The sequence below is a fragment of the Falco peregrinus genome, chromosome 1, assembly GCF_023634155.1.
Source record: "Falco peregrinus isolate bFalPer1 chromosome 1, bFalPer1.pri, whole genome shotgun sequence".
Taxonomy (NCBI): Eukaryota; Metazoa; Chordata; class Aves; order Falconiformes; family Falconidae; genus Falco; species Falco peregrinus.
The window spans coordinates 66971329-67039005 of NC_073721.1; the positions used below are offsets into that span (position 1 = coordinate 66971329).

General features: G+C 55.6%; 5 protein-coding genes across 12 annotated transcripts in view; 2 read left to right on the forward strand and 3 right to left on the reverse strand.

Moving 5' to 3' along the window:
• Positions 1 to 1304: 1304 nt before the first annotated feature.
• SYNDIG1L (synapse differentiation inducing 1 like) lies at positions 1305 to 18408 on the forward strand. Its single transcript, XM_055793774.1, has 4 exons — positions 1305 to 1901; positions 13138 to 13594; positions 14832 to 14969; positions 16694 to 18408. Exons 2-4 carry the CDS (start codon positions 13166 to 13168, stop codon positions 16850 to 16852), a joined length of 726 nt encoding a protein of 241 aa, XP_055649749.1. The 5' UTR covers positions 1305 to 1901; positions 13138 to 13165; the 3' UTR covers positions 16853 to 18408.
• Positions 18409 to 27113: 8705 nt separating this feature from the next.
• On the reverse strand, positions 27114 to 33627 carry VRTN (vertebrae development associated). Its single transcript, XM_055794021.1, has 2 exons — positions 33546 to 33627; positions 27114 to 30110 (listed from the first exon to the last, which is right to left on the reverse strand). The coding sequence occupies exon 2, from the start codon at positions 30107 to 30109 to the stop codon at positions 28082 to 28084; it is 2028 nt and encodes a 675-aa protein (XP_055649996.1). The 5' UTR covers position 30110; positions 33546 to 33627; the 3' UTR covers positions 27114 to 28081.
• Positions 33628 to 41517: 7890 nt separating this feature from the next.
• ABCD4 (ATP binding cassette subfamily D member 4) lies at positions 41518 to 57360 on the forward strand. 7 transcript variants are annotated; one of them, XM_055807027.1, is made up of 19 exons: positions 41518 to 41613; positions 41824 to 41948; positions 42061 to 42188; positions 42414 to 42553; positions 45688 to 45804; positions 46099 to 46224; positions 47058 to 47108; positions 49771 to 49865; positions 50799 to 50920; positions 51785 to 51876; positions 52054 to 52143; positions 52391 to 52599; positions 52906 to 52997; positions 53209 to 53245; positions 54441 to 54490; positions 54774 to 54826; positions 55184 to 55260; positions 56405 to 56520; positions 56687 to 57360. In XM_055807027.1, the coding sequence occupies exons 1-19, from the start codon at positions 41597 to 41599 to the stop codon at positions 56780 to 56782; spliced, it is 1833 nt and encodes a 610-aa protein (XP_055663002.1). In that variant the 5' UTR covers positions 41518 to 41596; the 3' UTR covers positions 56783 to 57360. The 7 variants fall into 7 exon arrangements, with proteins under 7 accessions (XP_055663002.1, XP_055663026.1, XP_055662985.1 ...); XM_055807010.1 differs by lacking the exon at positions 41518 to 41613 and adding an exon at positions 41635 to 41735; XM_055807020.1 differs by lacking the exon at positions 41518 to 41613 and adding an exon at positions 41635 to 41735 and having other exon boundaries at positions 52394 to 52599.
• Positions 57361 to 57684: 324 nt separating this feature from the next.
• Positions 57685 to 65515, reverse strand: LOC101919275 (acetyl-coenzyme A synthetase 2-like, mitochondrial). The gene is given in 9 exon segments (XM_055793773.1): positions 57685 to 57999; positions 58088 to 58199; positions 58517 to 58587; positions 59542 to 59849; positions 60305 to 60411; positions 60413 to 60479; positions 61040 to 61135; positions 62479 to 62658; positions 62661 to 65515. Coding segments are annotated over 9 exon segments (1521 nt in total). The 5' UTR covers positions 62926 to 65515.
• Positions 65516 to 65640: 125 nt separating this feature from the next.
• Positions 65641 to 67677, reverse strand: part of VSX2 (visual system homeobox 2) — a 25360-nt gene continuing 23323 nt past the window's right edge. Inside the window, exon 5 of one of the 2 annotated variants that reach the window (XM_055807063.1) lies at positions 65641 to 67435. In XM_055807063.1, the coding sequence (XP_055663038.1) occupies positions 67041 to 67435 (395 nt within the window). In that variant the 3' untranslated portion in view covers positions 65641 to 67040. The remainder of the gene's footprint in view (positions 67436 to 67677) is intronic. The other variant, XM_055807068.1, reaches the window with a different exon arrangement.

A 67677-nucleotide genomic window follows, 5' to 3' on the forward strand; every position in this document is an offset into this window, starting at 1 on the left:
GGGCTTTGCTTGACACTCACTGGGAGTCTGCCTGAGTGGGAGTCACTGAAGCTGGAGAGGCCACTACAAGCCACCTGCTCCATGCCCAGGCCATTTCTAAAGGATGCCTCTAACCCAGACCGACAGAGCGTGGATGATGGAGATGCCAAACCTCCTTTGCTGCATCCCAAGCCCTTTCCTGACTGTCCCACTCCCCAGGAACATGGGGATGGACTATTCCCTTCTCAGGCTATGCTGGCTGGGTCTGGCCAACAGGGACGCCTTTTCCCTGGGGATCACTCTGTTCACAGCGGCAGTTTTGTGCTCCGGCTCACATCCTGGAAGACAGCCTGCCAGCTGAGGCCACCAGCCTGGGCAGGGGGGAGCATTTTGGGCTCACATCCTTCCCAGACCTGCTGAGGGATGCTGACAATGGGACACACAGATTGCCCCCAAGAATGGAAAGCTGGCCTCCTGCCTCTGGTTCTTTGGGGAATGCAGGCTCTTTGGTCCTGTCGTTAGCCCATGTAAACCTGCCCCTTTGGTTTTGCAAAAGGATCTCACTGCTGCTACTAGAAAGACTCGCATCTCTTTTGGGGCTGGAGCAGAGGGGAGGCTGCCCTGCCACCTCCTCCCCTAGCCCCAGCCCCAGCCCCTCTGGAAACGGGACCCTAGGATCTGCCTGCTCTAGCGCACAACCCATCACCCATCAGCTCAGCACCTGGAAGAAGCTGGGAGGTGTTGGGGACAAGCCTGGACCTCCAGAAAGGCACGTTGTGCTGAGAAGCCACGGTGTGGTCCCGAGGGGACCCTGGCACGGGCTGCGAGGGGTGCCTGCCAGTAGTGTGGGTGGTGGGCACGGGTGGCCATGGGTCACACCTGGGTCTGCCCAGTGCAGTAGCAGCACTGGGGATGGGTGATGGCAGGCAGCTCTCCGCCCATGCTCCAGCGGGTCTGGACCGGGTTTCATGCCCGGCTGGACCGGGCTTCAGCCGTGTGTGTATCTGCCAGCAGTTGTCCCGGTGCTCCTGCTGTGGGGGCAGGCGCTGAGGGGTCACTGGGGGGGATTAGGAGCAAGCTGGGGGACAGAGCAGGGCTCGGGGAGCTGCGGGGGCAGAGGGAGCAGCACGGTCTCCCCGGGACATTGACTGCGATGGCGGGGGGGGGGGGGGCGTGCAGGAAGGGGGGGGGAGGGGCTGCGGCGTCGGCTCTGGCTGCGCTGGTGCAAATCAGGATTAACTCCGGATTAACTAAGCGGAGTGATACTCAGGTGTGCGTGAGGCAAATCAACATCCCACCCGGGTCCTTACGGAGCAGGGCAGAAAAACACCTGGCTGAGCCAGCAAAGGAGCCGCCTGCTCCGGGGGTGCAGCCCCCAGGCCGGGCTGCCTGACACCCCCCCCAGCACCGGCAGGGAGGAATGTCGTTTATCCTTCCCCTTTAAACTCCGCTGGCCGGCGCGGGGTGTCCCCTGGCTGGGGCAGGGTTGTACCCTGGGCAGCGCAGCCGGAGCAGACGTTCCTGCCGCGGCGCCTGCAGCAGCAGGAGGCGAAACCGCGCCGGGAGCCGCTGGGCGGCGGGGCCCGGCTCCCATCGGCGACCCCCGGGCAGCCGGTTGGCGGTGCCGCCGCCGGCGTGCGGCAGCCAGCGCGGAGTCCCCGGGCACGGCGGTGAAGTACGGCCCTGCCGCAGCTAGAGGGCTCCGCCGCCGCCGCTCGGGGCCCGCCGCGCTGCCGCACACCCCGGCACCGGCTGGGGCTCCGCCGCGCCGCTCCCCGCCGGCCCCCGGCCCGGCCCCCCCGCCGCAGGGGCCGCCGCCCGCCCCGGGCACCCCGCCGCCGGCCGTGGGCATGCCCGCCGCCGCCGCTCCGCTCCTGCCGCCGCCGCCGCAAGTTGGCGGCTGAGCCCTGCCCGGCACGCAGGTAAGGACCCGCGCACCCAGCTCGGGCGGCGGTCCGGGGGGGCGGGCGTTGGTCCCCAGGCTGCTCGCATCGGGGGGCAGCGGGTCCCCTGGGAAAGGCAGCCCGGCTCGAGCTGGCCACCCCGGGGGGGGGTGGGTGGCGGTCGGAAAATGCGTGGGCGGCTGTAAAGACGGAAGGCTGCGACCTGGAGCGAGCGGGACAACGCTACCTTATTAGAGGCTGGGCGGTGGGCGAAATGTAGGGTTTTCGGCAAAAGTTTTGGAGGCCGGGTATGGTAGAGGAACTGCAATGGCACCTTGGAGCCGGCCAGCCATCGGGGGTCCCTCCCCGGCAGCCGCTGGCTGAACTTCGGGGGTTGTTTTCCTTCTGCTGCGGGGCTTCAGCAGCCGACGGGGCCACCCCGCTGCCGCCCACCCCGGCTGCGCATCCCTGGGATGCGGCGGGGCAGGGGAACAGCCCGGGGACCTCGGTCCAGAGGGCTCTTGCCCGTGAATTGTGCCAGCGAAACGACTGCCCTGAGCAGCACCGTCCCCCCGTAGCCCTGCGGACACCCTCCCGGCTTGCGTCTGCGGGAAGAGCCGCTGCTCCTTCAGGAGTTTCAAAGGGAAGCGCTTTCCATCTCTGCCCAGTGCCTGTTTATAATTCCTTCTCTGAAGCTGCTGCAGGTTTCACAAAAGCCGTGCTGCTCTCCCCGGAGCCACTCTACTGGGCTGCCTGCTTTGCTTCTGGGGAAAAAAGAATAAAAATTAAAAATTCCCTTTTCAGGAGCTCGGGATTTACCACCAGTAAAAAACCTTTTTCCCAGGAGGAAGGCAGCTTTATGTAAATGCCAGGGATAACTGGAGGAGCAGGGTCTGAGCCTGCATGCAACGCAGAAGGAGGAAAAAAAAAAAAGCCTTGGTCTCTGGGGGATAATAACTGGTTACTTTGTAGACTGTTAGGAGAAAGAATTGCCCAAGCTAAAATGTAGTGACTGCATTTCTCCGGCAAAAGTTTCTTGTGTCGTGAAAATGGCTGGCAGAGCTAAAGCTTCGGGGAGCTGGATCTACTTCGCTTTGGCTCCCTGAACCACCATCAGAAGCAGGTAATAAACACTATTATTAAAGAATGAGTAATTTGCTGCAGCTCCGGCATGGTGAATTTGTACAGCAGATACCTGCTCTTGCGTGGAACCCAACCCCTCCCTGCCCTCAGCCCAGCCTGCAGACTTCACTGTCGCTTGCGGAGAGAACCAGGCGCTCAGCAAAAACTTGCCCATTGAAATCCCCCTGTGCCACCTGCAAGCACGGTGGAGCAAGCCCCGGCACGGCCAGTCCTGCCTGGTCCGGCAGCCTGTGGCCGAGCAGCCTGCAGGCTGTAGGCATGACCCCCCAGCACGGGCATGGTCACTTCAGGCCTTCGTGGTTCAGCTGCCACCTTCACGGCCCCTCTGCATGGGATGGGATGTGCTTACAGCTTCCCAGGAGCATCCTCAACCTCGAACGGTAGCCCAAAGCTCTGCTCTTCCTGCCCACCACGCTCCCTGCTGGGTGCCCCCAGTGCCATCCTGTCCCCGTCCCCATCAGTGTTAGACCCCAGCCACTGATACACCATGCCCCTTCCCCAATTCTCTCCTACCCCTTCATCACCTTCCCTCCCATTTAATATCCATGCTTGGAATTGTTTTCCAGCTCCCTTGCAAGCACGGTCTCTGAATCAAGCAGGTTTGGGCTCTTTTCTGCCTATTTTCTAAAGCCCTGTGCCCCAGCCTGGGACTGCCAGGCACCGCTTGCAGGATGCGGCTCTACTGCCGCTTTTAGGGGTAATTTCAGGCAAGGTTTTCAGCCAGTATTTCTCTGTCTGTAGAATCAGAGATGGGCAAATGACTGACTTTTCTGGCTGAAGGGCACAAAGCATTAGAGAAGGGGGAGGGGGAACAGTTCATTATAGATTTCCTCCAAATTGTCTTTCTGTTACTGCTTCTCTGTCAAGTAAAAAAGGCAGCAAATCAGCCCAAATGCTTTCCTCAGCCTGGAAGGGAAGGCGTCACTGATTCCCAGCATTTCTCAGGTGCATCACTTAAACTAGATTCCTTCTGGAGTGAAACGCTTTTAGGTATCTTTTGAAAACTAGAGCTGGTCACAGGATTTGTCCCCCTAAGCTCTTTGTTTGGAAACTCAACTGTTGGCGTGAAAAATTGGCCTGCATGTGTGCATCAGTTCAGAGGTGCAATGATTCCACATGTGGCAGCCACACCGGTGCTGCTCCTGAGCTGCATGGAGGTTTCTCTGCAAATGCTCCTGGCTTCCCAGGGCCTCCAAGGTGGCAGGGTACTGGAGTTCATCCCTGTGCTGCAGAGACACACTGTGAGGGAAGCAGCGTGAGTGGGATGTCCTCGCTCAGCCTGTGTGGGACCACCAGTGCTGCTGACCCAGAGAAAAGCCACCTCCTACAGCATGCTATGACTCCGGGCGGGTGCAAGCAGCAGCCTGAACCCTGTCCCAGGAAGGGTGATCTAACTCCAGTGGTGACGTGGGCAAGGAAAAGAAACAGACCAGGCAGAGAGAGAAAGTATCCACACAGCCAAGGCAGGAGCAGCCCAGAAGGCCCCTCAGCAAGGCATGGTTGGGACTTGACAGGGCCATGGTAAAGAAAATTTTGTAGTGTTGTTTTGTAGCATCTCTTTCCATACCATATAGAAGATACTTTAGCATCATCCTCTGCACACTCCTATCTGCTCTGGACTGCAGGGCAGACAAGAGCTGTGAGACGCCTGGGGGCAGCTGCTGCCTTTCCTCTCATCATATTCCTGAAGACAGAATAAATATCTCCTGTAGCTCCCGCCAGCGGGAACTGCCCCTCCTTACATGCAGGGCGCACATCTCCACACAAAGATTCAATTTCTTTGGCAATAACAAATATGAAAGAGAGGCTCAACATTTGATTTGGATTGAACCTATTGACCTGGGTAATAATTTAACACCTTGAAGTTTGTCTGGGTCTGCAGCCACTGGCTGGAGTGGGAAGAGAGCAATCCACTTATTAGCTAGACCAAGGAGATCACCTTGCTGCTGATAAATACAGGCTGTGTTTGGAAACTTAGGGTTTGGAAAAGTAAGCTCGAAAGGTGTCATCTCCACAGCATAACTTCATTTTTAAAGAGAGAGCAGATCATTGGCAAATGAATTAAACATCTGAACTGTAGAGGAGCCCTGTGAATCCCCAGGAGAATTGGGCCACAGTAAGCAAAGTGGAAATAGCCCTGAGCTGAAAGCAGGCAGATCGTGGATAAAATAAACAGGATGGTGGGGAAAGGAGGGGTGCTGGCATGCGCTAGCCTTCAGGGTGGTTATGAATCATTTGAGTACGGATATGTTTTAAGCAGAGACAAATGAGCAGTCCTTAACAGCCGCTTTACATTGCCAGCTTCGATTGATAGGAGGGGGATTTGCAGAGATGTGAGGATAGAGTTAGGTGCCGCAGCTAAGCTGCTCTGTCAGCAAGCCACAGCTGCGAAGGGGGGGGACATCTCTCTGTCCCCCCAAAGCCTGCTGCATGCTATGTCCCTGTCCCCCTCTTGGGTCTCTCACCTGGAAGAAAGCCAGGTCCTATCTGCCAGATCACTTCTGTGCTGGGTGACAGGCTGTGGCAGGGACAGCATCCCCAGGGCATGGACCCCAGGGACAGCCCTGGGGCAGGCGGGGCTGGAGAGCTGAGGGGCGCAGGGCTGGTCCTGGAGGGGAGCACAAGGCACAGGTGTGCTCCAGCACAGGGTATCGCTGCTCCCTGAGGATGATGCTCCCCCTTTGCCACAGGACCAGGCAGCCCAGAGTGGTCTGTGGGGAGGGAGCTGCGGGAAGGATGGGATACAGGGTCCTGGGGCAGCAGTAGACATGAAAGGGACTTCACAGGCAGAAGAGCCTTGAAGTGGAAATGATGGGACTGGATCAAAGGGTATGGATGAAATGGGGCAAGCCAGAAAAAGAAAGTGGACCCATCTAGGATACCCACTGTGTCCAGTTCAATACTGGGTATAAAAGGAGACAGAGAAAACCTGATGTGAAACTGAGGGCTGTAACTGTTAGCGCAGGACAATGAGCCATGAGCAAAATTTCAATCCACAAGCAGGAGCTTCTGTGCATCTTCCAGCAGCAGTGAGAATGTCCTGGTAATAAACACGTTGTCTTGGTGGACCTCTGTGAGGACTCCTGTGGGATACTTGGTGTCCCTTCGGGCACCCCAGGCAGGGAGCCTGGTCTCAGCAAAGGATGGGGCTGCCTCTGTGCTGGAAGAGTTTTGCTTCCCTGAGGTCAGTGAGCTTGGCTCCCAGTAGCTCTACAGGAATGGATGTTTCTAAGTAGGAGTTTGACGTTGAGGGTAAGGTGCCAATGCCCCTCTCTCCAGACAGCAGCCCTAGGATATTTCCTTAGGGTGGTCCTGAGCTGAGGAGGAGAAGACTGAAGCCTAGACCCAATCTGAGCTCACATTTCTCCAGGCCAGTGATTTGGATGCTGCAGCAAGCAGGGAAACTCACTCTTCCCTGACCCTGGGCTGGCATTTTGTGGCTGAGATGAGCAGTCAGAGCCTGACAGCCTCCCAAGCCGCCCAAGGTGGCTGATGCCTCAAAGGGCTGGAGATGCTGAGTGACAGCCTCACAGCCTCCCCATGTGGGAGCCATCACCCTGATCTCCACTGCCTCTGAACAACCCTGCTCAGTCCCCAAACTGGAATGTGAAGAAGCCTCCAGCTAGAGTTATCAATCATATCAATTTGGTTGGCATCTTGTGCCCCTTCAAAGCCCCTCACGGGGGCTTGTTGTTGAGGGTACTGCAGGGTTGAAGGCTGCAAATCCAGCAGGAGCACCCCAAGGCTGAGAGGGATGCTCCAGCATGGCTGGTGGCACCTCCAGAACTTGTCCATCCCTGGTTCTGTCCTGGCCCACTTCCATGGCACAACGCTGCCAGCCTCTCTGCAGGCCACCCTCTCTGCTCTGCTCAGGGGGTTGCCCCATGGCCACTCCGCTGCCCTCCAGCACTGGGAAGCCCCAAGGAGCAGCCCCCCCGTGTTGCCCCCTCTCCCCCCTGACCCCACAGACCCAGGAGACCCACACCCAGGACGGCCTGCAGAAACTTCTGCCAGCCACCTGATTTATTTGTTTGCACCTCCAGCTAAAAAAAGGATGCTGAGAGAGTCCAAACCTGCTAATTACACACCTAGCCACCCACACAGCCATGTGGTTTATTACCATCACACTTCCACGCTCCCTCTTTCCCCCCCTCACCAGCTCGCTGTGCTCTTCCCTGCTCCCCCTTGCCTGGGGGGCACGGAGGGGGCATCCCACCAGGACACATCCCGTGGCCGCATCCGCGCTCAGCTCCAGGCGGCCGGGGGGTGCTGAGGCGGTGTAGCCGTGCCCGAGGACGTGGAGGCGCTGGGCCCGGGGGCTTTGCCTGCAGGCACCGGCCTGGCCCCACCGTGCCGCTGGGGCGGGGGGCGGCGGCCGGGACCCCCGCGCTGCGCGGCCCCGGGGCGGTGCGGCGGCCCGAGCGGGCGGCGCTGCGTGGAGCGCCTGGGACATCTAGCGGCCACCTCTCCAAGTGCCGGGCACTGCTTGGGGGCTGGCTGCGGGGCTGGGGGGGCTCGCCCGGCGGTGGGCAACACGCCGGCAGCCTGCCACAGGCGCCCCGCCGGCCCCGGTGCCACAGCGGCAGGGCACAGGCTGCTAGCGAGCCCCCCCCGGGACGAGGCTGGGTGTCAGCAGCGTGTCTTTCCGGGGTTTGGGGGCGATGGAGCTCACGCTGCTCCCCTGCTGATGCTCATGGCACCTGGGGCTGGGGACAGGGCGGTGCGGGTAGCCACAGCCCTGCACAGCCCCTGGCACGGCTCCTCCGGAAGCAGCCCGGCTCTTCCTCGCTAGCCCCGGGCATGGATTTGCTGGTGCGTACCATTAGGAGCAATGCCTTAGCTCTGAGCACAGCTGGGTCGAAACAGTGCTGCAGAGAAACATTTTTATCCTGGAGAATAAAGACTCGATTTCCACCTGGAAATTGCCCAATTTGACTTGCGAACCTTGAAAAGCAGCCCATCGCATCCCAATTCTCAGAGCAATTTAGTCTCTGTTGGAGCCTGGAGCCCATTGCCGAGGCACTGGCTCTCTACCTGTCAGGAGATCAGAACAAGCACTTTATTCACTCCATTCCAGCTCTATCAAACTAGCTGCATGAAAGTTGTGAATTAGATGCTCTACGTCAAAAAAGCCTCAGCTATCTTCCCTCTAATCTATGTCCACGGGCTCTGTGTCACCCTCTCCGTTCCCTCCTGGTCCTCACCAACGCTTTCCTCTCCGGCAGCTCCACACAGTTTCTTTCTTCTCCATCCCGGTGGCCATGGCCCAGCTCTCTGCCTGGCTCAGACATTGTTTTGCTCTACTCGCCCCATGCCTCTGGCCCACCATTTCCCTTCCCACTGCTGCCCCCGCTGTGCTCCTGGGGGCTGAGAGAGGGCTTGGTCCACCCCTGCCAGGCACATTGTCCATGAGCCCTCACAGCCCTTCCTTCATCCTCATATTCCCTCTCCAAATTGCCAATTCCCTGTGGTGATTCTTGCCTTTGCTTCTCAGAGCCTTTGCAAGCTGGTTTTCTCTTGGGCAGAATTGCAAGCTTGGATGCTCAGAGGCAGAGGTACTGTGCCCTGACAGGGCTTGGACCTCTGCCTAGAAGCCCCAAAGCACCTCCTGAGAGCTTCCAGGAGGGCCTGGGCTCTGAGAAGGGTGCTAGACACATCTGCTTTTTTCTGCTCCATCAGGAGTGGACCCACCTCTGCCCTGGGGCTATGGCAGCTGTACCTGGCCATGCTGCTGCTTCCCATCAGCTGGGTCAGGAATGCCTGTTCACACTGTCCCCAGCCCTCGGACCAGCTGGGGCATGGCAGCGCAGCAGGGCACAGCTCCCTGAAGGCACTGTCCTGAAGGAGAAGGCCTTTGGCCAGGATGGGCTAACCTTCTCGCGCGGGAGTCTGGGGACATGCAACGCAGTCACAACCTGCTAATGAGCCTGGAAAGCAAGGCAGAGTGTTTGCTTGACAGGACAATTAAATAATGATTGATTTCTGGAACAGCTACTTTATTCATCATTAATTGGGCTTATCATAGCCAGCATCTGTGCCCAGGGTCTCTCTGAGGGCTGTGCTGCTGCCAGCAGGGGTGGCCAGCAACCTCAGCACCTCTCCTGTTGCGGGAGAACACTCCAGGTGGTCCCAAGGGGACCTGGACTGCCCCAGTGAATGTGGCGTGGAGGTGAGATCCATGAAGCACAAAGCTAAATTTGCTACCTCTTTCTTTTCGTGCCTTGTTTTGGCTCCTTTTATCCAGTACTTAGCTGGAGAAGCTGGGAGTACACAATGCAGTTGTGCATTTCCCACTCTGCTGGGGACCGCTGCGCCCAGCCTGGGGAGCGTGGGGGCCCTGCCCCACCGAGAGGGTAGGGGAGTGGCAGTGCAATGGGGAAGGCAGTTCCGTAGGGAGCTAGCAGCCCTTAGTCTCCATGGTAGGGCTGCAGCAACAGCCCAGCTCAGTCAGGGCACAGGAGCCTGCCTCCTCCCAGGTGAGCCCCCCCCCCCGGGCTCAGTGCACATACACTTGTACGTGCGCATCCTCCCCGTGCACCTAACAGCATCTCGCCACCATTACCTGCTGCCAGTACTGCCCAGTCTGGCCCTGTGGGGCTGATGGATGTGCATGCTATCCAGTCATGCTGGTAATGAGGATGGAGAATGACCACTCTTCACCAATTCAGTTTCTTTTACAGCTTCTTTGCTTTCACCTGCTGACTTCATTCCTCTTCACCCAGGCCTGGTTATTACCAGGTTTACTTTATTAAGTCCCTGTGTGGCTGAATTCACTGCAGGATCCAGATAATCCAAATGAGGTTTGGGAGTGATAGCAGGGCTGGTTTGGCTCTGTCCTTCCCTGCGCCTGTGCACACGGTGCTGGTCCTGACCCTCCCTGCCATTCCCTCTCTTACATCGTCTCTAGAGGTTTGATAGCCCTCATCTCCACCTGCAAACCCAGACTGTTTGCTGTACACAAGCACGCGTGCTGGGGCACACAGGCACCGTCTCTATGCGATGCTGGGATCTTGGTGACTAAGGAGTGGGAAGCATCTCTGACCCCTCCAGCATGGGGACTCTTCACAACAGCAATCAGAGGAGGAAGTTTCAGCCTGGCTGCTTTCCAGCGGGGCCGAGCATGCATGCTGCTGTAGCATGCTGTGACGCTGACCCTTGGCATCCCCTCCCCACTGCTGACAAATGCCAGGACTAGATGCTAGGGCTGCAGTCGGGGGTCTCTTTGCCTATTTAGGAGAAGCGCAGTGAGATTCCTCCTGCACTTTTCCCCTGCAGCCCTGTTAGTGCCCCATCCTGCTCCCAGGGAGAGTATTGTCCCTGACTCCTGCGAGCGAAAGACAGCAAGAAAAAGAGAGTTTAGTACAGATAAATCTTTTATAATCCCAGAGGGTGCAAGACTAGCATGGACTGAAATCTTCTAGCTGTAGCCCTGCCCTGTCCATGCTTTGTGCGGTGCAGCAGCCCCCTTAGAGCCTTGCTCTAGGGACAGCCCCAGGGCAGTTTGAAGGGCCAGAGAGGTTTGGACTTTCCCTGCTCCCTTGGGGCAAAGACTTCAGCCCTGCCCAAACCAAATTCACAGACTTCCCCGAGCTCCAGCAGCGTTTTCCTACTGTTTCTTTTCCTACCCATAGTTCTTCTTCCAAGGTATGTTCACCCTGGGATATTTGCTACCTGCAAACCCTCCCTGTCTCTTCCCCCCAGCTCCAGGCCAGCCCAGCTTCCCTCCCAACAGCCAGCCCCTTCAGGATGCCCACAGTCAGCCGGGTCCGTGTCCAGCAGCAGTCTAGCTGCACAGATGCACTCTCTCAGTCTGTGATACCTGGCACCTCCCAGGCTGCCTTTCAGGTTTCCAGTTCCTCGTGGCTCCTTTCCCTTCTTCCCTCCTGCCATGCTCTGAGTGTTTCCCAGCGTTTGCTGCTGTGAACGTACGGCTCTGCCGCACAGCTCTGCCCCTCCACTAACCCCTGCTGAAGACCTGAAGTGAGCAGAGCAGCAACCCCCGCACAGACAGCGCCCGCTGCCCGGCACGGCAGCCTGCCCGCAGCCCATCTGTGGCATTTCTCAGTGTGTTTGGAGCCAGCTCCTTCCAGCAGCTCCCAGCAAGATCCCATCCCTCCCTACCCTAGGCTGCTGCCAGAAACATTTCTTGAGATGAGGGGTGAATGACCTACCAAAACCGTCAGCTTTCTCTTGCTAGAGCTGGGCTTCTGCTCCTGCTTGGGCTGCTGCTCTCAAATGACACTCAGTAAGTGGTGTCTTCTTACTGTTTCATTAAAACCCAAGATATTTTATTGGGAATCTAATTTGTGTGTGGAGGTAAGCAAAGAGGAGGTTTGTGCTTTCCTTGCCTGAAAACTGGGATGAAGCTTTGAGCTTCTCTGGGTCTGTGCAGGAAATAAAACCGTCTGTGCTGCAAATATGCATCTCCCTTAAATATTTTGAAAATACTTCATGGCCATCTGCTGCATGAGCCATTACAGGTTTTATTAGTAAGGTGGGAGACTGCAGAAAGCAGAGAATGGTTTTGGGGAGGGAGAAGTGGAGGGCATTCACCAAAATGTGCAGAATTTTAGCAGCATGAGAGTGCTTTTGGATGGCTCCATTTTCCTGAGCAGCTTTTCAAAATGTGACAACCATTGCCAGTACGAAGCCCATCGAAAGGGCCATTTAAAACTGGGTATGGCGCTCAGACCTGTGTGGTACGGCAGAGTTTGGCCAAGGGTATGGGACCACTTGGGCTTTTCACTCTCTGTAGTCTTCAGCTTCAAATTCTTTGTTTATATTTCCTGCTTGAGGACAGATTTAAAGCCATGGTGACGTGCTTTCTATCAGAAAGCCTAGTGCACCTCCGGGAACCCTATAGCAGGTGGAAGCATGTCTGCTACACAGCATCCTGCAGAGGAGGCAGTGACAGAAGCCTCTAAGGAGGGCAGGAACATTTGGGGTTGCAAGGCAATAAGGTGGTACAGTCTGGGAGCTCGGAATGTGCTAGAGAGCGGCTGTAAAACACAGAGCTCTGGTACTGAAGAGCGTAGTAATTGTTTCTCTCTCCTGGGGAATGCTGATATTTCACCACACATTTTCTTTGTGCCAAGGTGTGTTGGGAAGCCAAAATAGCAAATGTTCCTCTGAAGAAAAGGGGATGAAATATTTCATCTCAGGAATTTTAATGCCAAAAAAAAAAAAAAAAAAAAAAAAAAGCAGCACGAGGTTTCAGCAGTCTGAAATGGAGGAAGGGAGAAGGGGCTTGAATTTCCCTGAGGAAGAAACCCATGTTGACATTTGGAGCTGAGGATCCCATTTGAACTCAGCATTTTCTGAAGCTGGTGGCCCAGGGCCAGGGCTTCACGGCCGCCGCTGTACCCAGGGGTGAAGCTGGTTTAAACAGGGCTCTGATGTGATGGGTCATTTACTTAAACTGTCAAACCCCACGGGGTTTCCACTTTAACCTCCACATCCCTCCATGTTGCTCCACACGGCTGGCTGAGCATCCAGCCCTCCCCACCCCAGTCTAAACACCACCTCCAGGTCCTCACAGCAGCCTCCTGCCTTCCCTCGATGGCTTGCTGCTCTCGCCCCAGCTCAGCCTTGGAAGAATCCTAGAAAACCTCCCGGGTACCTGAAAGCCAGTTAGGTGCACATGTAGCGCCTGGAGGGCTGTAATTTCACCGTGTGACCCTCTGCTTTGGGAAGTCAGGGAGGACCCTCCAGTGGCTGTCAGCCTCTGATCTACTTCTGTGCTGTCTGTTAGGCTTTGTCGCAACACGCGTTATGAACCAGCAGAAAAGATGCAGTAGGTCCTTTCCTGTCAGGCTGCACATGGCCGTCTCAAGATGCATTATAGATACAGTAAATCCTCATCTTAATCCAGCCTGAATCAGATGATCTTGTTGCAGGGCTGCATCCTTATCTTACTACCAGCTGGGGAGAGATGAAGAGATGCTCAGTTTGCCGAGATAGCGTTCAAGCTGTGGAGAGGTGGGGAGGGCTCTTTTTTCCTCCAGCATTGCCACATCTTTCTGTTCCCACTAGCCTCATCTTGACATCAGCTCTGCATGGGCGAGAGGCTTTTCTGCTCCCTTGCCTTGCTGAAATAACAGCCTCCTCCCTCCCACTCTATCTGCTCCCACAGGATCGCTCCCCCCTCCGCTGCCAGCAGCATGGAGAGCGTGCGTGAGCTCCAAAACCCGCTCTTGGCCAAGGCCAACGGGCACCTTCGCAGCAGCTATTCTTACCACCAGCATCAAAGCCAGGACTACCCCAGTCATCACTGCCAAGGGAAACTGTATTCCTACATCTTCCAAAACACTGGTGGTGCCAGGACTCACCAGCTGCTGGATGCCAGTTCCCTGCAGCTGGCTGTTGAAGCCTTGTATGGCCCCAGTTTTATCCTCATGAAGGATGAGGCTGCTCTCAAGGCCAAAGACAGCAAGATGGAAAGCTGCGAGACCACTTTTACGGAAAGCAAAGAGGCTCCATCTGAAGGTCCCGACGGGCAGGAGGCACAAGGGTCCTGCCTGGTAGAAAGCGACATCCGCATCCAAACTGTGTCCTACGAGGTGGAGGAAGAGGAGCTCCAGGAGTACGAGGTGAGCTTTGCCAGGTGGGATGGCACCAGACTCCTCCTCTGGCCATTGGCGCGAATTCTTGGTCGTTTATTCTCCCTTCTTTCCCCAGATCTTCCCCCCACAAACCCTACCATGTCCTACCTCACCAGCATCTCCCTGTGCACCCAGTATTTCTTCTTCCTCCTTGTCACTTCTGTTCCCTTTTCCTCACTGCAGACCTTAGAAGGAGGTCAGCTTCCCTGAGGGCAGCCTGGCTACACGCCTGCTGGGAGTGAAGGGGAGGTGGGGCCATCTCTGCAGGACCCCTGGGGTATGGGGACCCTTTGACAAGGGCAGCCTGCTGCCGCGGTGGCACTCGAGCTAAGGGGAAATAGCAATCCTTGCATAACAGCAAAATTCACATGCCTGATGGCAGCAGCTGAGAGAAAGCTTTATATATACAGGATGAATCCTGCGAAGGAGGAATGAGAGCTGACAAAGCAGCCTCACGCTGTGCTCTGTGCCCCACCACAGCTGGAACAGCGGTGCAGAGGCTGGGAACATCACCCAGCACCTTGAGAAGTGGGAGCAGGTCCCAGGAGCCCGCTGGAGCTGATGTCTGATGACCCAGCACGGCTCTGCTGCATTCGGTGCCGCCGGTGTGACCTTCTCAGATGGCAGCAGGGGTGTCCTCACCTCTGTGTGCCTTCCCTACCGAGACACATCCCTTCCAGGCTGCCCTGCGGCTGGCCGAGCGGTGCCGCAAGGCAGGAGGGCTGACCACAGCCGCTCTGAGCAATGCGCTCGCTAAGGGGATGGGACACCTTGCCCCTGTGATGGAGCCTCCAATTCAACTGCTTTCCCTCACTTGCTAAATTAGTTTAGCAGGATATCGATCTCCTAGTCCCTAATGGGGATAAGGCACTTTGTTTAAGTTTGTTTAAGCTGACAAACAGCCAGTTCTGCCAAAGCTGAAGATATGTCAGTTTAAGACTATCTATCTCCCAGGGAAATCCCAGACCCCCAGCAAGCGAGCTCAGCATTTGCTCTGGCAGGGAGCCGAGAATCCACTCTGCTCCTGAATTTGCTGACCTACATTTTTCTTATCAAACTGGGCTGAGGAGGCGAAAATATTTTTGAAATTCACTCCTTGAATTTGCAGGTGGGAAATGTATAAGAATATATGAGGGGGCCAGATGCTGGGAGGAGAGGGGCTGAGACGCGGCCTGCAGGGCAGCACGGGGAGGCGGGCATGTGCTGAATCCATCTGGTTTTGCAGAGCGACTCCTCCAGTGACAGCGACAGTGAGGACCATTTCCTGATGCTTCCCCCCCGGGACCACCTGGGCTTGGCCCTTTTCTCCATGCTGTGCTGCTTCTGGCCCCTGGGGATTGCTGCCTTCTACTTCTCCCAAGGGGTAAGAGATCCCTTTGCTTGCCTGCGTGCACTGAGTGCCGGAGCAAGAGCCCCGCAAGCCACAGCAGCCCTGGAGGGGACGGGACACCTTTCTGGCTCTAGGGCTCATCGCTGTGCCATGTCCAGATCCCTGAGAGCTAAGGCAAAGAGACCTCCTGGCTCCTGGATGTCTCCGCAACTGCTGTGGGGTTGCAAGCCCTCCAGTTCTTGCGTGGGTTGCTGGAGGTCAGGCTTTTCCTTTGGATCTTTCGGGTGTTATTTAGGGAACTGGGACTCCCCTTGGCCCCCTGTCCAGGTTCTCACCCTCCAGCCAGGCTTGGAAAAATGCCATTTTCCCACCTGCCCTCCCAATTCGCCAGTAGTGCAGAGGTCCTGCACCATGACCCAGCCGCTCATGCCCTGGGAGTCAGGCTGCTCTGGAGACCGGACACAAAGAGGAGCCTGGTGGCCGCATCGCACTGCAGCTCCTCTCTTGGCACTTGTTTCTGACGTGTGTTGGCTAAGCTGTGTGAGTCAATGCCAGGCTGGCAGAGGCTGGAGAGGGCGATGACCTTCGGGTTGCACCTCCTCAGAGGAGCTGCTGCCTTCTTGAGGGCTTAGTGCAGAGCCTGGGCTCACTTACATTACTGTTGACCCAGAATAATTCATGCAGAGCCAGGGGATTTACTCTAAGTTTGCATAGATGCTGCTGTACCAAGAATAGATGGGGGGGAGGCATTAAGAAGTTGAATCAAGAGGATAGAAACAGAAATGGAAAAGTATATAACATGAGTACCTGGCACAGAGGCGGTGAGAAGCAGGGAAAGCTTTAAATGATTAAGACCCCAAGGAGTGACTGATTTTGCATTTTTCCACGTGGTGCAGGGTAGCACAGTGCACTTTCCACGTGATGATGTACTCGGTGCAATTTATATTTAGTTCCATTTGCTATAACTACCACCCGCTGAGGCAAGGACCATTTCTTTATTCCATGTCTGTGCACAGTGAGTGTCCTGATCTCCACATGGCAACTCGAACACAAATAGTAGGTAATACCAAGAGTAGCTCTGAGTGTGCTCTGAGCACTCAGGGAAGCTGGAAGATGCCAGCTCAAAGAGTCCACACCCACGTCTGTCTCTGTCGCTGACTCCATCAGCCCTTCTATGGCAAATAGGCTTCAACTGAAAACCTCAGGCAAGCAAGATCAAGTGGCAGCACAGCCGGACCAACAGGCCACGCTGCCTGGAGTCAGCTCCCTGAGACTAGGGTACTCGCTATACGTCTGTATAGGGTATACGGGTATCTAGTCGGTACCACACAGCCACCACCCCATGCACCGGCCATTTGCCTGGTCTTAGGAGGGTCCAGCCACCCGCTCACCACTCTGGCTGAGCACCCAGATGGCTGGGGCTTTCAGACAAACAGCCAAAGCCCGCGCTTCCCTTGGAGGCAAAATCCACAGGGAGATGTGTGTAGGTGGCACTGCTGTGTGAAGCCCTCCCAGACTGATGGGTGGTGCTTGGAGGCATGGTTTCGTGGTGGTGGACTTGGCAGTCCTGGGTCAACGGTTGGACTTGATGATCTTAAAGTCCTTTTCCAGCCTAAATGACTTTATGATTCTGTGTCTTGCTGTCTGTCCTCAGCCTTCATGGGAAGGGGGGCTGACTCAGCAGTGAAATGACTGCAAGCAGGCTAAAAAGCCAGGTCGGTACAGCTGTGAGCAATGAGCGTTTCTTCTCCTTCCAGACTAGCAAGGCTGTCTCCAAAGGAGATTTCCACCTGGCCAGTTCAGCTTCGCGCCGAGCTCTCTTCCTCGCTGCGCTCTCCATAACCATCGGCACAGGAGTGTACGTTGGGGTGGTGGTAGCACTGATCGCTTATCTCTCCAAAGGGGGCCACGTATAGCTGCCACCTGCACGTCAGCGCCGTCCCTGGACACCAGCCCTCCTGGGATCGAGCTTTCCGGCGGAGCACAGGGCACCAGCACCTGCAAGGGTTGCTTGCACAGCAGGACCCCGGCCCGATGCCCCGCACAGGGTCTCTCCCCTTTCAGGCAAACAGCAGACCCCCATTCTCTGCGAGGCTGTGGGGTGCCACCATCTGACAACAGGGAATTGGGCACTGGCCTGGCTGCTGGGACCAGGAGGAGCACATTTGCCTGGTAGGAGACTTCCAGGAGAGACGCTGCGTACTGCTGCTGGGCTGGTGCCACCACTCCTGATCCAGGGCCATGGCTTCCCCTCCCAGCCCTGCAGCTGGGAGATCCACCACCGGTGCCCAGGCTTGGCTCACAAACGGGGCACACAGGAAGGAGAGGGGATATGGTGCCAGGGAATGACAGCTCTTTCTTCTGGGAAGCTGCATTCCTGGTGGGGTCTCCAGTCTCCCATGATGGGGAAAACATTCTCATTTCAGTGCCACAGGGCGGCAGCTGGCCCCTCAACCGCAGCGAAGCAGGAGGACACAGCATGAACATAACCAATAGGGCATGCTTTCCGCATCCCTCTGCAGACAGACCCCTGATCCTACTTGCTGGCCCATCCCAGATCAAAAACAAGAAGAAAGCCAGGCTGGTGGTTGTACTCCATCACTCCCATTGTTGGAACAAGCTGGCAAAGACAGCAAGGTTTTCTCTTCGTTAATAATGACTGTCATGATAATTGCGAGTTGAAGCCCCCATAAGGTTTGTGTCCCACAGTGCTGGGCCCTGAAAAGGCTTGTAATGGCAATTTCTACCCAAGAAGTGACCTGGGAGGGTGGGGGCCTGAAGGACTCCACTCTTGGCACTAGGTCAGGACCCTGCACACAGAGAGGGGTGGAAGGAAAAGGCCAATCTGACACACGGAGCCTGGGGTGGGAGTGCTCTTTGTACGGGGGTGAGATCCAGAGAGGGGGAAGACTTGGAGAGAGCCTAGGACACAGGGAGTAACCCAACACATTTCTTCCCGTGCCTTGGAGAGGGTTATGTCTATCCATCCAAAAGCCTCTGCTGACGAGGAAATCCCATGCATCCCCACATACATCTTACTTTTGCTAATTTGTATATTGTCAGCAACACAGGTCCTTCAGAGGGGGGGGTGAAGGCAATGACTGCCCCAAAGCAGCCCCTGCTCCCCAGCATCCACCTCGACTCTCCCTCATCCTGGCCACGGCTCCCACGCTGCCTCCTTCCCCCATGTGCAGGGGGCTGCAGGCAGACTCTGGATTCCCATTGCCCCCTTCCCAGGGTTTCTGGGCGGGCTGCAGCAGGCTCTGCAAGAGACAGTAGCATGTTCTTCCAGCTGGGTGCCATTCAAATGTACATTTCATCCTAAAGAAGCATGTTAATGTCTGCGATTGCTGTTGTACTTGAGCCATAAAAAGAGAGAAGCACATCAGAGACCTGTTCAGAAGCCGGTCTGAAAGTTCCCATCGTGTTTTCTAACATGGAAGAGCTAATAAAAAAAAGCAGGAGGAAAGACTCCGTTTGTAAGGATGTGGAGCTGGGTAGCGGAGAGGTGAGCTTTGCAGGAGTGCTGAGCTCGCTTAAACCTGGAGGTGTTTATGCAGCTCCTGAAGGAAGTTATAATCCAGCTGGTGCCTGGGCAACAAGAGGGAGATGTACTGCGATGTAGAACAGAGCCAGCAGCTAGCACTGGGAGCGGGATGGTGATGTAGGCTTTTTGCCATGTGTGGATGGACAAGAATTAGCGGGGGAGAGAGAGACTGGAGCACTGAGTATGTTCAGGCTGCTCTCTGTGTAGTGGAAGCACAAAATAAAAGGCGCTCGAGGAGGGGCAGAAGAATACGAACATCAGGAGGGAATAAGCAGGTTTTGCTTCTGATGCTGGACAGAGAGAGATGGAATTTGCAGGGAAGGGCTGGGGTGTCCAGAAGAGATAAGGTGGCTTAGAGAGGAGAGGTGGGGGGCACCCTCACCCAGCAGCCGAGGCACGGGTTTCATTCCCCTCTCCTGCATGTGCTCAGCCTTCCTGGCCCTCCAAATAACCCCCAGGACAGGAGCGCTCTTTCAGGAGAGGGGATGTCTGTGTGTCCCCATGCAGCAGGGGCAACCAGACCCACCCCCACGCCCCAGCTCAGTGCCATCCCAGCTACAGCCCTCCCCATCTCTCCCCATCAAGCACCCCCAGCCAGGGGCAGGGCTGGGGGTCTTCCTGCCGATTCTGGTCCAGACAAAACCGGCAGGGCTGCTGGACCACAATCAGCAATAAGAAACTGTGTTTGCCTCTGAATCTGTAATTCTGCTGGCTGGTTCCCTCCAGGGGCTGCCGTAGGTGGGGGGCCAGCAGCCCCCAGCCCATTCTCCGTGGGCACCCCATCCCCCTGCACACCAACTCACCTCTTTGTCTTTTTTTAATTGGAGACACATAGGGGAGGACTGGGCTAAAGGGCCAACAGAATTAAAGTGTTCTCCGCTAATAGCCTGAATCTCTGATGATCTTGTCAAAGGGGGGGAGAAGGGGCTGTGCCAGCGCATCCCTAAGGGGGGCATTATGCAAATGGGGAAATTAGTTGGAAACAGCCTGAAGGGAAACATGTGGAAATTGAAATCCGAGGACCAGCATGGAGACTGCTGCTGAATAACTTATTATAGACTCACAGCATCTGCTGCAGCCGCCCGAGCAGAAGGGAAGGAAGCAAAAAGGCAACAAGGCACTGCAGTCGGGGAAAATGCAAGCTCCAGAAATTTGATTGAGCTTAACAAAAATAACGTTAAACTAAACCCTGCTAGTGGGAAGAGCTAACCCTTCACCCCCTCCCTCCTGTCCTACCAGAGGAGGGTTGTCTGTCCTACCCAGGACCCTCAGCTCCACAGCAGAGCTCTGTAATGGTCCTGATCCCACAGGGGATACCCAGAAAGAGGAGTAGCCTCAAGTTCTGGCCTGGCAACATGTCTATCCCAGAAAGGAGAAGGCAGAGTGGGGACCCCAGCAGGCTGCAGCTGTGGGAGGTGATGGGAAGGGCAGGGAGTGCAGAGACGGTCTGTGCCAGTGCGGGGTCAGGCATGGGGAGTGGGTGGAGTGGGGTTCCTGGTGGCTGGTGAGGGAAGATTTGGGGTTCTCTGAGCTGGGGGTGGAGGGGACCTGGTTAGTGATGTCCCACAAGGGTGTACACCGCAACCTGCTGTCCTTCCCCGCACCCTGGTTCTTTCTAAAACATAATCAGGAGAGATGCTGTAGAGTCCCATGGTGTATCAGAACAATCCTCCCCTTCTCCACTCATGAGTAATTCGCTATCCATAACTTGGACATCTATTTGCCACTGAGTTCCTTGCCAGCCAGCTGCCGTTGTCTGTCCCTGTGAACGCAGGTGCTATCCAGCACCCCCAGCACAGGCATGATCCTGCAACCCCATCCCATCGCCTCCTGCCCACTGCTCCCTGAATACCCCTGTTCTGGCCCTGTTGTCCCACCAGCACCCCCAGCCCTTGCCCTAAGCTGGTGACACCAAGAGACAGACAGAAAGTCACCAGGAAGCCCATCCCCTGCCCCTCTCCCCGCCTGGCGCAGACACACCTCTCGTCTCACATGCTGGGCAGCTCTTGGGTTGCGAGAAGTGTCATCACCAGGTGTCCCAGATGCCCTCCCTGCTGTGAGGACAAGATGTCAGGGACCAAGCCAGCCCCTGCATCTGGCTGAACATCCCCTCCATCCTTCTCCTGCCCTGGAGATGCTCCTCACTCAGCAAGGAGCTCAGAGCAGCACCGTCTGAGGTGTGCTGGGCTTTGGTTTCTTTTCCCAGCAGTGGAAAAAATGTCGTCTTCCAGCTTGGGCTCCTTTTGTAACCTCTGCAACATCAAGGTGAGCATTTCCTAGCGGGCCTTTGTCTTCAGAAGCAGCTAAGGACTGGGTGGACAGAGCCTGTGCCAAGGGCGGGGGTGGCCTTTGAATCCTGCCTTCTTCTGGGACGCAGCCAGGAAGAAAACTGCCAAGGAAAAAAGCATCAGCGCCTCAGCACAGATCTGAGCGACCGGCACATCTGATCCACTGCCTGCTTCCCCCAGCTCTGCTCCCACTGCTCGCCCCCCAGCAAGCACAGCAGCTGCTGAAACGGGGCCACTGGCTACAGATGGGGGCTGGGGAGGGAAGATCTGGGGTTCTCTGAGCTGGGGGTGGAGGGGAGTTGGTTAGTGATATCCCACAAGGGTCCCAGCATCTCTTCTCACTATAAGAGATGCTGGGATGGAGCCACGCTGGCTTTTGCTCCTCTCCCCACAGGGATGAGGCAAAAGGATGGATGAGAAGAGCAAAGGAGCTGGTGTGGTTTGTGGGGGACACAAGACCTCTACAGGACCCTGTCCCCAGCCAAAGGGATCCACTGGGGATACCGGTCCTCCCACAACCTCCCAGCCAACCTGCCCTTCCTCGGGGTTCAGCCCCAAGGTGGGTGATGTGGGAACCAGTGGGGCAGGACACAGGGTGTCCTTGCCGCTGCACTCCCAGCACCTGGCAGGACAAAACTGCTGCTGGTTCTCCAAGCAGTGCCCATCAGTGGGGCAGGATTGCAACTAGTGCTGGTGGGGCAGAAATGCCTCGATTCTCCCCCCATCTGCCTGGAGGCTGGCAAGAGACACAGGGAAATAAAAGTGAAGTAAATCTTTCACCTCACTGAATGGCACAGTCAGTGTTTTCCCTTCACAGCAATCCAGTAAGGAAACAGCTAATTATCTGAGACAGGGCAAATCTTCTATTCCTGTCAAAAAAAAAAAAAAATAAAAAAGCATTTAGCAGTGCATCTCTTTGCCTAGCTTATCCTTTCCCCTTTGCTCCCCAAAACCAGCTTGTAGTGGAGGGAGCACAGGGAGGCACAGCCTGTGGCAATACCACCTCTCCTGGGGCTGGTGGGAGAGGATTTTTGCAGAGAGAAGCCAATTAAGAGCCATCACTCAGGCATCAGCTGCTGCAAAATCAGGAGGCTCATTACCTCTCCTCTCCCTGCAGACGCCAGGTCCCTCTGCCACAGCCTTCGGTAGCCACACATGCAAGAAGGCAGCGGTGGGGCTGAGCTGTCCCCATGGGGCAGAGGACAAGTGGTGCGGGAGGGGACAGAGGTGGTGTCCTCAGGCATAGGGATGTTTGGGGACCACATCTGCAGATGCGCTGCTCCAGAGCTGACCTCAGTTTTGCTGCAGTTGGTGCGTGGGCTGGATCTCAGAGGCCAGGGCTTTGCAAGTGAACCTCAGCTGCCTGTAGAAGGTGTATCTGAAAAATGTGGTTTAAATATCCTCACAAGTCATATTTTGCGAGCTTTGGAGACTCAAGGCTAAGAAGTGCCAGAAGCACCTGACTTGCAAGCTCACAGGCCAGACAGGACCCGTGCCCCCCACGCCAAATGGGTGGGATCATCCCTCAGGCCAAGCTCCAAGGAGCAGGGGAGCTGGTGCTGCCTCTCCAGCAGGGTGGGGGCAGTGGTGGAAGAGCCTCTTTTCTCCCCCTACCGCGCCGCACTCCACACGGCTGGCATTTTTCCACCTCCTTTTCTCAGCAAACCAAGCAGCCACCCGGGCCTTTGGAAAGTGGCTCATGGCTGATTTCTGCTGGTGTTGAAAACACACTGCTTAGGTCCCACATGTGCAGGGGGCTCCTTTCTGCTGCCAGCCCTTGGCCCTGGTGCCACCAGGGTCTGCCCAGCTCCCCTTCCCCGCACTGTCACCTCTGCTGCCTCGGGGAGGCTGAGCCGCTGGGCTCCCTCCCTGCACAGCACGCCTTCCCCACCGCTGCTCCTCTCTGAAGCTCCCTGGTTTATCTGAGCTCTTCCAGATACTCACTTCCAAAAATGCCACCATGTCCTGCAACCTCTCTACTGCTGGACGTAGACAACGCATCCCTCCTGTCCCCCATTTCTGCTCGGGAGCTTTTCTGGCTGCAGAGCTGCGCTCAGCTCAATCCCATCCTCTGGGGCCTTTTGGAGACTTCCCAGCAGAAATCACCCCACTCCACAAGGGATCTTTCTTTACTTTTGGAGGCATGGCATTTAATTGGGTTTTAATCTGTTCAGTGCTTGCTGGCTTCATTTTTAAATCAGTCTTGCTGCTTAATCAAAATGTCAGGCAGGATCAAACCTGATGTCCTGCAGAAGTCGGAGTGTGGTGGGGGTGCTGCCTTCTCCTGGCCTGGGGAGCTGAGGGACAGCCCCATGGGCAAGGGAGCCCTCCCGCTGCACAGGCAGGCTCCCGCACAGTGGCAGAAGCGCTCGGAAGAGATAACTTCATCCTCAAGTATCTGGAAGTGTCTATCCCGCCGCAGCTCTCCTACCTCCCCCCAGTGCTGTGGTTACTGAAGCGATGGAGGAGGGATGGGAAGAGGGGCAAAGGAAGAAGCCGGGGAAGGAGAAATGAAATGCAAATAAATGCAATATCTGCCAAAATGCCATCCTCAAAGTAATATATCAAAGTCCAGGCACAAGCAGTAAACTCTTGACAGTACTAGGCTAGAAAGATGGAAGTTTTTCCTTCCTGAAGTGCTTTCATATCTATTTTCTTCAAAACTTTGGCATTTTCCAGATGTTGACTGTGCTAAATTAGCATTACACATCAGCTGACTTGTTTTCCAGGGGAGGAAAGGCAGGGAATGCTGTATCTGGACCTTGGCCAAAGCGCTGGGACTGAGCCACACTGACAGTTGTCAGGTGGGGGCTGGTTCAAGAAAGCTAAGATGGGTACTAAGAGGTTATTAATATTTCAGAGGATCTCTTGGGCTGGAGGGCAAAATCCTTGAGGATCCGTGTGAGGATTGATCTTCTATGTTTTTACTAGCAAGCTGGCATAGGAAGGAGGGGTGCCTTGTTCCCATTTGCTGAGACAAAATCCGGAGGGTTTTGAAATACAGAAGAAGAGTAAAGAAACTGGGCTACCTTGAAGGCAGGAGGGGTGGAGATGGGATGAAATGCAGGGAGATGTGATGAGGGGCTGCCAGAGCTCCTCGGCTGGCAGGGACCAGGGAAAGGCCTGAGCCGTTGCTCCAGCATGAAAAAGGCAGATCTGACATGAAGATCTACAGGGCAAATTGGTTCAGCAAAAATATTAATGAAGGACAAAGGCAGGGCAGCAGTGGGCCACAGCTGGATTCTGTGAGACATTTTCAGCCACCAGATGTGAGAGATGGGTTTAATGGGAAGGAGGCAGAGAGGGTGGTAGGAGAATGGGGAATGGGGACCTGGCCATGGCTGGTGTAACTAACCTGCTTGGGCAGAGGCAGATGGTTCCCCACCAGTACCCTGGGAGCACAGGAGGAGAAGGAGTCTCCTCTCAACAGCTTTGTTGGTTCAACAGCACTAGTTGTTTGTAGTCTGCACCTATGGAGGGAATTACACAGGGGACTGACCTAAAAGATCCCTTTTTTCCTTTTTCTCCTCATCTTCTTTTCTTCCCTCCCCAAACAGGTATTCTTGATAATTAATTGCTTTTAAGCTTGCCAGTTCAGGAGCAATTTTGAACGGCGACACTGACTTTTCTGTCCTCCTGCCACCACTACATGTCCGCCCTGATGCTCCCAGCAAAGCACAGGAGCTATCTTGCAAACCTCAACCCTTTCACTACCTTGATGCTTTTAAGACCAACACTATTGCTCTTTGCACCAACCAACCAGGTGCCTGTGCAAATTCTGGAGGCAAAGCGGTGCTTGAGCTAACACATACCAGCTAAGTGCCCCAAAGCTTTGCTTGGACATAATCGAATACTGACGTGGCACGCCATCTGGGCAGGCTCCGCTGTACTGTATTGCCCACCCCCTGCACCTGCAAACCCCCTCCCACAGACAGGAATGGGGTGTGTTAGTGGCAGAGCAGAGCTCTAAACTGCAGGTGGGCAGGGGGCTGCTCTGCATAGGCTTTGCAGCCCCCCAGCCTTTGCATTTCACTTACCTCTTAATTTCCATCTTTTCTGGAGTTGGTACTTTTAAGCATCCACACGTGAGGGAGTTTGGGTGGCACCTGAGCTAAACCTCACTCCACACATGCAAAGGGAGAGATACGTCGGCTGGTGCCCAGCAGTGCAGTGCAGAGCAGCTGAGGCCACCTCACATTCATCTCCCACCACCAGCTCAACATGAGAGCAGCATGACAGGTACAAATCAAGTGCTACAGTTTCCCCCCATTTAAAATCTGCTCAGTCACAAACAACATCAGTAAATAACGAGCATCCACCATTTAGGTGGTGCCAACTGGCAGAGACCCACCATGACCCTCCTGCCATCAAGGCGCAGGGAGGGAGGAACGTAAGGGCACTTCTGAAACCCCTCAGAGGGATGAGTATTATTTTCCTGCCATGCCTCACTCAGGCATCCAGGTAAGGGTAGAAAACCCATCGCACCTAGATCTCTTCACCAGGGGTCCTCAAAAATGTCTTGCAAGGAGGTGGAGCCCAAGGCTGGCACCCAGGAGGGATTCATCCTGCAACTGCACCCTGGCATGAGGCATGCAATGCTCCCAGCTTGGGGTGAGTCAGGTGATAGGAAGGAGAAGCCATCCCTCTGCCCTGCAGAGCACTGCGTACCTCCCACCACGGAGGCTCCCCCAGGCTCTCCTGATGCCCATCTGCCTTCAGCAGTGGCTAGCAGTCACCCACCATGCTGTGCCATGCCCATGGATACCCCAGCCACAGCCCTGCTGCCAGGCATGGTCTGCCCCAGCCTCAGGGACCACCCAAATGGGACCTGTGATAGCACCCACAGTCAGAAAATCCACCCTCCCTGCTCCTTAGCTCAGCCAAGGAAGGGAATGCTCCAAGGGTCTCCCATCCACCTTCACAGAAGCTGCTGCAGCCACCGCTGCTGCTGAAAGCAGCTACCTCCAGCCTCTGGCAGTCTGGAGACACAGGTAATCATTCTGGAGTAATTACCAGCTTACTCCCTCGGAGGAGTTTGCTGGTGAGAAGTCGCTGGCAGCTAATTGCTCCAATTACTCCCTGACACACAGACCCCGAGCATCCAGGGCTTTCTGCAGCAGCACACAGCACCGCTCCGCAGCTCCCTGCTCCCCACCTGGATCACCTGCTGCCCCCGACCCCCTCCTCCGGGACCACACAGAGTGCACCGGGGCGGATGGATGGTGGTGAGATCCCACCAGCACAACGGAGAAGGAGCCAAATGGTTTCCCAAGAGATGTCCCGCTGGCTCAGCACTGCTCCTCCAGGGCTGCCCCACCATGTGGCTCGTGCCCAAGAATACCACAGGACAACCCTCAGCACCCCCTTCTCCTGCAGGCTGTTGCCAAAGCAAGCTCAGCAGGGCTTCCTAGCATAGGTCCCCCCGCTCTGCCTAGGAGGCTTATGGGGAATGAAGCTAGACCATGTCAGGAGCAGGAGTGGGCTACAGCAGCCAAGAGAGATCTGACATGTTGAAGAAGGAAAAAAAAAGTTACTTGCAAGCAAGATTGGGGGCGGGGGAGGAGAATGGGACACCACAACACACATTATTGCATTTCAACTCTTCATGAGGTCTCCCACGATCCCAATGCCCCTGTAAAGACCTGAGGATGAGAAAGACTCAGCCCTGCTGTTAGACCCAGCCTCAGGGGCTGATCTCATAGGTGCGGGGCTCGAGAGGCTCTCCCCTCACACGCCTAGGGGTGCTGTGACTCCTGGCAGCTCCCTGTGATATAAGGGCAGTTATCATCACCCTCCTCAGCAGTAGCAGCCAGCTCCAGGCATCCTCCAGCTCAGTTCTGCTGGCAGACACAACAGGGGAGCTCACACACGAAGGAGACGAGGCTGTTTGGAGAGCTCTGGCAGAGCCTGGCCACACAGACCCCCCCCACAGCCCAGCACCCCAAGACACTGGCAGGGCAGAGGTGCCAACAGCTGGTTTCAGCCTTCCAGTGCAGCACCATCACTTCAGGGCAGCACCACTCACTGACACCTCAGATGTTGCCACCACTTCCCTGCTATCACACAGAGCTGTGCCCACTGCACCGTCCCCAGGTTTGCATCCCAACTGGGAGGCATGTCCTGACCTCTCACCGGGGAGAGCACAGCTCCTGCCAGGCCTCCAGAGCACCTCTGAGCAGATGGCTCCCCACCAGGTCCCAGAAAGTAGAAGAGGACCTGGTGTGCACAGGCTCTCCCTGCCCACAAGCCCATTTTAGAATGCAGACAGGGAAGAGAAAGCCTTGCCCAGAAATCACACAAGCAAGGGCAAGAAACAGCACAGGACTGGGAGTGGAAGAGTCTTTATTGCTTTGGCTTCTTACAAATGAGAGATATGTGCATCTAGGCTCGCTGCAAGGAGACATCCACGTTGCATTCAGCTTGCAGCATGGTGCAGGGGATGCAGGGACACTGGGCACACAACATTCCATCTCCCTGCCTTCTCCCAGCCACCAGGGAATAGAGACCCTAGGGAAGCAGGGCAGCTGCCAGCTGTGAGAGAGTAAAGGACTGTGTGAAATGTTATTGCTACAAGACCAGAAAGGTCAGGGACAGCTTCTCCAGAGCCTGCAAAGGACACCAGCTCCTAGCTTAGTGCTCCCAGGAGACTACAACAGGAACACAAACAAGTCCCCTCCTCTACCAGTCCCTGCTCCTTCTAGAGAAGATCAGGGCAGCCAGAGGCAGGTATTGGAAGCCAGAAAGCCAAGGTGGCATTGATGCTGACCCCGAGTGAAGCTTTTATTCTCCTTAGCTGGGAAGAACCCAGATCAAAAATGCTCCTCCTGTAAAGCTGAGCACTCCCCAAGACCCTCTTCATCCACAGCTGAGCCAGCACTGCTTGGCTTGCCAAGGGGACACTGGGCACCTCCACACTCATCCTGCACATCCACATTACTCATTCAAGCAAGTGCCAGGGGCAGAGACACCTTCACATCCTCTGTCTCAAGAGGCCCAGCAGCAAATCATGACACTGGCACAGTACTGCCTCCTCCCTGGCTCACCCTCCGAGCACAGAGAGGACAAACCCCCTGGCCCCTCTCCTCTGGGACAGCTCAGTGCCTTCTTCCACTCCACCCGTCTCTGGGAATGGGCACTGCAGGGACACTCCCATACCTGATTGAACCACACAGAAAAGAAAGCCAGAGACAAGGAACAAAAAACCAAACCAGAACAAAAGTTAGAGCAGGGCCCCAGCCAGGGCACACCACCGGAGAGCCAAAGGGCACATCAGCTGAGGAGCTGTGGCCAAGCCAGCTGGCAACTGGCACTCAGGCATCCACAAGCGTCAGCCCATCATGCAGGGCACGCTTCCACATGTAATAGGTGGAACGGGCCGTGAGTGGGAAGCGGGCACTGAACTCCTTGTAGGTAGGGAAGGTCTTCGACTCAAAGCGCTGCTGCAAGAACAGCTTGGCCTGTGCCTTGAACTGGGCAGTGGCAATCACATCCATTACAAACATCTGGCTGTTGGCTCTCTCCGACATGGCATAGCCTGAAATGGTGGTGTTGTATGGCATGGCTGGTACTGGCTTATCTAGGTGCTTGGCGGCTACCTCCATGTGGCACTGGGGCTTGAGGCCTGGCTCGGCTCTCAGAGGTGCCAGGGAAGCCACCCGGTTCAACAGCTGGCTGGAGCTGGTCCAGGGCAGGCGATGCTGCCCAATGGCCCGGCCACTGCCATTCCAAAACCAATAGGCTGTGGAGGAGAGAGATGGGTAGCGCAGGCGGTACTTGCAGAATGGCAGCCGCCATTGCTGGACCTGCCTCCTGGCCACATCTCGCAGCTGCTTTCTCCAGCACAGAGAGGGCTTGAGCTGCAGGAGACTCCTGGGTGCCGGCCGGTCTCCATTCAGCCTCTTCTTAACAGGCACACTGCTTGGCTTCAACTGCAGGAACGGCTTTCCTGTCACTAGAGGTTTCTGGTTATCCAAGGGAGATTGAGGGGGTTTGAAGTTGGGGTTCTCCTTGATTGCTTTTCTTCGCCAGTTGTAGTAAGTGGACCTGGAGATGCCAGGGAAGCTGCGCTTGAAGCACCTGTAAGGCACCAGAGTGTTCATGGAAATGCATTTCTCCAGGTAGGATTTGGCTCCTTGCATGAAGATTCCTGCTTGGATGGGGTCTAGGGAAGGACTTGGGGGTCTTAAGGGCCCCCGTGAATTTGCTGGCTCATACACATCAGCCTTTCTTGGGACATCCCTGTGAAGCTCCTGCAACCCGTGGGCCTCAGCCACAGCACAGGCATCACCATTGACCATGCTCTGCATCTCATGCTTCCAGGCATAGTATGTGGATCGGGAGATTTCTGGAAACATTTGTCGGAAGTGCTGGAGGGGGATTATGTTGCCCTCCTGAAAGCAGGACTGAAGGAAGTGTTTGGCTGCAAACCTGGCAGCTGCTTTCTGCCGGTGTTCACGAGACTGGCGCTTCCAGCGGTAGAAGGTGCTCTTGGTAATGCTGTACCGGTCACGCAGGTTGGAGTAGGTCAGCTGGGGGTCACTGTTCAGCAGCTCAAGGGTCTTCATGGGCTGGACAGGAGGCTCTGGCAAAGGCATTGTAGGTTCTAGCTCCTCCAGGCCAACCACGGCCACAAAGTACTGCGCTTTGAAGACCTGCCGGGAGAGCTGCTGCCCTGACCACATGATGTGGAGCGTGGAGGTTCGTGGGCCACATTTCCTGGGCCGGATGAGCCGGTTGAAGTAGGGCCGGATCTTCAAGTTGCTCATGGGGTAGATGGAGTAGATGTTACACTGCAGTACTGAGGCAAGAGCGTAGACATGCCACATGTTGGCAAAGGTGCCAGGAAAACAGGTAGCTTTGATATCAGCATCAAAGATGGCCTCCAGGATAGCCATGGGGAGGCTGGTCATCTCTGGGGTCTCCTCGGTGCAGAGGGAGTAGCGGGCAGCCTGCAGCATCACCTTGGAGTCAATCATGCCATTCAAGTAGTATTGCTTGTGCAGCAGCATCTCCACCACCGTACGCACCTGCAGCTCCAGGCTGAGGCCGGGGTTGCCCCAGAGCAGCACACTGGCAGCCTCAAAGAGGCGGTTCCCCTCACCTTTGCAAACCAGAGGCAGCATGTTACTTGGGGCATCCTCAGGATAGAGGCTCCTGGCTACCCGGTCAACCTCCAGCTCCTCTTGGAACTGCCTCCCGCAATAGCCAGGCAGGGAGAAAGATGACAGGGTCCTCTCTGCCTCCAGCGCAGCACTGGTGAGGCCCTCCAGACCAAAGCATTCAGTGGCTTCCTGCAGCTCCTGCAGCACAGACTGCACCAGCTGGTGCCGCTGGATCATCCTGAAGGATTGCAAAGAGAAAGAAGTCACTCGAGATGAAGGCAGCACACACACTAGGCTGCCAGGGGCCTGGCCTCCAGCTCTTCCCCAAAGGACAGGGCAGACGAAAAGGGTAAAGGAAAGGCCATGGCTCACCCCTCCACCCACACTCCCAAGGACAAAGGAGGAAACCTGGGTCCTCACAGGGCAGACCCGGGGCAGGGACATGGTCTCAGCTGGCTCTCCAGTGACCTCCTGTGGGCAGCACACATGGCACACGGCCTCCAGAGTCACTCATCTGGGTGAAACTGAGGAGTAACCGCATCCGTCGGGGCGGGAAGGCAGCTCACCTCCCAACCCTGCGCACCCGGCTTCGCACCCGACCTCATCCCTGCACCCCCCCTCGCACCCCCCCCCTCCCACCAGTGGCTCCATCCCTTTCGTTTCACCAGCCCGCTACCAGCGCCCAGAGGGAAGAGAGCCTCAAAGGGGAAACGTCTGTCACCTCTGCAGGAAGGGACCTGTGACAGAGCAACAGTGCCTGGAGGGACCTGGCTGAAGGTGTTACACCCAACAGAAGGGGCAAGGAGCTTGCCCCCTCCCCCCGAGCAGGGCACTGCAGCCGTACCCATTGCATGCACCGAAGCTGCTGCTGCAGAACCCGGCGGGAGCAGAGCCGGAGCCAGCCCAAGCCACAGTTACTGCTGCCTGAGCCGACACTAGATGTCACTTGCTGCTCAGCGAACACACAACGCCGGCCAAGGAGAAGCTGCAAAAGGGGGGCTTCTCCTAGACGAGCTACCAGGCAGGAGGCAGCCCAAGAGCACAGACGGAGCACAAGCACTGGATGGGTAGTTCAGAGGCTGCATGGAACCCTCTTCCCTGCCTAAGCCCATCCCAGTCCTGTCCTCCCTCTGCATGCCAGTTCCCACTCAGGCAATCCAAAGGGTCAAACCTGCATCCCCTCCTTTGTCAGCTTTTTAACACCTATGTGGCTCTGCCCCCACCACTCCAGGAGCTCTTGTAATGACTGTACAATCCTTATCCCACCATCCATCTCCACTAACGCAACCCTCCTCCACACCTTTTTTCTACCAGCCCGCTCAGGCCCCTCACCCCAGCCACTCTCTCCTGAACTAGTTTTCTCCCAGGGACCGCAACACTCCACTCAGCTAGGAAACCCAGTCACCTCCATTTTCTCCTAAGGCTCGTTCACATGCCACCCTCAACATGCAGGACATCACTTAGCAGTCTACTTAATCCACAACCCAGCCAGAGCCCGCCTTTCCCACAGCACTTCACAGGTATCGCTGTGCACGCACAGCTCTGCGGGGAGGTGGGGAAACTGCAGAGTCAGGCAGGAAAGGCAGAAGTGCCACAGTAAAGCAGATGCCCTGCCTGACCTCTCCCAGTTCTCAGCCCTGTGCCCTGCTACAGATAAGGTTATTATTACTGTAGCATCTACAGCCCCCAGCCGTGACCAAACAGCAAACGCAACGAGGTGCCATGGAATCACATGGCCGCATCCAGGCTACTTCACTGCAGGGAGCCTCCGTGTTGCCACTGCCACAGCTTGCCTTTAATCAGACCACAGCTAGCCACCAAATCAAGTCCCTTCCCTTGTTCCAAAGTCCTCCGTGGTCTCCTGCATGTTGGAGGCCAGGGCCCTCTTACAGCTGTTCCCACAGCTGTGGGGCATCAGGTATCAGAGACAATGAACACAGGAGAATGCACACAGCTGTGAAGCAGGGGAGATAAACTTGTCCTAAAAACCCAGCCCAAGCAAGTATTGGGCTGTCACATCAGGTCTGTACTGTTGTTCTCCTGGCAGTTTGTACAAGTTTATAGAAATTTTGACTAAGCCCATGCTGAACAACATGTGCTTGAGGAGCTGAAGCAAAGGCATCCCTCAGGAGAGCTGCAGGGCTGGCAGAGCCCAAGCCCTCCTTTTCTGTGGCCTGCCAAACCCTTTCAGGGCCAGCCACCTCCCCTTGCAGCCCCCGCAGCCTGGCTGAGCACTGGCCTGCCAGCAAAGCCGGGAAAGGCAAGTCAAGCTCTTCCCCTGGAGGGGGTGAGGCGTTGCCATAGACTAGGGAGCATCAGCAACAAACCTGGTCTTTATGGGCTGGTGGGCATTTCCCACCCCCTTACAGCCTGTGGGGAGAGGGAGGTCGGGAGGGAGAGCTGGAGGCACGGGACTTAACCCCACAGCCTCAATGTCACTGCCAGGTGTCCTGTTGCTCCTGGCTGCAGGACCTCGAAAGCAATTCTAACTGCAGCTGGAAGAGCAGAGATGAGCTCGTGGGGCAGGGTGGAGAGGGACTCGGGCAAGCCAGAAGCAGAAGCCCCCCAAGCTGGTGGCTTGGGTTCGCCGCCAGATCAAACCCAGCAGTTCTCAACACAGAGGAACGTTTATCCCCACACACCCCCAGCAAAGCCAGCTGAACACGACAGACAAGTGCTCCTTAAACTGCCTCAACACCAAGAGGTAACCAAGGGAGCTTTTTGCTGCTGATAAAGAAGCTTTTACCTAACCTGGCCACTTTTGCATTCTAACAGATAAGCAAACACTTGCAGATCGTGTTCCCTCACCTAAACTGATGGGCTGGTGGCATCCAGTAGTGCAAGTTCCCCCAGCCAGCCCCAAAAACGGCTCCAACCAGCAGGAATCCAGAAGACCTCAGCCCCTGGCTGCCCAGGGCCGCTGGTGCCTTGCGGAAGCAGGGTTGTCCACAAACCCCAGCCCGGCCAGGTTGGCTGGCTCGCTCCCCAGCCCCAGCCGCAGGCTCAGGCCACCCCAGCGGTGAAGGCTCCCATTTGCAAGGGGGAGGCTTGAACCACTGTAGCCGCGCAGCGGAAGCGGTAGCCTCCAGGAGAAACATCACCGCACGCGAAATCCCTGGGGCGTTCGGGTGGGTGAGCAGCGCTGGCAGCCGGAGGAGCCAGCCCCATCTGCCAGCGCCCACATCCCCACCGAAGCCCAGAAACGGGACAACGCTCTCCCGGGGAGAGAGGAGGCGCGGAGCCGCTCCCACCAGGCCGCAGCCCCGCAGCCCAGGCCGGCCACAGCCGCCCCTCGGCCCGGGGCACTGACCACCGGTGTGCGAGCGGCGCCTGACAGCCGCCTCCCGCCCCGTCCACCCGGGAGCGCGCCCCCGCCGCCGCCCCCGCCTCTCCTCCGACGCGGCGGGAGGCGGCTCCGTACGGCCGCCCCCGGGACCGGGGACTGCCCCGCGCCCCGGATGGGAGCACGGGAGACAAAGGGACGAACAGCCCCGGGGTGGGAGAAGAGGTGGCCGGTGCCCGGACAGCTGCCGAGCGGCGACCGAGGGCAGGGCGGGACGGGGCGCCCGGCCGCCGGGGGAAGGTGCCCGCCCGCAGCGGGACGGGCGGCGAGGGAGGGAGGGACGGCAGGGAGCCGCGGCCCCGACGGCACCCGGCGCGGCGCCGCACTCACCTGGCTCCGCGGGTCGGGTCGCGCCCCGCCCGCGCCCTGGGCCGCCCCGCACCTTTAAGGGCGGCGGCAGGAAGCGGCGCGGACCCGCCGCTGCCGCCGCCCCGGTGCCAGCCCCGCAGTGACCCTCGGGAGCGGGCGGCCGCGTGCGGCGCCGGGCCGAGCCGGGCCGGGCCGGGCCGCCCCTCCCCGCCTGCCCCCTCCCTCCCCTCCCCCGCCAGGAAGCGAGCCATCCCCGCGGCCCCGGCCCAGATGAAAGCGGAGCGGGCCGGGGGTCACTTCCAAAGCTAAAGTGATAATGGCCATTGTCCCGCCGCCGCCGCGCTTAAAGGGCCCGCCGCCCTGCCCCGGTGCTCCCCCGCCGCCCCACAGCATCCTCCTGCCCCACACCCCGCCCGGGCTTGCGGCCCCACAGCAGGCAACGGACTTGCTGAGGCGGCGGGTGGGAGCTGCGTGCCGGCGTGGGGCATCCCTCGTGTCCCTCGGGGAGCAGGCGGGTCGCGAGTGGGTGTCACTGCAGCCCACGGGTGGGTGTCTGCCCCCCTTCCCAGCTTCGCTGTGCCGAGGCCACACTCCTTCCTCCAGGAGATAGCTTCCCTGCCCTCTCCCCTCCCTAAGCGGTGCCCATCCTTCCCTGGCAGGGCCAGGCTGGCAGGCCCCCCGGGCTTTTAGGGCTGATGAAGCTCAGCTGCGCTGCCCTTCAAAACCTTCTCGTTTGCCTGCAGGAGGCACCCAACTGATGGCAGCCTTCTCCCTGCCCTCGGCTCTGGGCAGGCTTGCGTTCGCCTGCCCATGCCTGGGCCCTCCATGGAGCAGCCTTCCTCCCCGTTGTCTCTGCCCCTCTGCCTCCCCAGCCTAATCTCGGGGCCGAGGTCCCCCTCCTTAACTCCGGCTAGCACAATGGATTCATCCCATCCCTTGGGCATCACGTGAGGCTGTGCAAACAGCCTGCGCGCTAGGCAGCTCGCTTCGCTCCAGCATCGCTAAGCCGCCCATGCCAGCTCCACCCCATGTCCTCTTCACAAGCCCAAAACCCCTAGACCTTCCTCCAAGGACCTGCCTCGTCCCAACCTACATCACCCCACAACAGATCCCCATCTGCTCTTGGGTGTGAGGGCCAGATGTACTTTAACGACAGCTTGGTCAACATGGAAGAGTCAGGCTCTTCACCACCTGGTCTCGATGCTTCACGTTCCCCGTGTTGTGTAGCTCTGGTTGCAGGCAGTATCTGGTTTCACCTAACCAGCCTACCCCTGGGGACCAGCCTGAGACCTGCCGCAACCCCCCCACCCAGTGAGGCGCACAAAGTAACTCCCAATGTCAGAGGCAACAAGGGCTTGCTTGCCTGCTTGCCACCACCCGTGGAGAACCTCACTGTAGCAATTATTCCCTTGGCAACGCGAGGGCAGGGGCGCTCATGGAGCCACCACGTATGGGATTCTTGTGTGATTCAGGAAGAAAGTTAAACACCGACCTTTCAAACAGGGGACATGTGCCCAGCTCCCTCTCCTGCCGCCCTCCCTTCCACGCCAGTCTGGGAGCAAGCATCGCAGCACACATCCAGGCACACCTTCGCTGCCCTGCGTCCTACCTCCCCCAGAAGCACATACCCCAGAGCATTCTTTCCCACTTCTCTTGTCTTACATCTGAGCCCAGGAGCGCAGGAGGAGGCCTGGCGAGGAGGGTTTGACAGGAGGAATGGGCTCCCTGGAAGCTGTGGACTGGCTGCTTCTGAGTCAGCCCAGCCTCAACTAACAGCCACCACCCAAGCTGATACTGAACCGTGGCCTTCAGTGCTCACAGGGGTCACTCTCATCGGACACAGAAAAGCTATAGTGCAAGGAAGAGAGACCTAAACCGTCTCCTAGTTAATTTTTCGCTCCCTCAGGCCATCTTCATATCTCCAAAGCCAGCTCCACTCTCACTATCAGCCTGGCCAATCCTGGATCTTTTCCCCAGCAGGCCGGTGTTCATATCCACAGCTGCTGAGCTCCCCTTCCCATCCTTCATCCTTTTAACTTCTTTGGTTGCAAATGCAAAGCGGTGCTCACAGGGCAGCGAGACACTGGTAAATGCCGGAGTCAGCAGGGTCAGTGATTAACATAGGAGCTGGAAAACACACAAAGAGACAGCCTGGGCAGTTCTGTTATGCAGATGACTGCACACACCAGCTTCCAGCATATAAACAAGTAGTTAACATTTTTCTGTTCCTTGGAGGAGTTTGGTGGGGGACTGAAGTCCTGCCTGATTTGGTGCAGGATGCTACAGCATGACAGTAAGCCATGGAGACCTTTGTAGTTTAGGTCTGGCTGCCAGAAGCTTTTCTGCCTCTTGTGCTTTAACCTGCCTGCTGCAGCCCATCCTCTCTTGGACAAGGCCCAGAGAAAAGGTGCAGACGTCCAGCTGCGCTGGAAGGCAGGTTTTACTGCTTCAGGTTTGGGCATGGAGTCTTCTCCCAGGTCAAGAGCAACCTCCACGTTCAATAGATAAATTTCCAGTAAGGAAGGGTGTCCCAGGGACTTGGTGCTGGGTTCTTGTTCCTCTGGCTCAGTCACTGGAATGTGAAAATCCCAACAGTGCCGCATCTGGGGGCAATATTCAAACACTCAGCTATCCCTCCCAGCAGGAAAGCTCCCCAGTCCCACCTCCACTGCCACCTGGGGGACCTCCAGGAGCGGAGGGAGTCAGAGCACCCTACCCACAGCAGCACTGTCCATGGCTGGACCAGGGGAGATCATTCAGATAGGATGGGATATGGCTGAAACACCTCGGATAGCCAAATGCCATTTGGGGCAGGTCAGACTGTGGACTGGTTGCCAAAACCACGTCTGGAATTGGAACAGGTTGACCCAAACCATCCTATGATCCATCTATGATCTATAAATGGGCTAAATTGACATGTCCACCCCCTTAAAGACATTGCTGGTGCCCTGGCTTTTGTTTTTCCCATCTTTCTTCCTCCAGAGCACTGCAGAGTCTGAATCCAAGTGCTGTCATCCCTCTGGGGAGTCAGGGGAACTTGGACTGCTGAGGGGGTGGGAGAACTGAGAGCATGGGGGCTTCCAGGAGGGTCCTAAGTGTCTGCTGTCTTGGCTAGGTTTCTCCCCTGTGCCTGGCATTGCTGCACAAGGGAACAGCAACGAGCAGAGCTTGCAGTCTGAGTTAGCAACAGAAATAGGGTTGCTGCAGCTGCAGTCTGCCCACCAGTCTCGGGGGGAGGAAGGCCAAGTGGTTCTGGTGTGACTATGCCCAACAAGGACCTGGAAGACACAGAGTCTGCCCCAATTTCTGTAGTAACTTGTTCAAATAAAATGCAAAAGTCCTGTTTTGGGGTTCACATTGTCTAGTACTTCTCATTCCCAGCCCTGAAACCACCTCTGAGCCCACTGCCTCACGCCTGTGCTGGAGCCCTTCAAGGGCTTCCTTAGACAGACTGCGGGGCTCTGCGGAGAGGTCCTGTGGGGCACCCTCCTGTCTGTGCATGGCCCAGGACAGTGCTGAGCACCATCAGACAGACGGTTTCGTTCAGTTCTGCTCACATCACACTAAGAGGGAGAGTGACAAACTACAGGGAGTTTTCAGCCAGGAGCAATGGAGCTGGAGTGATTGAATTACAGGAGACAATATGAGGAGCAAAATCTGTTTAGTGGTGCTGAATCGAGAACGGGCAGGCAGAGACACTGAGTGCATCAACTTCAGTGAGTGAGAACGGTTAACAGGGGTGACTTCAGCTGTGTGACTGAGGACAGAGGAATGGCACAGAGGGCAGAAGAATGTGGCCTGAACTATAGGACAGCTTGGTGGCAAGGCCCAGCCAGGAATTTCGTCTCCCAAGGGAAGTGGGGAGCTGGCCTGGGCACTAGGTCCCATCCTGGACAAGGCTCACCCACACCCTGTCTCCCTCTTCCTCCGCAGGCACACAGAGCTCGGGGTCGTTCCCCTTCCTCCAGCACCCCTCAGTGCCGCCTCCTCCCCATCCTGTAGAGAACACTCAGGGTCCCCATTGCTGTTCTCCTCTCCCTCCCTGTGGGAGTAGAGGACATCGGTGCTGTCCCCTGAGAGCCACCCAGAGTACCCTGTCCCTCTCCTAATGGTGGCTGCCTCCCAGTTCACCTTCTGGGTGATGTTCAGGACTGAACAGTTCAATGCACCAGGAGCGCCCAGGACAGCCAGGTCTGCCTGCCCCCTGCCCTGGGGCAGCAGAGCCCTGACAGTAAGTCCCATCTCCAATTCTCCTCTGCTCAGCTTAGGGCTCTTCTCCCCTCTGGCTTCCATCCAGCTGGGCTCCCTCTCCCTTCCCGCTCTCTGAGATGGGAGGGAAGGTTTGAACTTGGTGTTGGCACTGTGCTCCTGCTCCCCGAGGCTCCCCAAGGCTCCTGGGCACACGGGAGGGAATGAAACATGAAGCACCAAGTGCAGTACCACAGTGCTGGGCGAGGACCGGGAGTCTTGGCCACATCCTGGGGTCCTGGCCATAGGTGGGAGGGGTGGGGGAAAGCCAGGAACCGCAGGAGATTCAAAGTCAAGATCAAAGCGTTTCCCTCTGAAGCCCTAACACTCTCCTTCCCTCCCACTTGCACATAAAAGCACTCTGCCCTCAGCAGGCTCTCTGCTGGGGAGGGTGGGTGGAAGAGGGGGCTGCTTTCCCCCTCGCTTTTCCTGTGTTACTAATAACTCTTCCCAGAGGTGAAATGGTGAAAATCCTTCCACCCCTCCTCCCCCATGCCTGCTTCTTGCCCAGATCCAAAGAGCCCGAAGCCATTTCAATGGCTGTGAGTTTGTGGCAGACCTGGCCTGCTTTGGGGTGTTACCAGCCGATGCCAGCACGGGGGAGACGCAGCAAGCAAAGCCTTTGAAATGTACAGTAGAAAGACACTGTTAGAGGCAAGGCACAAGGAAGGGGGATTGAAAAGAAAGCAGAACAGTTTGGCTCACAGGACAGGGAAAGGCTAATTAAGGCACAGAGCGTGGAGGAGGAAAAGGCAGAATCATTAAGATATCACAGCAGGGGCTGGTGGTGTGGCTCTGTAGAGGTTTAAGCCATGCTGAGCCTGGCCCCTGCTGTTCACCACCCCTCGGTTCTCTGTCCCCACCCTCTGCTGTGGGGTGACACAGGGGTGTGGGGAACTCTGTCAGTCAGTTCAAGTTGATGATCCAGCTGAAAATTAGTTGTTTAAGTTCATACCCTGACACGGACAGAGCTGAAACTCAGGATGGGAGTCTCCCTTACCCCTTCCTTACTAATGGTCAGAGAGGGGGCTGAAGCCTGCAGGTGATGCCAAACTGAAGAAGCTGCAAGCTCCAGGGAGGACGGGCACATATGAAGAGGCTGGAGACTGGAAACACGGGCAGGAAGTGGCGGATCCAGTTTTGGAAAGCCCAGGAAGGCGATACTCCTCTGGCAGTGCTCCATTACACAAGACTGCAGAAAGCTGGCAGCATTAAGACAGACCGGGATGGGAAACGTGAGGAAAAGCAAGCAGCAGAGTCAAGGCTGCAGCTTTGTGGGTTTTTTGGTGGTCATGACAGCTGCTGCTTGTTTCAGAGAGCACCCAGGGCCACTTACTCCCCTCAAAGGCACTGAAAGATGTGTTTGTCAGGCTGCTCCCTCCATCCCAGCTACAGGCCAGCAGGCAGAGAGGGGGGCACAGGGGAATGGCAGCACAGGGGCAGCAGGGACCGCCAGGAGGCAGGGGTTGGGAGGCCAGGGCTGCGGGAGGATCTGGACGGGGGCTTCCCCCATCAGTCCCAGGCAGGGGGAAAATGCATTGGACAGCAGGCAGGGGAGGGGGGGGATGGGATGTTTCACACCTAGCAAGCAGGAGCAGATGGGGCTGGGGTTAAACGCCACGAGGAGTTAACCTGCACTGCCACACGGAGCCCAGGGCTTAGCAAGCCATGCCTGGCTGTCCCTTCCCTGGATCCATGGCAGGCTGTTCAGTGATGGGTAAGCAATGCAGAGGGGGTTTCTCTTGGGTCTGTAGCTAGTCAGGGAGCTGAGATATGGCCCTGCAGTGTAAACAGAGCCATAAAACCCCGCTCAAGTTGTGATTCCCCAGTCCTTTCCCAAGCCCTGCCCCCAGGCACGCTCTGAAATGGCCATGGTGTTTGCTGGGGGAGAAACGTGAGAAGTAGAGCCGGAGTGCTGTAAAAGATGTAAATGTTTCTGTGCCGAGAGCAGCTCTGAGTGTCTAGGGCAAAGCCTCGGTGGGGGGATGGAGAGGCACTGAGAAGGCACTTCTCTTTTGTTCTTGATCTTGGCTGCCTTCGAACCATAGAATCATAGAGTGTCCCAAGTTGGAAGAGACCTGTAAGGTCCCATGAAAAATCCTGGAGCTGATTCACTAATGGGAGCTGCCAGCATGTGCTTTATCAGGTGGTGGTTGTGGGTGACAGGGACAGGACAAAGGGCAGGGAGGAGGAGGTAGAAGGAAGGGTTTGGGATAGACAGTCGAAGCCATCTCATCTCTGTGTCAGATCCCCTGGCTCCCTCTGTGCTGGGAAGCCATTTCATCAGCAGGGGAGGAAAGGAATATCCCCTGGCCATAAGGTGGGCAAAGGACTCAGTTCAGTGCCGGTAAGTACTGTTAAGGTGACACACACAATTGTCACAGCTGCAATACTGCACCGTGAGAGGATGTGACTGCGTAGGAGCAACCATCACCCAGGACTGATGCAACAGCTGAGAGAAAAAAAGATCCTTTTAACATAAAAATTAGTCATCGCTGAAGTCAGGTTTTCAGAGTGCTGCTCTCTGCCCTCTGGAGCTTAACCTTTAGGTATGACTGATAGCATTGTGAATTCCAGCAGTAAAAGAGTGGAGAGAAGGGAGATGAGGGCAAGCGGAAAGGGACACTGCTCAGGGAGCAGGGCCATTTGCTGACGAAACAGACCGGTGCATCTTCTTTCATCCCTGAGCGCATACACTCTGATTTTGTGTTTTGAAGGGCCTAGACCCCTGAGCAGGTAGCAGCAGAGCAAAGACGATGGAGATGAGGACAAGGGAGGAGAAAAAGGGTTGGGAGGCAGGGAACTGGCAGGAGAATGAAGCTACTTGGTGTATGGGAAGAGGGACCCGTGGGGCATGTGCAGAAGCCCAAAGGCTCTGCAGAAGAAATCACATTAACAGGACAGTGGGTGTGAGAGATGCCTCACAGGGAAGGGAAGGGGCTGCAGCACGTAGGATCCCTCCTCTCTTATCATCAGACTCGTCCAGAAACATTTTATAACCCAGAGTTCGGGTGACTACCCAAATCTGGAGGAAAAAAATAGTTGGTTTCTGTATTAAACCTGGGATCGCTGAGATGTCAGAGAGGGTCAATTCCCCGCCACAGCCGGTGGCTGCTTTCCTGAGGCCTGTGCCGCCCCTCCGCCAGGGGTTTTGCAGTGCTCGGGGAGCGGGGACACCCGCTGCCGTCCCCCCGCTGGGGATCGCTGCCGTACCCCGAGGTCCCCGCAGTGGCCACCACAACCTGCGCATCCTTTCGAACCAGCCCGAAACTTAACTGCCCACCCCAACGTAGCCCACGCACAGGCATCAGCCCTGCTCCTTCCCCTGAGGGACCTGAGGTCCCCTGAGGGACCGTCCCTCAGCCTCTGGGGTCCCCGGAGGGAGCAGCTCCTGCTTGTCCCGCTCCCTCAGGCAGCGAAGCGGCAGGGCCCTCTTCCCCGGCCCCGCGGCCTGCCCGGCAGCCATGGCCCTGCCGAGCCACGGCCTCTGGGCCCGTCCCCGGCTGGCACCGAGCGCGGCGGGCGGTATAAGCCGTGAGGGACGCGAGCACCGTCCGCAGCCCCGGGGCGCTTCCCGCCTCCCCGCCCGACGCCGCCAGGGGGCGCTGTGCCCCGCGGGCAGCGCGGCGCCCCGTCAGGGGGCGCTGCCGCTCCTCGCCGGCGGGAGAGGCGGGGCGGGAGAGGCGGGGCGGCGGGGCGGGAGAGGCGGGGCGGCCGGGCGGGAGAGGCGGGGCGGCCGGGCGGGAGCCGTGCGGTGACGCCGCGCCCGGAAGCGCTCTGCAGCGCGGCGGCGGGTCCTGCCCGGGCGGGCGGCGCCGGGGCTCATGCAGGCCGAGGAGAGGTGATGAATATTCATGTTGTAGCGCCCGCGGGGGCGGGGCCTTCCCCGGGAGGGCGCGGCCGTGGCCGCGCGGTGATGGCGGGAGGCAGCGGCAGGATGAGGGGCGCCGGGGCCGGCGGCCGGTGAGGAGGGGGCGGCCGGGGGGGGGGCGGGGCGGGACAGCGCGTCCCCGAGGGCTCACCGGCGGTCCCGCGTCTCCCCCCGTTGCAGGCCCGGGCCGCGGCTGGACGGGCTGCTGGTGCGGCGGTTCGTGGCGCTGCAGGCCGTGCTGTTCCCCGGCTGGCCTTCCCCGAGCGCCCTGATGTTCCTGACGCTGCTCGGGGTCGCCTTGCTGGGTGAGCGCGCTGCGGCGGGGGCGGGGGGCTGCACCCTGCCTCTGCTCCCCCACCCCCCTGCCTCTGTCACCGCTGCCCTTCATCCCCTCGCCGTGCCGCCTCTCTCCTGCAGAGCAGCTGGTCATTTACCGGGTCGGCGTCATCCCCAGCCAGTACTATGAGGTCCTGGGGAACAAGGACTTCTCCGGGTTCAAATGGCTGACTGCGCTTGCCCTGGCTCTGATCGTAGTGAACTCCACGGTAAGGCAGGCCGGAGGCTCCAGTGCCTTGGGAGGGGAGGGGAAAAGCTGCCCGTGGCTCCCGGCATGATCCTGGCGGTGAAGGATCTAGGTCTACTCATGCCCTGGTAGGTAGGTATGCTTGGGATGCATCACTGGTGCAAACGGTTAGGTTTTTCTTTTGTTTTGGGAAATGCTTGTTGTTCTCGCTCATCTCCTCCCATCTCTCTCCTTGCCCTTGTTCCAGCTGAAAAGCTTCGACCAGTTTATCTGCAACATGATGTACCTGAACTGGAGGAAATCCCTCACCGAATACCTCCACAGCTGCTACTTCCAAGGGCAGGTCTACTACAGCCTGCACGTGCTGCGTGAAGACATCGATAATCCGTAGGCTGTCTGCAGCTTCTTTCAGGCTCTTGCTTGGCTTCTGGGCTGCTCCACACCTTTTCCTGACTTCTCTGTGTCTCTGGGTAGGGGCTTGAGCCCTGAAGCTTTTGCCATCTAGGCACAAATACCTTCTTCTGCCCTGGGTGGGAGGAGATGGTGCCTGCTTCTGGGAACTCCTGTCGCTGCTGGTCAGTCATGATAGTTTTAGGGGTAGGGTGGTCAGTCGTGATAGTTTTAGGGGTAGGATGTTTCTGTTGCGAGGAAAGCAGAGGCCCGGCAGAACAGGGATATAGTGCTGCTATAAAACATGCTGTCTGCAAACGTAACCCTTGACACGCGGTGTGATGTTGCAAAGGGCCTGGCGGGAGTCAGAGTACTGCCTCTCCCTGCCTTCACGCAGCCAGTGCGTTAGGACAGTCCCTGTTGTTCTGTTTGAACTTCAACCACCGGAGTCTCCAGCCAAACGCAGTTTTGTTTAGTTGCGTTTTTAGTGGTTTTGATAGCCCATGGGAGCCACATCCAGGAAGGACTTTGTTTTGTACTGTATGAGGGCTGCATTTCCCCTTTCCTGGTTCTAGGAAGGAAATGTCATGAAATGATGACCTGAAATATGGGAGAAGGCAGAGCATTCAGTCTCTCCGTGCTTATCCCAGCCCAGTCTGAGATCCCCTTCCAGTTTGCTTCGTGCACTGTCCTGCTTACTGCAGAGCTGCTGATCTGCCTGGGCTGTGAAGCAGAAGTTGAACACCTCCCTTCCTCGCAGCTGTGTGCTGACCCTGGCCTTCCAGCCTGTCCTTGCACACAGGATGCTGCTGTTGTAGTTTCGCACTTTGAAGACTTAAAGATCATACATTAGACTTCATGTGAGAGGTAGAGGCACTTTTTTCCCCCTCCAGAATTTGAAGGAGTTACTATTAAATACTTGCTGAAAAACTAGAAATCAGGGGATGACTTTTTCCAAATTGTGTGGCTTTATGCAGTTGTTTTGAGTCCCCAAGCTCCCCTCCCCTGGAGGGGGCACCTCTGGTCTAGTCACTGCACTGGTGCCATCTCCCACATTGATGGCACCAAAGGAGACCAGACCTGGGGTCCCTGTGAGAAATGGCTGTCTTGCAGGAACTCCTAACTGTTGCTAATAGTGGTGACCTCAAGGAACTGAAGCAGTCTTTGTGTTTCTGCTACCCAGTGCTCCTGGCTGCTTGCCCTTGCCCCTTTCTTGAACAACACGGTGGTCTGTGTGGCTGCGCAGTGAAATTGTGCTGGGTATCTTAGATGTTTTCTTGTCTGTATCGTTTTTCAGCCAGACCCGTTCCCTAGCTGTTTCTGCTGACCCAGTGCTAGGAGACAGCCTGAGTAAGAGCAACCAGTGGTGCACAGAGAGAGGGCTTAGCTTGGGTCAAACAGCCCTGCTGCCAAACATGAAATCACAGCTTCATGATGCTGGTGCACTGCTGGGGTTACTCCTACCCTCATTAAATGTTCATTTTTGATGGTGCCTTGCAGTGGTTTGGAGTTGCAAGCAGAGGTTCAAAAGCCATACCTGTCACCAAGGAATGCAGTGCTTCCCAGGCAGTGTGGTATATTGGCCATGATCAGAAGCTGCTGCATGCCTATCTTTTTTTCCTTTGGGGAAGGAGGAAGGGGAGGTCAGAGGCCCCTCACCACATGACTATCCTGCTCAGGTTTATTTTTAACCAGGGAATGTATTCACATTGTGCAGTGAAATGCATGAGATAACTGGGTCGGTCTGCTTTGCAGCAATAGAGCCAGCTCTCCTGACCTTAGCAGAGCGAGTGTGTGGGATTGCTGTGGACTCTTTTTTTATTACTACTGAATTTTTTCGTTGCACTGCTTCTGCTCAAACATCCAGTCTTACTCTTTAGTGTCTTTTTTGGTGCCACTACAAAAAGTTCTCTTTATCTTGCAATTCCTTGATGAGAATTTTTTGCCTGCATCAGCTACTTGGAGAATGAATTAGAGTGACCAAGTGACCTCCCATTATGCAATGCAAACCAAACCGAGTGTCAGATGCGTGGTGTCATCCATCTAGAAGGAATGAAGAGTGGGTTCTGAGTGGCATACAAACACTTGCGGCTCCTAGCAGGGCATTTGAGTTGTTTATGTCTTATCATTGCATGTTGCTTAATAGCTCATAAAAAGTAATAACCTGCCACGAGTCTATAGCTTGACTTACATTATAACTTTATGGGAACAATTACAGTCTGAGGAGGAAAAATGACGACTGTAAGGTCAATCAGGGTGAGAGCTGCCCCAAAATTAATCCATTGCTGTTCCGGGACTGCAAAAGAGTTGAATGTTCTTGTGGTTGTATCTGCACCGATAGCTAAGCAGGAGTCCAGCCTTTCACAGCCATGGCCTTTCCTCTTCACCAGGCTGAACCCCTCATCCACCTGCTCTGGACAAATGAGGTGCTAAGGGAGTAAATACGCCAAAATCCTTTCTAGTTACCCCAAGTGCAGCTCCTGCTCAGCAGTAGGACAGGTGGGACTTGAAGGTCTGTCACCCATGGGGCGAGGAGCCCTGGTGTGCTGCTGCCTGCTCTTGTGGGATGGGGCTGGGTGGAAGCGCTTTCTTCCTTGCAGCAAAGGGACCAGAGGGCACTCCGTAAAGAGCAAAGGGACCAGCTACTGCGGAAAGGTGGATATGGTGGAAGCATTTGCAAATATCCAACAGCTGGCAAAGGCCTGGCCTGTGCCCTAGCCAGTCCTAGTAGTGATGCAGCACCAGTACTGGAGGTCTGGGGGGGAGTCAGTAGTTCTTGGTAGTACAGCGGTGGGTTCGGGAGAGGAGGAAAAGACAAGGATGCAGAGACCTTTAGCAGAGTTGGACAATGTTGTTGAAAGTGGAACAAGGGGCAAGAAACAGGGTGAAAGTAACAGCAGGAGCTGGGTAGGTGCCGAGAGGGCCTTTGGGTTGGGTCTTTCTGGGCCATGGAAATTGTTTCCTGTGGGGGAACTGGAGTCACAGCTGTAGATCCCTCCCAGGTAGGGCTGTTCACCTGCACCCTATCCTAAGTTCAGGCAATGAAACAGCCTGGCTTGTGCCCTGTTAGGGAGTTAGTACTGATTCTTGCTCCTGGGCTTTAACAGTGTCAATGGCTCTGTGTTGAGCAGGGACCAGCGCATCAGCCAGGATGTGGAGAGGTTCTGCAGGCAGCTCAGCTCCATGGCCAGCAAGCTCATCATCTCACCCTTCACACTGGCCTACTACACATACCAGTGTTTCCACAGGTAAGGACCCATCCTGGCCCTGCTTTCATGCCTGTTTCCTATGCTCTTTATTTTGTTTTTGGAGCCTGGCACCCATGTTACAACTCCCCAGAGGGACACTTGTACATGTGGGTGAGTGATCTCTGCACTCCAAAGGGAATTCTTCTTTGGGGATGCTGGGGTGTGCAGTGCTAGCCCCCAAACTTCTGTGAAAGCCAAGAGAGGTGACAGCTGAGGGCTTTGACTGCTTGAGCCTGAGGGTGCTAGGGCATCCTTTGCTTGGATTATTAGCTGACCTCTCTTTCTCCTCTGTAGCACAGGCTGGCTAGGCCTGGTGAGCATCTTTGGGTATTTCATCATTGGGACGATCGTCAACAAGGTATTGATGAGCCCAATTGTGTCTAAACTTGTGCAGCAGGAAAAACTGGAGGGGGATTTCAGGTGAGTCTCAGCAGAGCAGTGTTTTCACTGTCTCTTGGCAGCTTCTGCAAAAGCTGCTTTTTTGTCCCCGTTCAGTGCTATGTACACAGTTACTACTCTTGTCTGTGACATCGCCCACACTCAGAGAAATCTACTTGTGCAATCCTGCCCCAAATTCCGTGTGCTGAGCCTCCATCCCCCCTTTCACTGCCCTGTCATGGCAGGCAGTGCCCTTGGTTCAGTCTCCAGGCTGCTTGCCTGGTCTTTGCTATTGCTGATGCCTCTGCTAGGGCATTGGATATGTTGGAGAAAACTGCACGTGGAGCTTCCTTGGGTGCAGATGTAAGTTCAGTGAACTGCATCTACTGACAGAAATCAGGTTTCTGCTTCACCCACACCTTCCGAAGTGCCCAAACCAGCACAGTCTTTCCATATGCTCTGTAACTCATCTCCTCCCCTTTCCCCTGCAGGGCTGGCTGGGTGTGTGGCAGGGGCTTTGCAGTTTTCCCTGAGGCTCAGGGCATCCAAGGACAGCAACAGGAGCTGGTGTGGTACAGGGAGCTCATACCAGGGTAGTTGGTTGTGATTCTGTGTGGCAGAGATGCTGGGCTGGCAAACAGGCGGCCCAGGGGCTGGGAAGATACGCACAGAGCGCAGCATACCAAACAAATGCACCACTGAGCTGGGGTAGAACAATGTCACCTTGTGCTAAGCCTTGGTCTCTGGTGCCTTTTTGAGCCTATTGAGTGTTTCTGACAAGAGATGCCTCACATGCAAGGTGAGTTTCCTCTAGCAAGACTATTGGCTATGTAATTCACTATGCACAATCGTAATGTTTTTTTGGGGTTGTCCAGGTTCAAGCACATGCAGATTCGTGTCAACGCGGAACCAGCTGCTTTCTACAGGTTAGTAGCGTTCGCTTCTTTATGTCCCCATAAGGATCCTCCCAGCTCAGGTCATCCTTGTTGTATTCATGTATCCCAGAGAAGTCCAAGTCCTGTCACTGCAGCTGGAGATTTCTGTCCCCTCCATCCTGCTGCAGCATCGTACAGCCCTGAGACTCTGTTCTCCTTTGCATTCTGCACCTTGTCTGCAGAAATACTCCACAGCAGCTGGAGACAACTGTTTTTTCTCTGCCTCCTTTCTAACATCCCCAGAAGCTTGATACAGATTTGGTGCTGGCTTGGAGACCATTGCTGATGTTATACCAGGTCCTTACCTGGAAGATTGCTCAGGGTCTCGTTGCATCTTGTCAGGATGTTCCCTTGGGGACTTGTTGCAGGTTGCTTCTGGCCCCATCCTGCTGCTGCAGACCTATGTGTCTTCTCTGGGTATGCCAGCTGTTGCTTGCCCTCGTTACCTCTGCTTGCTCCTCTAGGTTGGTCTGTGCCCTGACCCTCCCAACCCTCTAGTGCTGCTCTCTGAGTTTGCTCAGTGCCATGTACCCCAGAGCTGAGTACACAGCTGGGAGCACCTCCCTGCTCTGTGATGCCCTGAAGTCTGTTGAGCTGTTGCTTGAACCCTTAAAGGTGTTTCGTGAAAACTGCTAGAGCCCAGAAAAAGGGCCATGATTTTACTGTAGCTTGTGTTGGGGTGCCTGGTTGGTGGCAGGAGGTCGTTGCTTGTCACATGTCTGCCTTTGCCCTGCATGTTGTGAAATCGCACTGTTTCCAGGAGTTTATGCAAGCAGCAGCTGTTCTGTCTGTGGTTTTCCCTGCCTGTGATATGTTTGGCTCCTTCATGCTGTAACGACCGAGCATTCCAAGTGTTATGGTGCTGTCCTCAAAGTGGTTTGATTCAAAATCGCTGATTTCATAAAGATTTATTTTGACAAGCATGAAACTCTGATTTAAATAACTGAAATAAATCTGGATTTGCATTGGCAAGTTTGAGTTATTTCTTTGTGGGCAGGTTGATTCTTACTGGTTGATGATAATTTTTCTTAATGGAGAAGATACTCTTAACTACATGCCCTTATTTAAGCTGTGGTACTCTTCCTCGCAATTTTGAAGTTTTCTATTCTATTGCCAAGTAGAAAATGGAAAGTGGATTATTATACCAGAAAGCAGAGTGTCACTTCAGTACAGTTCATTAATAGAAAAGCTTTACTTGGTGGGGAACTAGAATTTAATTAAATTGCACAAAACCAGGCATTCTCATGGTATTAATAATTAAAAATAAAGGATTTTTTTAAAAAAGTTGCATTCCTAGAGTCCTGCAAGAGGAGGAGCATGTGGTGAGCGGCTGGTTTTGCCAGACTTGTAGAAGCTGTTAGATCTCATCCTCTTGCACCTGCCTAACCATTGTTTTGGTAAAGGAAGAAACAAAACCTGAGCACCGTCACCTTTTTACTTCTTTAGTTGCTAAGCCTTTGGCAAACTTGCTTTAAAAGTGAACTGAATGGGAGAGAAAACTAAAACCAATACAGCAATCTCTCATCTGCAAAAGGAAATAATAGCTGTCATTCACAGTGCCTTCCTTGCCTTTAACTCCTTGTGTCCGGGGCTTTGTCCTTTCCAAATACTCAGCAGCAAAGATTGCCGCTCCGTAGTTACTTGAGATGGGCTGTAGGGCAGTAATGCCAAGTAGAATTCTAAGTGGATGTGTTTTTGAGAAAGAAAACGTATTTTTTCTAAGAACTTTAAAATTTAAAACTAAGAACTTTAAAAATCTTAATTTTGGGGGCTTTTTTTGTGCAGCTCCTGGCCTTATCTGCTCGAGCCTAGGGACTCCTCTGTTACATGGACTGTGGTGGGAGCATGGGTGTGCGCTGGGCACGTGTCTGTTGGGTGGCAGGGGCGATAGCTGCTGCGGCAGGTGGGAGTCTGCAGCGAGACATGGAGCTCTCTGCGTTTTGCCACCTGAGGGCAGCCCAGCCCTTGCAAAGGAGCAGAAGGAGCTGCCGGGCTTGCTGAAGGTGATGGTTCAGAGCCAGATGTGACCTCTTGCTACTGACTCAGCCTGGCTGTGGGAGCATCACTGCTAATTCAGGTGGCGGGTGACCCCCTGATGCCTGCAGAAGGGGAGTGTGTGTGTGTGTGGGCTGAGGTCACCCACATGGGGTGCTGCACTGCTCCGGGTTTGTCCACGTTCCACCGGCGTTGGGAATGGGAAGCGGTGGACTGGGGCTGCCGGCTGTGCAGGTGGTGTTGGCTTGCTGTCACCTCCTGGACTTGCTTCTGCCTTCTTTCTGGCTCCAGCTGTCCAGTGGTGCTGTCCCTCTCTTCCAACCAGGCTCTGGTTGCAAAGTGTGTTTGACTTTGGGTGTGCATTGCTCCAGGCTGGGGCCTTGTTGGCGGTGTCCAACTGCCTCGCCTCCTCCTGTACGCAACAGCAGCATCCACGGGTTCTGGGAGAGATTTGCAGGGCTGTTTGTTTCAGCCAGAGTTTCTTGGTGAAGCTCTTCAGGTGGGAGTTCTTGGCTGTTCAGTTCCTGCTCAACAAAGAGCTTGTTGCTTGGAGGCTAAGGTGCCAGACCCTTTCCAAACCTCAGTTGTAAAGCCCATGCTTTGACCTCATTGCCATGCTCCTGGGATGTTTGCAGCATATTGCAATCTTATTTTACAGGGCTGGGCGAGTGGAGCACATGCGCACGAACTGGAGGCTGCAGAGCTTGCTGCGGATGCAGAGGGAGCTGATAGGCAAGGAGCTGTGGCTATACAGTGAGTGTGGAGTTTGGGGGGTGAAGTGGGGTGTATGGTAGCTCTGTTGCTGTGACCCACAGACTGGGGAACCCTATTGCTAGAGCAGCGATGCCGGGGTTTCCTCTGCTGCGTCTTGCTGGTGCATGAAAGGGTTCACCCTGAGGGTGCCTCCTGCAGCCCTAAATGGGAATCCTCTTGTGAAAAAGCCTCATAAAAAGCAAAGTTGTGGAGGACCCAGCTAAACTGGAGAATGCAAGCCCCCAAAAGGGGATTCTGTAGGAATCTGTGCCTTTTGTGGGGCAAGTGTTCAATGGCCAGGAAGAGAGGGAAGGGCTTGAGCTTTGGGGAGGCAGAAGACTTTGTATAGGTGGTTGGGAGCTGTGGAAACTTCTTTCCTATGGAGATTGTCCCTTGAGCATAGTTTTCCCCTGAAAATCTTCCTTCTCCCATTGTCACTGGGTCCAGGTATGGGCGTTAAATGATCAGTATCAAGACAGCTCTTCCTCATCTCAACACCATAGTGAGCTTCAGAGCAATGTAAGGGGAGCCCTGAATGCAAGTGTGTCTGTGGGAGTCTGGGGTCTTAAGTCTTTTCTGCCTGTCCTGTGCTCCAAGACAGACCTCACAGCCAACCATCTTGCCCCAGAGCTTCCTTTTTGTCCTCCCTCCCATTTCTTGTGAGTCAGCCAGGCCTCTAAAGAATAGAAACAAGCATGCAAAGTGGGTTTTGCCCCGTGGTAGTTACTGAGCTGTGTGTCTGGATGTTGTTTCTCTGCTCAGGGGCCTGTCTTAAAGTGCTCTTTGCTTGGCAGACTGCTCTGGTGTATCATGAAGTGCTGAGGCAGGACCGTGGGTCTTCCTCTGACCAGGCTCATGGGCTGCATGTCAGCCTGGCTGGGACAGACGTTCCCACCCAAACTCACTGTCTTCTTTCAATATGCTTCTGCCCAGTTGGGATCAACACCTTTGACTACTTGGGCAGCATCCTGAGCTATGTGGTCATCGCCATTCCCATCTTTTCCGGGGTTTACGGTGACCTGAGTCCAACAGAGCTCAGCGCCCTCGTCAGCAAGGTGAGCTAAGGTGATTTCCCAGACCCCGTTGTGGAGGGTGAGCAGGTGCTGAGGATGGAGGTTTCGTGTGGGGCTGGTGGCATTGGGGCTTGATAACCTGCAGCAACTGACCTTGAGGTTAGACTGTTCCTGCCTGTGGTGGCATAGAAATGGGAGCTTGGAGCCAGCTGGTGTATGATTAACCTGGGGTGAGAACTGTCAACATCTACCTAAGTGTTTCCCAGCTCAGAGCTCTCGGTCTAAAAAAAAAACCAACGGGACCTCAGAAAGCCTCTGGCTTTCAGCAGTTTGGGTGGGGATTGGGTCCATGCAGTGCTGTGGCTCTGGGTTGTGCCCTGGGCTGCTGCCCGTGGTGAGCCTGGCCACCTGTGAGGTTGAGCTGGCTTGCATTCGCCTTCCTAACCTGACTTGTTCCCAGATACCCAAAACCATCTTGTGATGGAGAAGGAAGAGTTAAAAATAGCTAAGTGGGCACTGCGGGCTGAGACACCCTGCTCTGAACCATGTACAGTGCTGGGGCAGGGCCGGTGGCATGGATCTGCGTGACTTAGGTGGGGTGAGTCTGCTGAGCCCTGGGCAGGCCAGCAGGCACTCTGCAAACACCATCCCTGGGTGGCAGAAGATGTGTGTCCACCTGGCAAAAACTGCTGTACTGAGCAGGGAAGCCCTGCTGCATCCGCATGTGGTCATCTTCTCCTTTGCTCCCAGCACCCTGGGTGACTTCTCCACCCCTCCTTCATCTTGCTGGAACTGCTGACACAGCCAAAGGTCTGGACTCCTTGGCTGCCTCCTTGCAGCTATGGAGGAAGGGGCAGTGCCCCAGCTTTGTGCTGACGCTTGCTCTGGCGTGTGATTTCTCCCCAGAATGCCTTTGTTTCCATCTACCTCATCAGCTGCTTCAGCCAGCTCATAGATCTCTCCAGCACTGTGACCGACGTAGCTGGCTACACACACAGGTAAGCTTCTTTGCAGGCAAGTCTCTGCAGGAAAGGGAGCTCTGGGACAAGACTCTGCCCAGGTCTGTCCTAAATAAATAAGAAACAGTTGCTTGTGAGCAAGCACGGGCAAGTTTGGGTATTGTGAGGAGGCTGCTGGAGTTGTCCTGGCATTCATGCAACTTCTTGTTTGCCCAGGATTGGTGAACTGCAGGAGACCTTGCTGAGCCTTGGCAGAAAAAAAAATGATAACTACTCAGAAGCCAAAGCAAGCTGGGATTTGGATGGGTGAGTCTCCGCTCAGCAACTGGTTGGCTTACAGCTTATGTGCCAGAATGTGGGGTGGCATGGGATGGAGGTGGCCCATCATGTCACGGCCTGTTGCATGCAGCTGGTTGGAGCAGGCAGGGCTCACTGTGATTTGTCATTCCCGAGGTGTGTGGGACAGGGCTGCTGTCACAACGCCTGATCTTTGCTAGTCTCACTGTGATCGCTTACCCAAGATCTCTCCTCCTTTGTCTTGGTGGTGGCCCAGCAGCAGTTCTGGGGAGGACCCAGTGCCAAGGGACACAGCGTTCCTTCTGGAGCAAGTGACACTTTCGGTGCCATCCTCTGGCAAGCTGCTTATCAAGGACTTGAGCCTCAGGATCTCACAAGGAAACAGTATGATGATTGTGGGGAACACTGGCACAGGAAAGACATCTCTCCTGAGGGTCCTTGGGGGACTCTGGGAGAGCACACGGGGTAAGGACTGCTGCTGTCTTTACTCTTCTTTTTGAGTGGCCTTCTCTTTCTCAGCCAGGGCTGCCCTCAGTTTGGAAGGTGGCAGTGTGGGGTTGTGAGGCCAGTGCCACTTTGCGTTGGTGAATGTGTCACTGATGCATTGGAGCCACCCATCTCTATCGCATTCTCTGCTCTGGCTCTCATTGCTTTGTTGCAAATATACCTTTTCTGGGATTTGTTGGGTACTTCATGGGGCAGGACAGCACAGGAGGCAGTGGGGAGTTGGTGGCTGGTGCTGCAGGTTTGGCTGAGTGTGTCTCTCTGCAGGGAGCATCAAGATGCTGACCTGCTTTGGCCCACGGGGAGTTGTGTTCCTGCCGCAGCGGCCCTTCTTCACTGACGGAAGCCTGCGCGAACAGGTGGGCCCAGGGGCTGCCTCTACTGTGGCCCCAGTTCTGCTCCCAGCTGTGGCCGTGCCCTATGAACCTGTGTGCTGCAAAAAGCCCTGCAAGAAGGAGGATGCTGGTGGCTGCTCCTTCCCTCATGCCTGAGTTCATGCCATCACCATTGTGTCCATGATGGACCGTGCCCGGCTCCCTCTGACATAGCTTATTTTGCTCTGTTAATCAGGTGATCTACCCCCTGAAGGAGATCTATCCAGTTTCAGGTACGTGGCAATCCATTAGAGCAGTTAGCCAACCCTGTGGTGTCAGCTCCCTGGTCCTTTGCCCAGTGCATCTATCTTCTCTACCATGTCCCACCAGGAGAGCTTATCCATTTCACTTTTGTTGCTCTCTGCTTTTCCCTGGAAGATTTACCTTCGTGTAGGTTAAGGTCAGCTCTGTGTTCCCTCCCTTCCAGGAGGGAATATATTGTCTTGATAACAATATGTTCTTTTGATGCAGTGAGGACAAGCTGGCCATGCTCTGTCTGTTGTGCTAGACATGCGATACATGTTGAGGCACCTTGCTGTTGGGACACATCTGATCTGTCTGGTACAACCTGCCTTTGGGCAAGCCATGTTTGCCTCCATCTCATTTTCCATCTACCTTCATCTTTCACTGTTCCTCATTTTCAAATGATGTCCCAGGGCCTTGCATGCTGTTGAGGTCAGACTACATGGATCCTGTCTCCCCCCCTGCCCTCTTCCCAAGCCAGACCACACATGGTCTGCTACAGTTTGCAGATGTCCAGGTTTAAGTCTCTGTCTTGAGTGAAGCAGTGTTGCGTGCCGCTTTCAAATACTTGGCAGTCACAGTCTTGCGGAGAGCAACTGCAGCTGTCAGCTACTGTTGTGGCTCTTCCACAGCTTCAGAGAGGTCCATGACAGATGCACAGCCCTTCTGCTCAGCTTCCGTAGCTGCTGGCTGTACCAGCTCAAGTGTATGTTCTGTTCCACAGCTGGTCCTTCCTGAGTTTTTTCCCTTTCCATGTAGGATCCTTTTGCTGGCTGTTACCCAAGCCCTGGTCCCATGACTCCACCACCTGCAGCCTACAGCGGGCAGTCAGCCAGCCGTAAGAGAGCAGCTGGTGGGCAGGGCCTTGCCAACTGAAGCCTGAATCCTTGTGTTCTGGCTGTGTCCATCTGTGACCTTGGACTGGGCCAAATCTCAGGTGTATCTGTGGAGCCCAGCCACCTCCTGGCATGCTGCTCACCGGCACGGTTAACATTTTTAGGGAAGGTCAGTCTTTGGGAGCTCTCTGTGCCAAAGCTCAGGACCTGGTATAGTCCAGTGGTTGAGTCCGCTACGCTGAACCTCAGGAGATCTCCAGTCCTTCCCTCCTGCCCCGCTGACTCCTCCTTGCAGCTGTGGCCTCAGCGTACGTTGCCTCTGCCTAAGCTGTACTGCTTTCTCCCCTAGGGTCTGCAGATGATGAGAGAATTGTGCGATTCCTGGAGCTGGCTGGACTGGTGAGTCCCTGGTAGTGCTGCTGCCTTCTTTCCTGGTGGTGCCAGTGAGGGATGAAGGAATGAGGATTTGTGGCAGCGCAGTGTGACAATGTGCTGGACACACGTGGGGACGTTGTCTGCAGCTGGGACAGGACTGTCTGTGGGACAGGCAGAGGAGGAGGGATGCAGAGCAACTTCAGCTCAAGCGGTAAAAGAAAGAGTGGCATGAAGGGGGCGGTTGTGCTCCGGGCCATGCTCTGACGGGGTTGGGGCTGTGTTCACAAGTCTGCTGTGCTCTCTGCAGACTGATTTGCTGGCGAGGGCCGGAGGACTGGATGAGCAGGTGGACTGGAACTGGTAAGGGAGCTCAGCGTCCGTATGAATTTGGGTGATCCCTTTGGGTGTGGAACACTTCTAAGCAGAGGCATGTTGCTGCTGGACTTAGGAACATGCATGTTCAGCTATGTCCTGTGGGAGGTAGGCAGTATACAGGGTCAAGGTCTTCATCCCCCAAGCATCAACAATCACCAGCCATGCTGCTCTTCAGGCAGCTGACTGTGTACAAGGGTGCAGAGCCAGTCCCAGTGTGGAGCGGGGCACAGGGGACACACAGGGACAGTTGCTTGCTGGGGTCTCAGATATCAGCAGCCATAAGCTCTTCAGCAAATGAGTTCTTTTTGTTGAGGGGGATTGTGAATCTTGACCCTGCTGCAGGTATGACATCCTGTCCCCAGGGGAGATGCAGAGGCTCTCGTTTGCACGGCTCTTCTACCTCCAGCCAAAATATGCGGGTGAGTGAGCGACTGAACAAGGAGCAGGGGAAGAGGCAGGGCCTTTGGTGTAAAGACTTTGGTGTAAAAAGAAGCTGGTACAGAGACAGCTTGTGAAATCCCTCCTTTGCTAGGAACGTGCTTTGTCTGGGCTGTTATTTCAGCAGCATAACACACAGAGGATTCAGGGGTGAAATTTCATTATCTGTGTGGAGGGTGGTAGAAGAAGAGGCTGTGGATAAGACATTCTCTTCTGAGGGAACTAATGATTAATGGTCTTGGTCCAGGTCAGATGGCATCTGAAGAAGCCCCCTCTCAGCATGCTCGCCAGTTGCCACATGAAGAAGTGTGCATGCTAGGGAGCATGGCATCAGCTGCCATATCAGAAGCTCACAAGCCTCTCTAGAGTTGTAGAAGCAATGTGGGAAATTTAGTTGTTACACAGCAAAAGAAGAAAGGAGCGGTGGGAGAAACGGTCCTGAGAGATCACAGAAGCAGCTCCCGTTAGCAGATGAGGCTAATTCCTTTGCACACCTAGGCTGCTAGTGACTGTTGGAGGACTTACCATGAGAGCCAGGGTGGGTGTGGGTGAACAGAGCCAGTGCTGGTAGCAAGTAATCACGTGTAAGTACCTCTCTTCCCCTGAAGCCTGCAGCACAGCTCGGTGCTGTCTGGGCAGAAGGAACCTGTGGGCTAAAAGCTAAAAGCTGTAGAGATGATGTAAACCAAATTGAATTTATCGGCAGTATTTAACCTTAACTGACAGGAAGGTGCTTCAGTCTGTCCTGGATGCTCCAGGTGGGGTCTGGGCTGGAGGGGTGCACAGGCTGCTGCTCAGCCTGATGCTCTGGCACACAGCCTGCCTTGAGAAGTTTGTCTTGGCTTTCACAACAGTGGGCATGAGGCAGCGACTGGCAGCTATTGAGGGAGGGGAATGAGGTGAGTGGTGCTGTTTGGGTGGATTCGAGGGCATGTGGGGAAGGGCAGCTTGCCAAGTTGACTGACACCAGCTGCGCCAGAAGAAAATCAGAGTCCTTGGGCTTCTCACTTCCCTTCTGCAGATGCTGCTAGTGAGCTCCAGTTAATATGCGAAATGTTCTGGGCAGTTGCTGCTCTTTTGCCTAAGGGGACATAAGGCTTGTGGGGCTTACAACTTTTCTCTCAGTGCTAGATGAAGCCACCAGCGCTCTGACAGAAGAGGTGGAGCATGAACTGTACCATGTGTGCCTTCAGCTGGGCATGACGCTGATCAGTGTGGGACACAGGCCCAGCCTGGAAAAGGTGAGATGGGCAGACAGTGCTCCACACCTCCCTGTTGATAGCAAGACAGCGGAGGTAGAGAGGGTCCCTGGCAAGCAGAGGGGAGTGTCTGAGGCTGGAGAGCCTTACTGTGAGAGGGCATGCCCCTGTAGAGACATCCCTTAGTTGTTGTGTTATTGAATTGCAGTTCCACACCTGGATTTTGAAACTTCATGGGGAGGGAAGATGGGAGCTCACTCGATGTGAGAAGATGAAGCGGCTCCCAGCTGGGGACAGATGCTGAAAAAAACCATGCTCTCATCCAGCAGAACCTGCACATGCATGGGAGAGCTCTGAACAGCAGGCATGGAGCTGCTGAGCCAGCAGCTGTCGACAAGGGATTTACCCAGCACAAGACTGGTTCTGGATTTTGCTGGTGGACAAGAGTCAAGTCTGAACTCATGGTGTGGGGTTCTGCTAGGAGCAGATGCATCTATGCCACCCTTCTCCCAGCCTCTCTGCCTCTCATGGGGGGAAGAGCTGAGATGCTAGGCTGCCCAAAGAGAAGATGCTGTCTTGTGGGGCTGGTAGAGGCAATGACCAGAGGAACCTCCACTTGTCCAGGATGCAGTGGTGTGAGGCTAGGATGCAGCCTCCTGTTCTGCCCTCTGTGCCTTGCTGGGAACCTCTGTATCTTTGGTACACAGCTCTGCAGAACAGACTTCCGTACCTGTGGCTCTTTGAGGGTTGTGTTCCCCATGCACAGTAAGGGAAAGAGAATGCTGACACAAAGAAGGGGCATGTTTCTGCTGTCCTTATGACACAAGGTTACTGGTCAAGGGAACACTTTTGTAGTAAAATCCAGGGCCTGTTTTCCATTGATTTTCACGGAGAAAAGTCTGTATTTGTTAACCAGATAGCAGCATCTTTTTCTTCTGGGGTTTGCTTTGGAGGAGATGCTTGTATATTGGCAATGGTCCTAGACTAGAGTATTGTTGAAGAGCAGAGCAGGACTAGGAGTAATACACCTATCCAGGGCCAGGCATCCTGCCCTGCTGCTATCTTCACAGCTACTGCAAGGCACAAGGAATGCCAAGGAGGGATTTTTCCCCCTGCTTTTAGAGGGGGAAACAGAGCTTGCCTCCCCTTACTGTTCTGCCTATGATGCATCATGTTCTCTCCCCTGCCTCCCATAAATATGTGAAGTCAGAGCTTTTGAGGGTCTCTGTATTGCAGAAAGTTCCTAAGACTGCAGTGGAAGTGCAGCCTCCCAGCGCTTACTGACCGCCAGTTGCTTAGTGACATTTCTGGACATGGCTCTGCTTCTGCAGTGGAGGAGCCAGAGGTGGTAGCTGGCAGAGCCAAGCTAGCGGCTTTTCTTGCCCCTCTGATCTGCTGCCCAGTGTCATGGTTTTCCAGCGTGGTTAAATCCCCAAGCTCACTGGCTTTGCCTTCCACAATTTTCCTTAGCATCCGACGCATAGTCTTCCCTGAGCGAGTCTTGGGCAGCCAGTGTGTGACCTGTGATGGGGAGGAGCAGAGCTAAGGCTGAGGGAGAGGGGTTGGCCAGACTGCCAGGGTGGCTATTGGACCAGTCTGCACATGTTACCTGAACATCCTCCGGAGCTACATACTTGGCGATCTTAGAGATCAACTCCTGTAGCTCAGCATCAAGAGTCTCCTGCGTGTAGCCACTGTCCTTCAGCACAACACATAGGCTCCTGGCAGAAGGACCACCAGGTTACTGAGCACAGTGCACAGCATACTCCTGAGAGCCTGCCTGGATCTAGTGCCAGGAGCCGTCCCTCTCTGCTGGTGGCCTCAGGGGATGCTCTGCAGCCTGAGCTGTAAGTGCTTTTGGCCATAGTGCTGCTCTGCCACCTTACGCAAAGCCCAGTTGGTCTCACGTAGGTTGCGATGACTGTGCCGAGATCCCCACTAGCATGCTGTACAGCGTTGCTACCAGGGGTTGGTGTGACACTGCCACATACTGCGGTGCAATAGCCCCAAGCGGCATTTCAGGGGCAGGAAAGCAAGCATCTTACCTTCTCCCTTAATCTCATGTGGGTAGCCGATGACAGCAGAGTCTGCCACTGCCACGTGGCGATTCTGGAAAAGAACAGGGCTGGGGTGTGGTGCAGTGCTTTCAGCAGGCTGGCTGCCACCTGGGAGCTGCCTTGACCTGGCTTGGCTACTGCAGCCCACAGTAAAGCTGAGAGACAAGGAAGGGCCTCAGATGGCCTCTGCCTTTTTTCCTTCTTGCCTCAGCAGGTGTCTGCAAACACAAGTCTTCCCCCTGCCCTGCCCCTGGCTGCTTTACGCTTGCAGCTTTTAGACCCTGTTCTGCACCTTCAGGTTGTTCCACCAGGTCCCACAGCTGCTCCTCCTTAACATGCACAGCTGCTGCTTTGGGATTCACTCACTTAGAGCATCAACCTTATCAGGCATCCCTGTGTTGTTCTGCACCCACCAGCACATTTCTTCCCCCAAGCACCTGTGGCCCCCTGCTCCCCCCCAGCATCCTCCCCCCCTCTGCACCTCCACAACCCTGGCTCCCCAGCCTGAGCTCTCTTTCACCTTGCTGAGCTGGCAAATGCTTTCCTCAGCCAGAGCAGACCTGCTGATTAAGAGGTAGCTATTTTTACTCTGCCATTGCTCTGCCCAGAACAGTAGTCTTCCAGGAAGCTTTTCTAGCACTAATTGCTTGCAGATGGGATGAGCAGAGGGCAGGGAGACCTCTGGGCAGCTCCAGGGAGCTAGCAGAAATGCACAGCAGGGGCTCACCTCTTCAGAAACAGTGCTCTGTGCTGGCAGCCTGGCCATCTGTGTGCCACAAGTAGTGGGCACGCAAGGAGTCTCACTGCCTGCTTCCTTGGGCACAAGCTCCCAGTGGCACTCAGAGGGTGCCAGGCCCACCAGCAGAGCTGTGTGTGACAGTGTGGTGGCAGTCCCAGGCTGGGTTCATAACGTGTCAGCCCATGTCTGGGGTGTTTCTAGCCTCCATCCCAGTGGCTCCTGTGATTGTCCTGAACTCGTGTACAGCTCCAGCTGCTACTGCAGGACAATGTACCCACATTGTGTCAACACCAGCAGAACTGTCTTGGCAGCCAGGACCAGCTCTCCAATCCCTGTCCCTGCTCCCAGAGTGGACACGTTGCTCAGGGGAAGAGACAGTAGCTCCAGGTAGCCTCTCACCTCCTCCAGCAGCTCATCCAAGGCTGTCATGGGAACCTTGCTGTCGGTCTTCATGGAAACCAGAACCCATTTCACTCCTGGGCACTGCTTCACAGCCTGGTCCACTGTCGTCTTTAGCTCAATAACGTTGCCACCTCTCAGCCCCTGGTTCACTGTGATCACTGTCTCTGACCGGGCTGCAGAAGGCAGAAGAGCCACATGAGCAGCTCTGCCCCTCTCCATCAGTCACACAGCAGTTTGGCTCTACCATGATGCTGCACCTCTCCCCCTGTCACTCATGTCCTCCACTTAGCAAAACCAGCAGCTTGACATCATCGTTTCCTATTCATTCCTGCTTGTATTGAATCCCCTCAGAGGAGACACTGTATCCCAGCCCTTCAGTCCCTTGGATGAAGGGGAGAACCAGTCCATCCCATGGGCTGGAAGATATTTAGCAAGCCCATGCCATTTCCTGGGTGCTAATTCCTGCTCCAATGTCATACATCATGACAGGACACCCCCAGTTAGCCCAGGGAGTCTGACTCAGAAAACCTTGCCATCAGCACAACCCTGAGCCACCAGCTTCCAAACCAGCCAGCTCAGCACCGTCCCCCAAGGGAAACACATGTCCCTGGTACCCACTGGCTCTTACCATCCCAGATCCTGTTTGCCAGGGATTCTGCACTGAACGCGGTGAACACCACAGCATGCACAGCCCCGATGCTAGCCACTGCCAGCGGGCATGGGGGCATGTAGATTGTCACCCAGTTTCACCCCTTGCAGTTTCAAAGTGTTTCCCAGGCAGCACATCATCTCCAGCAGTTCCCCACCCAAAGAAGCAATGGCACGGTTAGAGACTTTCTTGCAATTCTTATCTACGTGTATAAAGATGGGGGGGCCTCAGAGTCACAGGTACGGAGCTTACAGCCCTACGCACTCTAACCCCCCACGCTGGAAGTCCATGGGAGAGCTGTAAAATGTCAGTGGGAAGGAGAAGACAGTCACTAATGTGGGCTGTTATTTATGGAAATGAAATAAATCGGAGTGACCTCTGTACAGAGCCTGACATTCTCACTGGTCAGCATGAGGAGCAAGCTATAAGGGCCAGCAATGGCCATTGGCAATTCCTCTGGCTCAGCAAGCCCATGAGGCTGACTTTCCCATTGACAGTCTGCACATTTGTCAGCCCATACAACTGGGGTGTCACACTACCCTGCCAGGCTGAAGTCTCAGATCAGCACAGGCAAGCCAACAGCCACCATACTGTTCCTCTATCTATGCAAAGGGATGCTGCATCCCTTCACATGCCACATGCCAGCAGATCACCCTGTCAGTGTTCATACACTCTGCGATACATCTCTCATATGCTCAGAGGTAAGTACTGACCTGTACGTGACCCGCACCTCCTCTCCCGGTTCATCCTTCTCCCAGATTAAGGCCACTTTATCTGGGGCTACGTGGACATGTCGGGCCAGACAATTCACTGGAAAAGACGACCCAGCCTTATTGCCAGAGCAACCCTCAGCACCTCTTAACTCCCATAAAGCCAGCACTGGCAGTCCTTTTTTTTTCAGATCAGTCAGGGCTTGTGTGTGAGTCTTTTTGGCATTAGCCTCGTGTATCTGCTGAAACAGCCTTTGTGGATACCAGCTGGGAGATCACACGTACCATCCCAAGCCTGTTAGAGCCCTCACCATTCCAATACCAACCAGTCCCTGCTGTCAGCTTCCCTCTTAATCGCAGCCTAACACAGTCCAGAGCAGAAACTGCCCGAAATGGCTCTGGAGGTCACATCCCCGGTGCCCTCAGAGGGCCTGGCAAACATTAGCTCAGCCATCGCTGCCTTGCAGCTGCCTCAGGGGTGCACTAGGGCAGTTTTCAGTGATGGTGCTCCTAAATAGCGTGTAGGATGAAGCAGAACTCTGCACAGGAAGGCTGCAGGTGCATTTGTCCAAGGTAGAAGAGAGCCAGGGCCAGGAGTGCACAGCTCCTCGCTTTCCAGGGACACGGCAGATGGAAGAATTACAGCCAAAGCCTCAGAGAAAAGTTCTGTGTTGCTGGCAGCTGCAGTTTCCTCAGAAGCCTTGTTCCACTCAGTTTTCCTTAAACCTGCTACTGAGATCATTGGGTGATGCAGCAGCCCCAGTTTGCACACCAAAATGCCTTCTCCTTGCCATTCATAGTTTTCCAGGACAGAAAGAAACACGCATCTCAAATGCCAAAGGCAGATCAGTTCTGCTCTCCTGCCCAGACAGACTACCTAAGACCCAAATTATGAGAGGGCTGTCTCATTTTGAATGCTGGGACCAACAGCTCTGTGAGCAGGATGCAGTGTCACCAGCCCTTGTGTCTTTCCCTGGTAGCCCCCCTAAGGCAGTAAGTAGCCCCAGCCCACAGAAGAGCCTCCTACAGCTGTGGGGACTTCCAGTACCACTCATTGCTCCTGTATTTTGCTTTCTGCAGAAACATACTGCCTTTGCTGGGCAGGGATAAGCTGCTGTAACGCTGCGTGCCGAATGCACAGGGTTCAGTGCTGTTGCCTGTGGTCCTGCAGAACGGAGCTGCTGCGGGATCCACAGAGGCTGACAGAGAGCAGTCTGGCTCCCAGCACACCCCAATCCCACTGCAGCCCCTCCAGCAAGACCCAGTTGCTCCCTTAGGACCAGCCACATCCTTACACTACAGCACCAACTGGACCTTTTGGGGATCCCCCTCACTCCAACCCTTTAACTCTGTGCTCCTCAGACCCGCTCCCAGGGCCCCAGCCCTTCACAGAGAGGCACCTGCAGGCACTTGGTGGGCTCCCATGTCCATCTCCCTCCTTACCTGCTACTTTCAGCTGCCTGCCCAGGAACCAGGAGACCCTGCCCTGGTGCAGGTCGCAGTGCTGGACAGAGTGGAAGGGGATGATCCATGTGAGCCGGCTCCTACCTAACACTCCCAAGAAGGCATCCCCCTGCTCCACTGACACCTTGCACAAGCCTTGGTGGTCCTTGGGTACAGGGAAGGCATGTGGGCGGTGAGAGACCCGTGGCTCCAGGCTCAGGCAGCTGCTGACCTAAGGGGACATCTGGGAGCCTGAGGAAAAGCTTTGGGGCAGCAAGCCCTGGCCAGCAGCCTGGCCATGCTCACAGTGTGCCTGCCTCTCACCAGGGAGATGGGTGCCTGAGGCCCTCGCAGCCACCTGGAACACCCAGCTCTGGCAAGATGAGCCCCTGTGGGGACAGGGGCTATGTCACCCTGGGCTGACCAGACACAAAGCATGTATCCCATGTGAGAAGCCCGGGCACCCCTTCTCCTCTGCCTTGTTCCTCTCCTCCTCTCTTCCAAAGCACTACAGGGGAAAAAGAAATTCAATCCCTTGAAGAGAGGGGAAAGGGGTGGGCTGTAGAAACATTTAACTGAAAATAACCTTCATGCTAATCTGAGTCCTGACAGCTGCTCTTGAACCAGAGCCAGGTTCGGCAGGTGCCTGGGCTCCTCACAGGGAGCCAGGTGCCTGGGCCAGGCTTTACCAGCCTGGTCCCACTCCCATTCTCCTGGGGCTGTGCTGCGTCCCCAGACCCCTCTGCTTTGCCCCACTTGCTTCCCTTACACCTCCCTCTGCTCATCCCCATCCCCTCGTGCCCCGCAGCCTCCCTGCCGCAGCCCCCCAGTCCTCCCCTTGCCATGAAGGCAGCCTGGGGCAGCTCACTTGTAGAAGTTAGGGTCCCCTCCATGCTAGCCTTGGGTGAGGCATCATCTCCTTCCCAGAATTAAGGCCCATTCCCTGCAGAGCACTAGGTTGTGCTGTCTCCAGTGGGCCAGGGAAGGACTTCCTCCTGTGGCTGGCTGCTGCAGGAGGAGGATATTGCATCCCATCCCACTGCTGGGCAGCTACCAGAGCTGTTGCCTCCAGCAAGCTGGTCTGGGGTCTCTGCCTCCTGCCAAACACTTCAGACCAGCTGTACCACAGGATGTACTGGGAGCGCTCATTGAGGCCATGGTGGAGCAGGTGGTGGTTGGTTGGCATGAAACACTGCACCCCATCTCCTCATGCTGAGGCCTCCCACAACCACCCAGTGCAGCAGAGCTAAGCTGCCTCCTTGCCTCTACACAGCTTTTCTTCTGCCTTCCTTTCCTCCAGGCTCTATATCGGTAGAGGTTTTTTTAAGGCAGAGCTTGGAGGTTTCCTTAATTTTATCGCCGAGGTTCCCCTCCCTTCCTAGGGGGCACAAGAGTAGAAAAAGGCTCTCCCTGCAAGCAGGGCTGTTCTCAGCCAGGTACAGCCATGGGATCAACAGCAGAGATGAGAGGGTTTGTAGATCTCTTTGCTCTTCATGGTGCAACACCACTCAGGGTCTGCGGGGTGGTGTGTTTGGTGAACAGGCTGGGCACTGGTATGGGAGATAGTGCCTATCTGATGACAAGAGCTCTCAGCCAGCCCACTGGTTTGTATCAGAGCTGCCCCCAGAGCTAAGTGAGGGCCTACGAGGGCTCTGTCCCCCAGGGAAATGCAGTCCTGAGGGCTTACAGCCCCTCCACAAGGTCAAGCCCCAGCAGCCTCATCCTTCTACAAGCAAAGTGTTTCATTTCCTAGGCACATCTGCTCTGCCTCAGCTGCTTTTTCCTCTGTAAAACATCAGGTTTTTCCATCAGACCATCCCCAGATGCCCTTAGCAGGGTGGGCAAATCTCACCTCCTTCCCTGAAAACTCAGTATGGGCTCCTGCTGCTTTCACATCAGAGCTTGCCTTGCTGGAAACCCCCATTGGCACCCTTCCTTCTCAACCAGCTCCCCTGCACTTGCAGCATCTGGCTGCCACGTCCACTCTGCTGAGTGCTGGCAGAGAGGCTGAGTGTGCCCAGAGATCTGCCTGGCTCTAACACCAGAGTGTGTGATACCATAGAATCATTTAGGTCGGGAAGGACCTTTAAGATCATCAAGTCCCAACTATTGACCCAAGACTGACAAGTCCACCACTGAGCCATCACATCTACGTGGTTTTTAAACACTTCCAGGGATGGTGACTCCACCACCTCCCTGGGCAGCCTGTTCCAATGCTGACTACCCTTTCAGTGAAACAATTTTTCCTAATATTCAATCTAAATCTCCCCTGAGACAACTTGGGACCGTTTCCTCATCCTATTGCTTATATATATATACATATATTTATATAAGGGGTGACCTGCTGCAGCACTATCAAAACTAGCCGGCTGCATCAAGGCTTTTACCGTCACATACCAGGTTAAATTCAATGAGTAGTTCCTGTACCTTGCCCCTGCACAGCCACCAATCCCCCACAAGGTTTCAAAAGTTCATCTACTGTTTGTGCTCTTTCTCCATCCTCATCAGGTCAGTCCACCCTGCTTCTTGCCTCCGCTGCATCCAGATTCTTTCTTCTCCGGGCTCTTCTTCCAGCCAGTCTCATCTCTTCTCATCCAGGCCCCCTGCTTTTTCCTGCTTCTCCTGGGGCCTCTCCTACATCCAGAGCACACTCTCTCCCCTCCCTCTGCTTCTTCCAGGTCTCTTTTTCATCCAATGTTTCTCCTCATATGGTCCTTCTCTTCTATACCCCGTAGAGCTATTTAACTACTTAGCAGGAACCAGCCACAGCTGCACATTATCCATGTCAGCTAACCCACCGCCGCTGAAGCAAGCCCAGAGCTGTATAGTATCAATGTTAATTAACCTGCTGCCTTTCCTCTATAATTCCTCTACAGCGACCCGCAGCACCAGGCTGTTCTGGATGCTGAAATGCCTCATTCTCTGATGTATGCCATGATGCCCAACTTCTGCCCCAGCAACAAGCAGTTGTCTTTCACCACAAAGGGAGAACAGCACCCAAGCCCCGTCGTTCTCCATGCCTGGGGGGTGGAGATGGAAACGAAGGTGCAGACCTCCCTGAGCCTCTTTGGAGCTCCCACCTCAGGCCACGGCCTGACATCCAACCCCCTTCTCAGCTCCGGCGGAATTCATCCTCCCTGAACATCAGTGACCAGACTCATACACAGTATTCCCATTTAGTTTTATTCTGGTTCATATCTTTACAGAAAATGGCACATAAATCACAGATGCTGGATGACTAGAAGTTGTTACAGCTCCATATCTCAAACACCTCAATACTGAATTCTTTTCTCACTGTATATACATTATTTACACACCATGGGCTATCATCTAACACGTCAAACGACTGGGGGACAAAGACAAACAAGGGCAGGATGGAGGGGCCTAACCGTTGATAGAAGAAAAACAGTAGCTCTGGGGAAAGGGTGCTCACAGCTGAAAGCAGGACAGAAGGGTCACCTGGAAGTCACTGTCCTACGGCTTTCGGGGGGGAATAGCACCTTACCGGGATGGGAAGGTGATGGTACCATGGAGTAGGTTTGGCTGTGTGGGTCTGCATGTACTCGTGTGGGGCAAGCTGGGATACGTATGTACACGTTACGGGGTGTAATCGGGGTGGGTGTGCATGGCTGTCATTCCCTTTAACACTCAGAGGGTGAGCTGGACAAATTTAATTCAGCAAATACATTGGGCGGCTGTTGTTGTCTCTCCTGGAATAATGTATTCAGTAAATAAATTTGCCATTCAGCCCCCCTGCAGGGGCGCAGGGCTTTGGCGTTCGGGGCAGAGCCAGACCTGGCTGTGGTGGCCAGCCCTGCAGGAGCCAGCAATGTGGGCTGGGGCCGCATCTCGGGGTGCCAGGTGGGACCAGGGTGTCGTGTCCACAGGCTAAACCTGCTTTTTCCTGCCAAATGGAGGCAAAACTCAACTGGTCTGAAGCTGCGGCCCCCTCCCACCAGACCCCAGCGCCAGGTGGGGAGAGATGGGCAGAAGGTGCAAACCACCCTGGATGGAGAGTCACCATGTCATACACATGCTGCCGTGGGCTTGTCCCACGTGGGCCAGAGGCAGAGGTGATGGCTGGGGGAAGGTGGTGGGTCTGCCTGGGGCATGGTGGGACAGGGTGCCGTGGGAAGGGGCCTGGGCAGCACTGGGGAGAGACGTGCACCAGGGAGGGCATGGTGGCAGGGGACAGGCTCGCTCAGAGATGGCAGATGGGGGCTGGGGCTGGAGCAGGAGAGAGCCCTGGAGCTGGTCAGCGAGGCCAGAGGGGCCCAGACCCTCCGTGTCCACTTGGGTGATGATGACGATGGGACACTTCCCAGTACCCCAAAAGGAAGGGGCGAGGGGGTGAGGAAGGCCCAGCGGGGCAGAGGAGCGAGGGGCAGGGGTATGCTCGAGGGGAGCAGGTGGGGGCACCCCTGCCAGGCAGCCCCAAATGCAGAGACCAGGGCCCTGCTCCCTGGCAGGGGCAGCCGGGGGGGCCTGGCGGTCCGAGGGGGAGCACGGCCCCCAGAGGACACAGTGTCTGTTGGGGCTGGCTTCCGCCACCTCTTCCTCCCCTAGATCAGCTTCTCTTCCTTCTGCAACGAGTTCAACTTCTCCATCTGTCTCTCATCCTCCACCGCTGCTGCCTCCTCCCCTGTCTCCGGCTTCCTGCCTGGGGCCGGGGTGTCCCCGGCGATGGTCCCCAGGACTTTGGTGCTGTGCTCCTGAGCTTTGGCCCTGAGGGCAGCAATGCTGTTTTCTCTCAGTTCCTCCTGGGAAATGGTGGTTTTGGGATCGGGCCCCCTCTCCTCCTTGTCACCCTTGTCAAGCTTGGGCAGGGCCTGGCGCTCCACCTCCGTCTTCCTCCCCGCCTCAGCCGCTGCCTCCAGAGACTTTTTGTGCATCCCTAAAAAGAATTGTTGGTATTCGGGTTTAGAAAAGCGCCTGGGCATGGGAAAGCCATCTTGAACTGAAAACAGCAAAGATAAAGAGAGGCCAGAATTAAGGAAAAGCAGAAACCCTCGCTTCACGCAGCAGTCACGGCGAGGGCAGCCCAGGCAAGGCAGCTGCCTGCTGGGGCAGCCCAGCCTGCCATCCGTGGCCTCAGGGCTGCCCCAAAGCTCTGTAATCGCTCTCCCCTTCATTTCTTTCTGTGAACCTAAAGCTAACTTGTCCCCATGTGGGGACAAGGGTCTCAGACAGCAGCACAAG

Bases quoted from the DNA above. Each gene is read 5' to 3' on its own strand.
- ABCD4 (XM_055807010.1), top strand. From the start codon at position 41,689: ATGGCGGGAGGCAGCGGCAGGATGAGGGGCGCCGGGGCCGGCGGCCG. The intron at 42,189-42,413 runs GTAAGGCAGGCC...CCCTTGTTCCAG, and splicing joins TGATCGTAGTGAACTCCACG to CTGAAAAGCTTCGACCAGTT. The intron at 55,261-56,404 runs GTGAGTGAGCGA...CTTTTCTCTCAG, and splicing joins CCTCCAGCCAAAATATGCGG to TGCTAGATGAAGCCACCAGC.
- VRTN (XM_055794021.1), bottom strand. From the start codon at position 30,109: ATGATCCAGCGGCACCAGCTGGTGCAGTCTGTGCTGCAGGAGCTGCAG.
- SYNDIG1L (XM_055793774.1), top strand. From the start codon at position 13,166: ATGGAGAGCGTGCGTGAGCTCCAAAACCCGCTCTTGGCCAAGGCCAAC. The intron at 13,595-14,831 runs GTGAGCTTTGCC...CTGGTTTTGCAG, and splicing joins AGGAGCTCCAGGAGTACGAG to AGCGACTCCTCCAGTGACAG. The intron at 14,970-16,693 runs GTAAGAGATCCC...TTCTCCTTCCAG, and splicing joins CCTTCTACTTCTCCCAAGGG to ACTAGCAAGGCTGTCTCCAA.